The sequence below is a fragment of the Tachypleus tridentatus genome, chromosome 7 (assembly GCF_004210375.1).
Source record: "Tachypleus tridentatus isolate NWPU-2018 chromosome 7, ASM421037v1, whole genome shotgun sequence".
Lineage (NCBI taxonomy): Eukaryota > Metazoa > Arthropoda > Merostomata > Xiphosura > Limulidae > Tachypleus > Tachypleus tridentatus.
Window position 1 is genome coordinate 195,683,560 of NC_134831.1, and position 60,948 is coordinate 195,744,507.

The following is a 60,948-nucleotide window of genomic DNA, read 5'->3' on the forward strand; positions in this document are numbered from 1 at the left end:
AAACAAAAAAACAAAATCGTTGTTACTTTGGTTAGCATATCGGCTTTAAATATAGACAAATATGTTGAGCATATTTAATCAAATGTTTATTCGTGGACCTGAGATTATTGGAACAGTGTATGGAGAGCATTTGAAGAAGGTGTCCATCCATTGTATTTAACCACGACGTCCTGTGGGTGTTATAAATATCGGTATAACGTGGAATGAAAACATTATACGGACCACAGCATAAAACATACGATAACTACAACGAGGAGGTACCATAATACGAGAGTCAATCCCACTATTTGTTGATAAAAGAGTAGCCCAAAGTTGGCGGTGAGTGGTGATGATTATCTGCCTTCCCTCTTGTTTTTTCACTGCTAAATTAGGAATGGCTAGCGCAGATAGTCCTGGTGTACCTTTGCAAAAAATTAAAAACAAATGAACAAATAACTTTATTTAAGAGTGAGCTATACAAGACTAAAAAATACTGCTGTGGTTTGAAATTCGTAATGACGAAAAACCCACTTGAAGTAAAAATGTATCTCAAGTTGGCTGGTACGGGTATTAACACTTTTACTAAAATAAAGCAAAGAACAACGTTTCAACCTTCTTAGGTCATCTAATACCCGTACCAGCCTTCTTGTGAAACGTTTTTCGTTTCGAAATGTTCTTCTAGAAGGTGACTTTTCTTTTTCATACTTCGAGAAGTGCTTAATGAACTTTGATAGAAATTTGTGGAAAAACTCTCATGAAGACGTATCCTCGTTTCTTAATTCAAATATTTATATGCACTTTTAAAATTAAAGTTCATTAATCACTCAAATCGTATAAGAATTAGCTTTAATTTATACGTCTTGAAACAAACAGAATGATTAAATAAATTCCGCTACGTTATTACGAAGATGGATGTGATAATTAATTGTTGATTACATAACAGCTCTCTTACAAAGAAAGATGTTGTGATTAGTTCCTACAAAATAAGTGATCGATTATACTATTCACACTAGTAAAAAGTTATCGAAGGTTGATAAACTATCTTTTCTCTGGCAAGTCATTTACAAAACGAGTAAGTTCTTTGCAAACATCGGTTAATTCCTATAACCTACAAACGTGTTGGTCTTCTTTTAGCATTTTAATAGAGCTGTCGTCATGGTAACCATTAGCTGTTTATCGTTGTGTTTCTTAACAGAGGTCTATCATGTATGTTAGACACAGAGCGAGTCTTTTATTTCCTTTCAGCTTCTGGTAACAAATTTGAATTCGATTGTAAAACAGTTGAGTTTTTGTAATTAACTGAGTTTGACGAAAAGTATTAGGACTTGTTTTCATCATGTCTTTTGATAAAACGAACTACTGTGAATGTTTGTAGTTTCTGAAAACCAGAGTTCGGGTGATTAAAGAAGAGTTAGAAACACTGTTTATAATTTATTTTATAAATCACCAAATGTTCAGTCGCTCCTCCCACAGTGGTTAGAGTTTGGATCTTTGGTGTCTCGCAGAAATGTTTCGGGACAAATGTTTTGATCAATAACGTTTTCGACATTGCCGCCAGTTCCGTTACGCTTAGACCACGTTGTTCTATCGTTACGCTTAGCGGTGTTCCGGTTTGGCCACCTAAAATTTATGGTCAACGTGAGTGGGCACAGACAGCATAGATAATCCATTGTAAAGCTTTGGTCTTAACGCAATAAGAACAAGACCAAAAAACAAATTTTCAAGAAATATATAAAAAGCACGCGCGTCACTGAAGTGTTTTTGTGAAATTCTTTTATACATGTTTGTTCGTTATTAATATACTGCGTGCTGTTTAATACCAAACAGACAGGAAAGACTCGCCTGGATACCCGTAACCTGGACAGAAGTAATGTCAATTCATGATTGATAAAAGGTTATCTTAGGACATGAAAAATTTTTCCTTTATATATAATTAAAAAAAACAACCAAAACACCCATAAAAACAGCAAAACACAAAATGTGAAACAATAAATTCGGAGCAAATTCAGGGGCCCAACAAACCTGCATGACAAATTTGGTGAAGATCCATCAAGTGGAGCGAAGTAGTGGTAAAACAAACCTCCATAAACACCCGTAAAAATCGCAAAATTAAAAATTAAAAAAATTGTGTGTATTTTCGCATGGACGTAATGAACCTTCATAATAATTTTGCTGAAGAATCACCCACATTTTGCGAAGTATTTACATGGACATACAACAGACTATTACACTATATTTAAATAGATGGCGCCAGTGCATTAGATCCGCGAGTGATATATTCGTGACGTCATATCTGAATTCTGAGGAAAACGAAAAATATTGTTTTCCTAAAGTGAAACGGAGCTGAAACGGGAAAATCGTAACCGCTATTGCAAATATACATACACACAGGATAAGAATGTCGCAAAGTTGGGGTTCCACGTAGCTTAATAAAACGTTTCTCCAGTATCATATAAGCAAGTGTATAGTATTATATCAATGACTAAAATGATGGTGTATTACAATTGTGACGTACAAAATAAAGTAGTAGTTAGAAAAAAGTTACATATTCTTCGAAAAATATAACCAATGCTATTCATTACGCAACTCGTAAATAGAATAAATATCAGAGTTCATTTTATTTTTACACACACAGTAGGGTTATCTAACAATTGTTTCCTTATTAATGGATTTATTGAATATGTCGTAATAATTACCAAAACGATAAATAGATATTACTCAGCGGTTCTATAGACATACCCACTAATTCAATTACAGTAATGTAAATTTAGAAAACCAGGAAGGAAATTTAGTTACCAACAGTTTTCTTCCAAATCAAAAGCACAGATCTCTAGATTGGATGCTTCCTTGATGACTGATATGTGCCACACAGTAGAATTATCCAAAAGAACCATCGCCAGACGATGTTGTGTGAGAATAAAGAATTGACATTATGCCTGATGTACAGCTAAAAGTTTAAAAATATTTTCTAAGTTACAAAAGTAACATCAAAATAGTTTCGGAAAAGAGGAAACATTTTTCTTTACAGAAAAGAATAAAAATTTGGTAAACCAAATTGTAGACCGAAAAAAACAATTTTTCTTTTTATTTAAGCATTTGTTAATAAAATACATGTAGTTGTCACAGTAAAGTTGTACTTAGTTCAGTTCAAAATACCGAGATATAAGCATCAATGAACGACGTTCACAATAGATTGGTTTCTATCTTCTTCACATAACTGATTTACCTAATTTTTACTGTAATTGATATTGTCACATTCCAAACAGAAAGTTTCGAAAGAGCTGATAAATTATCTAACAATACCGTAATATTTTTTTTGTCTTTTACAACGGGATGAGTCTAGGTCGCTGAAAGGTTTGGCTACAAAAGATATCCTAGTCTATCTCTAGTATTTTAATATTATGTAATTCTTTTAAAATTTGAGATTTCCCAATTTATGTTAACTAAGAATACGCTTGGATTTGTATTCAGTATACATATTCTCCAAATTGGATTTGTATTCTATCAGTTTCGGTTTTACATTCTTCATGCAAAAGGCGATACATGTTGTTACAGATAAACATTTTGTAATGATTACAAGGACACATAAAGAATGTAGTTTCATAACGTAACAGCAATGTGTTAGTATGAGTGTATTCTTAATACATCTTCACCAGTTCGTGAAAGGCGCACCATCACAAAAATGTTTGAATTTTATTTATGAATATAACTTCAAACGTTACTACATATTCACCAGCGGGACGATCCTAATCATACGAAGTTTCTTTTTTTGAGCTCATGAATATCACTGTTTCAACTTTGAACTGTACGAGATTAACACTGAACTAACACAGCAAAAGTGCTTTCCTAAAAACCTAACGGACCCGGCATGGCCAAGTGTGTTAAGGCGTTTGACTCGTAATCCGAGGGTCGCGGGTTCGAAACCCGGTCGCAACAAACATGCTCGCTCTCCCAACCGTGGGGGCGTTATAATGTGACGGTCAATCCCACTATTCGTTGGTAAAAGAGTAGCCCAAGAGTTGGCGGTAGGTGGTGATAACTAGCTGCCTTCCCTCTAGTCTTACACTACTAAATTAGGGACGGCAAACACAGATAGCCCTCGAGCAGCTTTGTGCGAAATTCAAAAACAAACTTTCTGTTGTAACACTACAATTACTTCGTCAACCCTGAACTCACCATTTTGGCCGTTTCTCATTTTGAGCTTGTTACTTTTCGGTAATAATTTACAGTAATGAGAGGGTTTAATTCTTTTTGTTGATTATGATTATTATGTGAATATAAGTACTCATGCAATAAGCATCAGAATTTTCTTTATTCACTACAAAAAATTGTAATAAAGGTAATTCGTGTTTAGAGTATTAGTAAACAAATATAATTATTTATTCGGTTTGTAAAACCAGAAAGTAAATTTAAATACCAACATATCTGTTCTGCATTATGAAAAAAAAGATGATTAAAAATCTTTTCGAAAATGTAAAAGAACAGAAATTTGGTTTTATGAAAATAAAACAATTTTCTTTACGGACGAATATTGTCTTAATACATATCTTTGGTTCGTGAAAGTGTTTGAATTATATTAATGAAAATAACTTCAAACATTATTGCATATTCACTAGTGGGACGATCCTAATCACACGAAGTTTCTCTTTTGAGTTCATGAATGTCTCTGCTTCAACTTTGAACTGTACAAGAATAAGACTGAACGTTAACACGGCAAAAGTGCTTTCTTAAAAACCTAGCTTTCTGTTCTAACACTTTAACTGTTTGGTAAACTCACTATTTTGGTATTTTTCATTTTCAGCTTGCTACTTTTCTCTGTGTTTTCAGTTTTACCCATCACTTCTGTGTGTTATTCAATCTATCTTTAAGATAGATTTCTTCTGTAGTAAAATAGGAGAACGTAACCCTCTCATTGTATGTCATTTCCCTTCTCTCCGGAATGTAGTGACATGATGCATACATATATATATATATGTGTGTGTGTGTATCATATTAAAGCAAAAACACATAAATATTTATTTACATCAAAACAAAGTACGTATACACACGTGCAACCTAATTATATTATGTTTATTTTCTATATAGTTGATTTCAACCTTTCGACTAATGTTTTCTAGTTTAACAATAACATTAATTTGATTCGTTGGTGTATTATAACGGTGAAATATAAAATGATGGTGTAGGTAGATCAAATTTATCATATTTTTGATAACGTCGTTGTTCCTTACACCAATCACAAGATAGTGTTGAGTTAAATTTATCATATTTTTGATAACGTCGTTGTTCCCTACACCAATCACAAGATAGTGTTGAGTTAAATGTTACGCATGGCATAAAATTTTACCTTTAATTATTTATTTTTGTTATAAAGTAAGAAATATCAAAAGTATAAATGGACATTTCTATACACACTCACTGATTTAGTAAGCGTTCGGTTATGTTTTTAATCACATCTTTACGTGAATATAATTTATATTTAATAATAGCATAAATAAAAAAATGATATTTTGTAAAAAAAATACTTTTTTGGTTATGTTGTGGTTATTTAATTAGCAGTATTCAAAAAGGTGTGAAAGTGTTTTTTATGTGCACTTTGAATCTTGTTTCTATTTTTCTACTTGTTTCTCCACTATAGAAGTCGTGGCAGTTATTGCAATGTATTTTATCAATAACGTTGGTGTTGTGTATGTCAGTGTAGTTTTTACATAGTATGGACTTGAGTTTTGTGTCTGAGATTTTAAAGAATTTGGTGTTTACTGGAATGTTGAGTGTTGTTACAAGTTTTTCCAAATATTGGTTATTTTTTCGCTGACGTTGGAAACGTATGGTATATTCTAGACTGTTGTATCTTGGGATTTATTAACGCTTTTTTGCTGTTGATTTGGTGTGTGCATTTGTTTCTTTCAATGATTTTTGGAGGAAATGTGTTTATGTTGGTGAAGTATTTTTTTATTTTGTTGATTTCATTGTTTTTATGGTGTGAGCATACTTTTGTGGTTGTGTTTATTTGGTTTCTTGACGTGTTGAATTTTTGTTTTGTTTCATGTGATGAATCCCACGGAATGTATAATCCAGTATGGGTGTTTTTTTTCTGTGGACTTCTGTTTTGAATTTTGTATCGATTGTTGTGATATTGAGGTTGGAAAATGCTATGTGGTTCGTGTTTTTCCTCTTCACAGGTGAACTTAATGTTGGGTTGTTTGAAAAACTAAGTGTGTGCTCAGTAAATGTGAATCCAGTATTTATATCATCAACATACCTGTACCAGTATAGTGGTGGGTGTAAAGCTGAATTGATCGCATAAGATTCAATGTGTCAAAAAATGTTGGCTAGAACTGGTGACAAAGGATTCTCCATAATGAGGCCATTTATTTCAAAGTAGTTTGACACAGGTTCATAAAGATAGTTTCGGTGTAGTGAATTCTATAAGGTTGCTAATTGGTTGCTGCGGATGTGTATCAATGGGTTGGGGTTTTGGATATAAAGTTCGAAAGCTGTCTTGCAGACTTCAGTGGTTTTGACTTCTGTGAAGAGGGATTTTCAACAAAACTGTCCATTAAAGTTTCACGGTTTTGTTGACTACATTTAAAGCTAAAATAGTCTTTGAAAAAGGATCCTGCTAATGTTACATATTTAGAGAATGCCCACGCTATATAATAAAAGAGGTTGTAGTTAAATGATTCATACGTCGACATTATGGGTCATAATGAACAATCTGGGTTGTCATGTAGTTGTGGTGAGTCGGTCCTTGGCAGGTAAGAATAAAGGATTTCCTGAAATTGTACTGGTTTTTAATTTGTAGTAGCATTCAGTTTAATTGGTTTTCATTTGTTTGTGTTGGATTTATGTGTATTAGTCTCGTTTGTATATGATAAAATGTCCATCTTTTGAATGCATTCATTTGTGTTCTTCATAACTATAGTATTGTCTGTATATGCTTTTAGGATTTTGATGTTGTCTTGTCGTTGGTTGTTCATAGAATTAATATATTTTCGTGTGAGGTTGTTTTTTTAGTTTTCTTTTACATGAAATTATGTTAATGGTTTTGCGTGAAAATGTATTAAAAAGTTTTTCAAGATTCTCTTTTCGAAGTGAATTGTGTAAATAGATGATTTCAGTTCTACCTCGAAAGATACTTTGGTTGTGGACGGTATTGTTGTCTTGTTTCTAGTGGTAGTTTTCCACTGTTTTGTTGCTGTGTTCAGTTTGTGAAGAATAGATGATCAGTCTTCTAGCTAGGTCTTTCAGACAGAATGTGATACGTTAATTACCTTCTTTAAATTATTGTTAAATAAAATTATATTTATGTGGCTAAAAACATAACCTAACAATAACTAAATGAGTGAGTATATACAACTGGTGAGTAATATCTTTTCATATTTTTGGTAATTGTAATTAAGTAATTAAAGGGAAAAACGTTTTATAAAGTTTAACTCAACACTATTTTCTGATTGGTGTAAGTAACGCTATCAACAATCTGTTCTATCTATTTTAGTATTTTATTGATTAACGTTATATGATAAGAATGAAATTGATTTTATTGTTAGATTAGAGAGCATTAGTTAACAGGTTGTAGAACAACAGAATAAGGAATGAGCATAATATATTTAAAAGATTTGTGTGTATATGTACTTTGTTTTGAGTTAATTAAATATTTGATGTAATTTTAATATATATTTATATATATATTTTGTTTCGTTTCATTTCAGTACTGAGAAGGATTAGCAGCACAAGGTTACGCTGTCTTAGATATTAAAGACCGAATGAATATGATACATAAACAAAGCAAAATATACACATCTTTAGCTAAAAGTGGAAAGTTAAACAAATATGTTTACGTTCTAAGTATTTCCACCAAATTTTTCCTTAAAAAACTTTGTAGTTTTGGTGATAATCTTATGATAGGAGAATAAAAACACAAATTATTAATAATATTTTTGTGATTTATTTTCGCGTTTAACTTTAATGATTCAACTTAAAATTAAAAAGCTATAAAAAAAACACACCAATTTCTTTTTCTGAATACGATTTGTAAAAATATTTTATTACATATAAGGATACTTAATTCCTGATGCCTGGCATGATGTTTTGAGGCGACCCCACAAGTGAGCCTAAAACCAAAATTTTCATGTATAACCAAAAAGTCTTCGCAGGTTATTTTTAAGCTCTTAAAAATAAAGTACCGTATAACCTTTATTCTCGTTAAGCTGAATCGGGTTTAGCTCGAAATTACAATCCACACGTCAGATTAAACCTATATTTCGCTGGTCGAATAGAAACGAAGGTTTCTGGGTTCTCCTAGTCGTCTGTGAAGCACCTTTTTGGTTTGTTAGGTTTTGAAAACGCAATACCTACGCGGATTCCACACAAGGATTTTCGCTCTTTCAGCTGTATGAGCATTATGATGTTAATTCCAATCCCGTTATTCGATGGTAGAAAAGTAGCCCGAAAGATGGCAGTAGTTGGTGATGACTAGCTTCCTTTACTGCTAAATTAGAGACGGCTAGAGCAGATAGACTTAAAAATATAGATTTGAGCGAAATTCAAAACAAACCAATCTGATAGGAAATAAAACAAAGTTATAACCTGAAGTATTATTTAATAGCAATGCTTTAAAAAACACAGAAGTTATTAACATAACGTGTGTTGTTACGTAACTACAGGTAAAAAGAAGTTATGCTAGTCATACACTTTTCCTTACGTTTCACCTTGGGTCTTTGTATATGCAAGTGACCATTACAGAATAAAAGTTTTACGTGTAATTCAGTCTTAAATAACCAATTAACTTGTTCAAACATTTTGAAACATTGTTATTTTGTAACTGACATGAAGAATTAAACAGAGAATTAGTCAAACCATTCTTAGCACTTTGTCCCGGCCTTTAAGAGTTATTTCTCATCTAGATATTTGTTAGTCAGAAATACAGTTTCATTTGTTTAGGTTTTAGTTTTATATTTTACTAAGTATATGTTTTTATATTTGTTTAGGTTTTAGTTTTATATTTTACTAAATATGTGTTTTTATATTTGTTTAGGTTTTAGTTTTATATTTTACTAAATATGTGTTTTTATATTTGTTTAGGTTTTAGTTTTATATTTTACTAAATATGTGTTTTTATATTTGTTTAGGTTTTAGTTTTATATTTTACTAAATATGTGTTTTTTTTATATTTGTTTAGGTTTTAGTTTTATATTTTACTAAATATGTGTTTTTATATTTGTTTAAGTTTTAGTTTTTATATTTTACTAAATATGTGTTTATATTTTACTAAATATTTTTATATTTGTTTAGGGTTTTAGTTTTATATTTTTTACTAAATATAAATATGTTTTTATATTTGTTTAGGTTTTAGTTTTATATTTTACTAAATATGTGTTTTTATATTTGTTTAGGTTTTAGTTTTATATTTTACTAAATATGTGTTTTTATATTTGTTTAGGTTTTAGTTTTATATTTTACTAAATATGTGTTTTTATATTTGTTTAGGTTTTAGTTTATATTTTACTAAATATGTGTTTTTATATTTGTTTAGGTTTTAGTTTATATTTTACTAAATATGTGTTTTTATTTAATGGTTGTTTTGTTTCGTCTTCTTTACTTCACATGTTTTACTATCACAACCTTTCAGCCGGAAACTAAACTTTCTCTCCCCAAAATATCGTAAGAATGGTCGTTGACGCTGATTGACGTGTGTTATGGTAAACAGTAGCAGTGAAAGGACAGAAAGGACAATTGAATTATTAAAATAAACAAAATAAATTAATTGTGAATAATATAAAATGCGAGAAAAGTTTTAAAATTGTTTCAATAAATATTAAAAGGCATGTACATTTTCACCATGTCTTAATTTTAGCCATTTCAACGTGGTATAAGCTGACGAAAATAGATACAGTTAAAGATATCCTAGAGAAAATGATAAATATATAACCTTTATCCTAAATAAACAAAAACGAATTGATATACACTTAGGAGACTTTTGAGGCTTGCAAAGAAACTTGGAGACCTGTAAGTTGGAAAAAGTTTTTTTTTGTCGAGTTAGATATTAGTGTAACTTGTTTGTTAAACTTACAGTCTCCAGAATACAGGGAAAGCACAGCCCAGACAGTCTAATGTGTAGTTTTGTGCTTAACTACAAACAAAGAAATTAAACGTACAATGCTTTAAATTTTAATTTACATTATCGTTAATAACTTCGACGTTTAATTTTTCTTGTCTAACCCTTTATTTATAGTTTAAATCAAACTCAATAAAGGTTTGAGACAACAGAAAGAAATTCTGTAATAACTGTTTTATCTTAGGCAATTTTAGTTACTGTTGAGTTGTACAAATATGGATAAACAGCTGTTGAACGTGTGGAAATAAAAATAAGACGTAACAAATGCAAGAAACACGAAGTGCTCCTAATGGGACTGTCCTAAGTAAGATATACATACCTTAAATAACCTTCCCAGGGTAAGCGGTATGGATCAATGGAAGTCTCTTCATTTGTTCGACTGCTTTCTCCCTTTTTGTTTAGACACACAGAGGTCGAAAAGATAGGTCAACAAATTTGTTTAGTTTCATTTGTAATGACATAAAGTAGTATTCGTAATCTTATCGGCTGTATGGCTGTAACCAGTGTTTGTCTGAATCTTCAGAAGCAAGATAAAGTTTGAAAAAATACACAAGAGGTATAAACTCTGTATATCTTTATTAAATCATTTTTAATTAAATAAACGTTCCCTGTGTATCTTGTATTTTCAAATTATTGTTGCTTGAGGAAATTTCATAGCTTGTCAGTGTTGTAATAATTATTCAAATAAAATACACATACACACACGCTACACAGAATAACATCAGCTATTTTAATCGACAATGATTTCAGATGAATCTTGAGTAATAGTAACACTGTTTTATCTTTCACTTAAATCTGTTTATTGTAATGTTGCTCTTTTTTTCAGTACGCAACCTGCATCAAACACAGACGGACTTCAAGGCTTTCCTTTATACTTTCTGTAGAGTTTAAAAATGCATTCCTGATAGGAAAAGAGCATGTAAAAATTAAGTAAAAAAAACACAAATATTAAAACTATTCTACATTAACCATTTGCTGTTAATGAACTCAGTAAAACTCAATGTAACACAATTAAAATAAAACAGAAAAATATTTTTAAACTTATTATTCCCTCTTAATTGATCATGTAAAATTCGATTTTAATACATAATTAAAATGAAACAGAAGATAACATCTATGCTATGCTCTGCCCACCACGGGTATCGAAACTCGGTTTCTAACTATTTGAGTCCGCAGACATATCGTTGTGCCACGGGGGGGGGGGCGAAATTATTAAAACCGATATTTCATGAGCTAATGGTGTAGATTTGGCCACGACTACAATTGCACATATATGGTGACTTATGTTTCTGAAACCTGGTTTTTGTTGGTCTATTTTTTAAATTTCTGAAATGTTCATAAAGCTGTTGAAAATAATCGGTTTCCTCTCCACTAGGTGTTAAAAGAGTTTAGTGTGTATTAACTGTGATCTTGCTGTGTTTCGGCACCTGAATGCTGTTCTCAATTCATACTGTTTACATAATTTATGAACACTGAAATTACTTCTTATTGTTTACGGCTCGGCATGGCCATGTGGGTTAAGGCGTTTGAGTCGTAATCTGAGGGTCGCGGGTTCAAATCACGGTCACACCAAACATGCTTGCCCTTTCAGCCGTGGGAACGTTATAATATGACAGTCAATCTCACTATGCGCTGGTAAAACAGTAGCCCAAGAGTTAACGGTTGGTGGTGATGACTAGCTGCCTTCCCTCTAGTCTTACTCTGCTATGTTAGGGACGGCTAGTGCAGATAGCCATCGAGTAGCTTTGCGTGGAATTGAAAAACAACAAACAGCTAATTATATCATGCTTCGGTAGCTTCTAACAAGATAAAGGCTTGGTTGAACTAAGAAAAGTTATAATAGTTTATTTTATGTTAGGTTTAACTAGATAATATTAATTTTAGCTGGACGAAATTACGTTTGTTTCAGATTACTTCGATTTTTGGTTAGACTACGCATAGTTATAATAGCTTAACCGTTAGGCTTAAATAGGTTACATTAAGTTATTTTAGGCTGAATGAAAATATGTTTACTGTAAGATAAATTTAGTTTTTAGGTTAGGATAGAGCAACAGTGTAATCATAAGTCATGAGTACATCTTTCCATACATATAGTAGTAGACTCAGCATGGCCAGGTGATTAAGGCAATTGATTTCGTAATCTGAGGATCGCGTGTCCGAATCCTTTCACACCAAGAATGATCGCCCTTTCAGCTGTAGGGGCGTTATAATGTGACGGTCAATTCCACTATTCATTGGAAAGCTACTCGAGGGATATCTGCGCTAGCCGTCCCTAATTTAGCAGTGTAAGACTAGAGGGAAGGCAGCTAGTCATCACCACCCACTGCCAACTCTTGAGTTACTCTTTTACCAACGAATAGTGGGGTTGACCGTCACATTATAACGCACCCACGGCTAAAAGGGCGAGCATGTTTGGGGCGACGGGTATGCGAACCCGCGCCCTTCGGATGATGAGCTGAACGCTTTAACCAACCTCGCCATGCCAGACTATAAGAAAGCAACTCTAAATCTTGATTGCTTTAATATATCTTTTAAAATATCTGTCATTTGTTGATGTAGCAGTTGAAAACCAATAACTTTATTTGTTTGAGCCACCCCTTATATGGGCAGAGAAAGGCAAGGTATGACCTTGGATTGGTTTCGTTTAATTCATTTCAACACTTCACATTACTACGCCCTAAAATAATACACTATTTATACACTATTTGTGTCCTATTAACTTAATACTTGTGGTATGGCCAGATGGTTAATGTGTTTGACTCATAATAGAGTGGGTCGTGGGTTCAAATCTCTATCACATCAAACATGCTTCCCCTTGTGCTATAGTTGTGAATTAATGGAGTTTGCCTTTAAAACTGTCCGTTATTATGTTTACTTATCAAAAGAGAAAAACCCTTTTATGAAAAGTGCGAAACATAAATACATTGTCAAATATATTATATAAAAAAGTTTTGTGAGATTTTAGCTTAACTTGCTCCGTGTCGAGGACTGAATATCTGTGTTTATGTCATCTGGAAGCTAATTACTGGACTGTGGATCTGTGGCTCCCTAATTAGCGTCAAAAAGGAAAAATCGTTCCATGCACTTAAGAGATGCAGATGCGTTGTTATAAGTGTGGCTATTTGGTCTAATAAGAGAAGCCCAACAGTTGGCAGCGGGTGCTCTTGACCAACAGAATTAAATACATAGAATTATTACATTAAAATTCCGGGTTCGCTCGATCTTTTAAGGGTAGGCAAAGAACAAAAGCCATTGTGCGCTTTTTGCTTAAAAATAAACAAAGCATGATCAGGTAGCTAGAGGTTCGAGTTTTGATCACAGGGGGACGGGTTCAAAACTCTGTGACCGAAAATATTCGCCTTTTTAGTTGTGAGAGCGTTAGAATGTGACGGTAAATCGCACTATTCGTTGGGAAAAAAAAAGAGTAGCCAAAGTGTTGGCGGTGAGTGGTATTAACTAGGTGCCTTTCTTCTAGTCTATTACTGTGAAATTAGGGACGGCAAGCTAGGGCAAACGTAGATAGTTCTCGTGTAGCTTTGCGCGAAACTCAAAACAAATCAAACCAATAAACATTTCGCGTAATATAAGTTATTGTTTAAGAAATTAGAATCGAAGTAATGTAGAAATTGCTAAAAGAAATTATTGTTCTTTGCTAAAAGTTCTTTGATAGCTCATTGATAAATTTAGAGTTTATAACGAGTTTCAATACTAGTTTGGTTTCGATGCTAGTTTGTGTGGTTTTGCTTTTTATTTACGGTTAAGTATCATTGAAAGCCTTGGTTACCAAATGAAAACGATGTTAAACTAAACATGTAACACGGAAAGTTCACTGTAGAAAACTTCCCAATTTTATTTTGTTTCTATTTGATTATGTCGTTAAAATAGATTTAATTGAAACATCAATATTGAACAATTTCTGCAGAATTATTTTTGCCCAATATTTTCTATTGTGTAGCTTTGTGTTTAGTTCCAAACAAACTTTAATAATTTACTACTGAGCACTGGATTTTTGAAAGCCAAATACATGCATATGAGGATGTGCATTTTGAGCAACTGTTCACGAATTCGCTTTTGAGCCATCTCGAATTATATAAAAACTAATTTGTTAATATTTTACTGTATATAAAATTATTTCCAAGAAATAATTACCCAGTGAAATTCTCTTCAAACCAGTTTCCACATTTTACTGGACTTGTTTCATGGCCAGGTGAAGATTCACAATTGCTTCATTGCATAATGTTTTCCCTTAGTGGAAAGAGTGCACATAGCTCTCTATACAGCTTTGCGCTAAAAATTAAACATAGCACAGTGTTGTAATATTTGTTGTAAAATATGACATGATTTCCCTTTTTTTAATTTTGGAGCCTCCACGTGTTCAGAAAAGTGATTTTGTAGAACAAATCAAGCAGAAATATTATTCAAAAATTTCACTGATCAACAATTCTCACCAGGCGTTTCGTTTTCTTTAGTTTTTGTATGTTGCTCCACACTAGTTCTATGCAATTTGTTATTTCCCAGATAGTTTTTTTTATGTTATGCCTTCCTAGAATATTAAATAAAACTGTTTTAACACTTTTTTTTGGCCCGGTATGGCCAGGTGGGTTAAGGCGTTCGACTCCCCGTCGCACCAAATATGCTCGCCCTTTCAGCCGTGGGGGCGTTATAATGTTACGGTGAATCCCACTATTCGTTGGTAAAAGAGTAACCCAAAAGTTGGCGGTGGGTAGTATGACCAGAAAATATTCAGTGACGATCATCTGTTAAATTAAAACTCTTTCAATGTTTATCTGTAATGTGCAAATTTTTATTCTGCCCATTTATTACTTTACGACACCCTTTCATAAGAAGTCTATCGACCCAACGATACATCTTTGTTTACTCTTTATGAGTTGTATGTTTCGTATTTTCATCGGCCAAACTCTGAGAATTACGTATTATAATTTTTTTTTGTTTTTATTTCAAAATTTCTTTCGTAACTTAAAATTGTTTCTTTCTGAAAACTGTAATATAACAGTTTAATGATTAATTTTCAATCAGTTTATGATACTGTCTACAAACAATGTAGGTTGGTCTAATAGACATTGACTGTATTGCCTTTTAACCATGTGGGTTGGATGAATATACACTTTGGCTGTATTGTCGTCTGTTACTCTTGTAGGTTAGCCTAACAATATGGATTTGTCAGCACTTGGAGAATATTTGTTAGTTCAAGAAAATATTATTAATAAACTAAAGATTGTATATTCAGAAGCTCTGAATATACTCTAGTTACGGATTGCTATGGAACTTCTCTATTACAATAAATTATTATTATTTTTCAAAGATATATTTATTAATTCACTATTGTCTTGTCCTGTAAACTGTGTTATTAAAAACAAATAGTCAATTAGTGGCGACATACAAAACACGTGCGGTGAAATTAGTACGTTTATTGTATCGGTATTTTTCTAGATACAGGATTTATTTAATAAGATAATATAACTGACATAAAAGCTTATCAAAAAGAAGGGAAACTATTGTTGAATGATTAAGGAAAGTTATAGAATTCAAATAAAACGAATTTGTATGTACCTACAAAATAGGTGCATTTTGGAGGTACATACAAACTCGTTCGAAACCTTTTCACTTTCTTTTTCATGAGTCTCGAAATAATTTTTAATCACCACATTTCTAGTAAAAGCTACGCAGAAAAAGAAAATCTTATAGTGAACAAGCTTAGGTGTACATTCTGAAAGAGACTGAAATATCACTCTTAAGCCTTTTTGCTGTATTTTAGGTTAGAAAGTAAAACGGCCCGGCATGGCCAAGCGTGTTAAGGCGTGCGACTCGTAATCTGAAGGTCGCGGGTTCGCATCCTCTTCGCGCCAAACATGCTCGCCCTTTCAGCCGTGGGGGCGTTATAATGTTATGGTCAATCGCACTATTAGTTGGTTAAAGAGTAGCCCAAGAGTTGGCGGTGGGTGGTGATGACTAACTGCCTTCCCTCTAGTCTTACACTGCTAAATTAGGGACGGCTAGCACAGATAGCCCTCGAGTAGCTTTGTGCGAAATTCAAAACAAATAAACAAACAAGAAAGTAGAAAAATATAGTGCAGACATTTCAACACAAATTTTCCACTTTTTCGACTGTATAAACGATGAAAGATATTTAGTAGTAAGAAACGTTTAATAAACCTTTCCAGCAAATCAACGTGAATATTAAGCATTCAACATAAACACCATAGTTAAGCTAAGAATATTCAGGTGATAGTTATAACAAAAAAAAAAGAGTGAAAGTGTTTCAGACAGAGTAACAAAGTTGGAATAAGTGATCGATGATTGTAATTGTAGACACTGAAATATGAAAATTCACTTTTCATAAGCTTAACATTAAGTAAGCCCTTGATAAATAAGGTTTATATTTGATAAAGGGATAAATTAACATTGTAACTTGTGAACGTTTTTTACTCTAATTTAGATAATAATAAAATTTACCGTACTTAACACTATCAGTAAATAAATTCATTATGTTAGGCAATTTTTAAAACTTTCATAATATTTTAATATGTTGTATAAAATATCTACTAAAGTATATTTAAATCTGACTGTCCTTTAAATTCGTTCAGGAAAAACAAAAACTTCAATGTATTATAATAGATATTACCTTTGGATATTCAAGCAATGTACGTTAGACCAACATACACATCGGATGTGTTGTCTGTTAAACGTGCAAATCAGACTAACACACACTGTGATAATACTGTATGTTAATATTGTACGCTTGCCTAACAACTTGGATATGCCATCGAAATTAACTGAAGATTGTATATACAGAAATGTTAACATTTTCGCCAGAGTAGCTCAGTAACAAGTCACCAATTTTATTTTTAAACAAGTAGTCATGACTTCAGTGATCACTGGTGGGTACGTAGTTACGGATTGTTAGCACTATTTTATTATAGTTCTCTTGTAAAAATATCGAAATGCAGTTAATGCACTTAACAATATTTAATTCATTAATAAGTGTTGCAATGAACTGGTACTAGTACCATGTTATTTCAGCTCTTTATTTTAAATAAACTTTGCTAACTTCTGTATCAACTTCTTTAAAATAATGTTTAGAATGGTAAAATACTGGATGATAGATTACGAGTCGAGTGCCTTAACCACATGGCCATGCCGTGCCGAAGTAGAACTTACATAGCGGAATTATACGACGTTTATAAAGCTTAACTTTTGATTTGTTATCATATACCCACACGCACGCACACACAAATATATATTTTAAGAAATTAGAAATTGATATTAAAAACAGTCGCAAAGTCTCATTTGTGAATTAGCAATCATCCTATGCAGCAAGATTTCGAAGTTACGACCCAGCAAGGCCAGGTGGGTTAAGGCATTACACTCGTAATCTGAGGGTTGCTGGTTCGAATAGCTATCGCACCAAACATGCTCGCCCTTTCAGCCGTGGGGGCGTTATAATGTGACGATCAATCCTATTTTTCGTTGGTAAAAGAGTAGCCCAAGAGTTGGCAGTGGGTGGTAATAACTAGCTGCCTTCCCTCTAGTCTTACACTGCTAAATTAGGGACGGCTAGCACAGATAGCCCTCGAGTAGCTTTGTGCAAAATTGAAAACAAACAAAAGCTACTAAACTGTCTAATTCTAAATGTATGTTTATTTGTTTTGTATTGAAACCCGATTTTTAGCGATTTTAGTTTTCAGTTTTATTCCTTAAACTTCGGAACGGGGAAGGGGTAAATTCAGCTTTATGAAATGCTAACTTTAATCATTTATAGTCATATTTTATAGCCCTAACTTTGTGAGCAATTAGCCCGAATCATATATAATCACATTTTTAACCCTAACTTTGTGTGTGTGTGTGTTTCGTGTAGCAAAGTCACATCGGGCTATCTGCTGAGCCCACCGAGGGGAATCGAACCCCTAATTTGAGCGTTGTAAATCCGTAGACTTTCCGCTGTACTAGCGGAGGCCCTAACTTTATGAGTATCTACTTTGAATTCCGTATATTCATATTGCACTATGTAACACCAATTTTGTTCCTGGATAGTATGCGTTATTTCTTAATTGCTTATGTTGTAAAAGTACAGAAAATGGCCATTATTCTCTTCAAACTTTGCTTTTGTGTCCCGGATAATGAAATTTAGAAATTAACCTATTTTCTACGTAAAAATGGCAAATTTGATCATTTTTATTTACATAAGATCTGAATAAAACAACGTATGAATCAAGATTTACATGTATTTTTATACTCAAGTTGTACAAAAATGAACAAAAATGTTTAGAAGTGAATAGTTTTTCGAGATTTGCAACTGTAATGTAAATCACTTTCACGTGTCAGGCCCCAAATATAGTCTCCCATCACGTTTACGTATACGCTCCTTGGTAGCGGCGTTCAAAGTCCAGTATGTCTTGATAAAAGGACTCGCCTTACTCCTCTGAGTATGCTCCCATGTTCACCTTGAATTTATCAAGATGAGCGTCAAGGATGAGGACTTTCAGGGACATCCCGCAGCCCATTTTGTTGTAGTTTTTCACCAGAGCCTCAACCAGTTCCACATATTTTCGGTCTTGCGATTGCTCAAGAAGCCCCGAACTACTGCGACAAAGCTGCCCCAAGCCTTTTTTTTCTTCCTACTGAGGGTCTTGGCAAATTTGTGATTCGACGAAAACACCAGCTTTGACCTTTGCCTCAGACAGCTTAGGAAAGAAGTCTCGAAGATACTTGAAGGCTACAGACTCCTTATCAAGAGCTGTGACAAATTGTAAAAGCTGTGACATAAAATTGGGTCTTATGTGCAATGGTGGGAACAATGGTGGGGTCCACTAACGGCTCACACTTGACACTGTGCCTCCCCGCAGATAACTCGGTCCGTTGTGTCCAGTGCTTCCTGTTGTAGTGCGCTGCAGTGTCCCTGCTGTCCCAAGGCAAAGATAACAGAGAAACTTGGTAAATCCTCCTTGACACTGTTGTATTCCTCTTTGAAGTGCACCGAATGAGCCAGGGGAAGAGACGGATACTTATTCCCGTTATGCAGCAGCAAAGCTTTGAGGCTTCTGGATGAGCTATCAATGAAGAGGCGATACAGACCGGATACATTGTGGCAGAAGCAGAGCCCATCTTGACGAGTGAAGTTCTACAACATTCCACATAGTTCTTGAAAATTCGTATAAGTTCGACAAAATTCTTTATCAGCTACTCAGCACTGAATCTTCAATGTTCTGAAAAATGGGTAAATTTGAAAATTTCATTACCCAGGTCACAAAAGCAAAGTTTAGGCATAAGCAATTGGAAAATAACATTTTTTTACCCAGGAACAAGGAAAAGTAAAAATTTTGTTACGTAGTGTTATCTAACATACATTATTACGATGAAACGTATTGAGGTTTAGTTAAAGTATAAAAGGACACCTTCTATATTAAATTACTGGAACATAGTATGGTCTTTATGGCACTCCCCTCGCAAACTGTATGTCGCAGGATCAAAACCATTCTCCGAACAAACTCTTTCTTACAAAGGTTATAGTACAATGGTCTTCACTTCAGTTCCATATTTTAAAACTAGTGATAGATATCGCAGATAGTATTCAATTATCAAACAAAAAAAATTAAACTAATAAGTTAAGAATCGATACTATATTTAAGGTATTATTAATAAATCTATATAAATATAATATTCCTATCTATTGCTTGTCATATGTCCATGTAACTACTTCGCAGGGTGTGGATAAATCTTCACCCAAGTTTATATGGAGGTTCATTAAGTCCATGCGAATGTATATACAAATTTTCAGTTTGGTCTCTTGCGTTTTTTACAGTTTCTGCTGATCAGTCTCTTGAGAGATCTTCACCAAACTTTGTGTGACGGTTTATTGGATGCATGCGGTGATACATGGAAACTTGCGGTTTCACATTTTGTTTTGTAGTCTTTATGGGCGTTCTTTTACAATTACATATAAGGAAAATAACTTTTCATGTTGGCCTGGCAATGTCAAGTGGTTACATTAAAACATGCTCACTCTTTTAGCTATAATTTGACTGTCAATCCAACTATTCGTTGGTAAAAGAGTAGTCAAAGAGTTGGCGGTGGGTAGTGATGAATAGATGCCTTCCATCTAGTCTTATACTGCTAAATTACGGGAGGCGAGCTCAGATAGCTCTAGTGTAGCTTTGCGCGAAATTCTAAACAAACCAAATTTTTCATGTCCTAAGATAACCTTTCATTAATCATGATTTTACATAACTTCCATCTAGGGGACTGGTACTACAACTAGTTATAATATATTTCTATTTTGTTGTAAGCAACAATTGTAGTATAAGTTTATTATTTCAAGCAACTTATTTGTGTTAAACTTAACATGGACGTTTTTGTACTCGCTGCTACCATGATCCTAAAGAAGAAGAAAAACCAACATCAGTTAATTTCCCAAAGGAATATCAAACTCAATTAACAACAATATTATATTAAACTATACAAATAGCGTTTTAGAGTCCGTTTATCGAGTTTTGACACGGAACGAAAGACCTTTTGGCAGTGACTTGTGAAAGATATATATATATATATATGAAACGTTTCTAATTTTGAGTTCAAAGTTCAAAAAATAACAAAAATGAAGTCAAAATCTATATGTAATTTACATGATTTTTGCCATAAACTTTAGATTTATTGGTTTCTGATTCGAATCTTTCCCTTAATGATAATGTTAATTCACTGGAGCTGTCTGTATACGACTTATTACGTCATTAAGATCTCCAATAAACTGCCCACTATTTTGTACGATCGGTGAAGTTACAGTAATATCACCAGATTTGTAAGCACTTAGACATTCTTGAAAAGTCTTCCTATTGCTGGAACAAATATAAATTCCTAAGTGGTCAAAGTTACTTTCTGACATATCCGAATTATTGCAGCCAGACATTTATGTTTCTTTATCTACGTCATCACTTCAAAAGACTAATATTATTGGCTCGTTCCTCAGAAATAGCTTTTCGCAGTGGCCAATCAAAGTCCAATATCTAAAACTTGTTCTGAGAAGAAGGCGTAACGTTGTCCCTCGTCGAACCTGGATCACATAAATGCTTTAGTGTGGTTCCTTCTTTTCTTAGTCATTCTGGATTTTCCCATGTTTACTGAAAAAAACTCTTCCTAAAACCTAGGTTCTTATCGTCCTGGGCCCGGCATGGCCAAGCGTGTTAAGGCGTGCGACTCGTAATCTAAGGGTGGCGGGTTCGCATCCCCGTCGCGCCAAACATGCTCGCCCTTTCAGCCGTGAGGGCGTTATAATGTTACGGTAAATCCCACTATTCGTTGGTAAAAGAGTAGCTCAAGAGTTGGCGGTGGGTGGTGATGACTAGCTGCCTTCCCTCTAGTCTTACACTGCTGAATTAGGGACGGCTAGCACAGATAGCCCTCGAGTAGCTTTGTGCGAAATTCCAAAACACACACACACTTATCGTCCTCTTAGTTTTAGCAGTGTCTTCATTAAAACTTTGGACCACATTTAAGTTCAAATACCTCATAGTTTTACTTCTCACCATCAATCCCTGCTGCGTACACAGACCAGGGGTTATCCACCAAGCTCTAACTTTTGACACTAACAAACTTTCTTGTAAGTTGCTTTTTATTTTTTGTAGATTTGCGCGAAATTCACACCAAACAAGGACTTACACATCCATCATATACTATCAAAAGGCCCCGTGCAAAAAGAACTTCGGTAGTTTACGTGATTTTTACCACAAATTTTAGGCATATTAATGTCAAAATAAATATGTAAGTTGTAATATATATAGAATATTAATACCGAACAGTCAAAGAAAAAAAACAAAATAAATAGGAAGAACAGTATATTTAAATATCTGACTAATGATATTTTCAAATAAACAACAAAGATAAAAACCAAGCCCAAAGAAAAATAAAAAAACGCTGCACCAATGAAAAGGATCCCCAGTTCACAGGCTATAATGTGGTATATAGAATGCACCCAAGATTGTGGAGGTGACTAAGGAAGTAGGACCCACATGAACTGGCAAACTGAGGTTAAGACAAATAAACGATGTATCCCACTGCAATTTAGATCCTTTTTAATTTTTATTTATTTAGTGATAAAAGTTGTTATTTGCTTGACAAAACATACTACCACGTTGAATAAGAAATTACCCAACTTTTGTAATTACAGTGATCTGAACTAATCCCTTCCATTATTACTAACTTTTGTAATTACAGTGATCTGAACTAATCCCTTCCATTATTACTAACTTTTGTAATTACAGTGATCTGAACTAATCCCTTCCATTATTACTAACTTTTGTAATTACAGTGATCTGAACTAATCCCTTCCATTATTACTAACTTTTGTAATTACAGTGATCTGAACTAATCCCTTCCATTATTACTAACTTTTGTAATTACAGTGATCTGAACTAATCCCTTCCATTATTACCCAACTTTTGTAATTACAGTGATCTGAACTAATCCCTTCCATTATTACCCAACTTTTGTAATTACAGTGATCTGAACTAATCCCTTCCATTATTACTAACTTTTGTAATTACAGTGATCTGAACTAATCCCTTCCATTATTACTAACTTTTGTAATTACAGTGATCTGAACTAATCCCTTCCATTATTACTAACTTTTGTAATTACAGTGATCTGAACTAATCCCTTCCATTATTACTAACTTTTGTAATTACAGTGATCTGAACTAATCCCTTCCATTATTACTTACTTTTGTAATTACAGTGATCTGAACTAATCCCTTCCATTATTACTAACTTTTGTAATTACAGTGATCTGAACTAATCCCTTCCATTATTACTAACTTTTGTAATTACAGTGATCTGAACTAATCCCTTCCATTATTACTAACTTTTGTAATTACAGTGATCTGAACTAATCCCTTCCATTATTACTAACTTTTGTAATTACAGTGATCTGAACTAATCCCTTCCATTATTACTAACTTTTGTAATTACAGTGATCTGAACTAATCCCTTCCATTATTACTAACTTTTGTAATTACAGTGATCTGAACTAATGCCTTCCATTATTACTAACTTTTGTAATTACAGTGATCTGAACTAATCCCTTCCATTATTACTAACTTTTGTAATTACAGTGATCTGAACTAATCCCTTCCATTATTACTAACTTTTGTAATTACAGTGATCTGAACTAATCCCTTCCATTATTACTAACTTTTGTAATTACAGTGATCTGAACTAATCCCTTCCATTATTACCCAACTTTTGTAATTACAGTGATCTGAACTAATCCCTTCCATTATTACTAACTTTTGTAATTACAGTGATCTGATCCCTTCCATTATTTGGTAAAAAGAAACAAACTCAACATAAGTGGGTTAAAACACTATACAAGTTCGTGAAAGAAGCGTGTGATTAGATTTTCATATCGAACTGTTTAGTTCAAATAAATACAAATGTAGTTTTAATTCTAACTGTGTTACTTTAATAAAGGTGGTACTTACATAATCTGGATGGGCACAGCGGTAGATCTGTAATAAAAATATAACGGTTAAGTTCTTAAAATCATATAACATAAGTAGCTTCATAAATTAGTAATTAATGTGTGGCTCAAGAGCTATAATTCTGTAACTGTTGATAATACACTACAAAATTAGAGCACTGACTGATACAGTTGGTCGTTAGGCTCGTACACGTTTCATCAAAAGTGAATGATAAAGATCAAAGTATTAACAGTCTTAGCGTTATGGGTAGCCCTACAGTTGTCAAGCTTATGTTTACACTGAAAAAATAAAAAAACAACATTAGTTTTAAATCAGTTATGATATAAAGTAACTACAATAAATTGTGTAATGCTAATATTATGAAATTTCATATAAATACACTCTAAGGCCAATCATTCTAGAGATAACAACGTTTAAATACAGGTTTAAAACTCATGCTATTCTCTGTCACGAGTTGAACAGTTTTGTCTGAACTTTCTTGTTCATTATATTTTAAATTTTAAAACAAAAAAGAGAGTTTTTCTCATATTAATCATTTCTAGTACACGACTCTGATTAACTACAGACAAAAGTTTAATTAAGAGGATTTATACTTAGTATTTATCGTTCAGTGAGTTTCATACTGGAACAAGTAAAGCAAAAAGGCTAGGAGTAAACAATTTCCGTAAGTTATAATAACAATGTCCTTAAGTGCTATTTTGAGTAGAGCATACTACACGAGAGTTACCTGCACGAACCGTCCCTAATTTTGCAGTGTAAGGCTAGAGAGAAGACAGCTAGTCATCACCAACCACCGCCAACTCTTGGACTACTCTTTTACCAACAAATAGTGGAATTGAAAGGAGCGAACATCTTTTATGTGACGGGGATTCGAACCCGTGACCCTAAAATTACGACTGGAATGCCTTAACCACCTAGCCATGCCAAACCGTTTGAAGAGAGACATTGTATATTATTAAACCTAAACGTAGTTTTAATCCTTCTGAAGTTTTATCACACAGAGAAAGGGAAGTAGAGACATTGTCTCGGTGGTAAAGGATCTAAATATTTCCTTAACAAACCAGGAAGAAATAAAAACAAAAATAAAATAACTGTTTAGATATTGTTGAAACCAATCATGTAACTAACTCAGTAATTAACTAAGTTTCATGTTACTCACTTAGCAAATGACACATTATAAGCGTAACAGACAAACAGCTAAAAGCAAAATTAATGTCTTGTGACTATTTAAGTATTTTAACAATTCTATATTACAAGAATGTGTACAAACAGCAGTCCGCTTAGCAAAACAAGTTAATCACAAAGGTGAATCTATTTTTGACCGTGTAACGAATTTCTGTAATCTTACAGTTTTTATCACCAGACTTACGCCAGAGGGCCATACATTGATTGGTGTATGCAATTGCTTTATCGTTACTGCTTTCTGTGAAATGGAAGAAAAATCAAGTTTAAATTAAACTTCATTTAAAAATGAATGATCAACACGATCTTTTTATACAAATTAGTGAGTGAGTTGTGAACGTGAGTGACATGTCGTCACTCAAAGATTCTACCTCGACAATATCGTACATACAAACTATCTCTTCTAATAAAGCAAGCAACAAAAGTCCGTAGTTGATTAGATAATGCTACGAGTATGTAACTTTATCAATTAAGTATTATGTTTATTGATTAACTATTTTATTATTTTCTAAACTTATGATATAAACAGAAAAATGCGTTTCTTTGAATTAAACAATTTATTTTACTAGGTGCCACAGACATAAACCAAATATATAAAACTAAATGTGTTTCGTTTTCAATTTATAGTTTAGGTTTGCCTGTTTGAGAGCAAAGTCAAATTGGGCTGCCTTTTATATCCACCGCATGGAATCGAACCACGGACTTTAGAGTTGTAAACACATCGCTGTTCACCCCGGACGTTGCATTCATTAAAAAAAAATAGACACGTTGGTGGAGGGTTAAATAAATTCGTATACAAATATTAAAAAGTAAACCACTTGAAACATATACAAATTAGTAAATGTTTTAAATAGGTTTTTAAACCGGAAATCTTTGCGTCTATTAGTTAAATAATGATATGCCCTTTAAAAGTAACTTTTTAAAGTAAATTCTGGAAAACTAACAAAGCAAAAACTGCATCTTGTGATTACCAAATAACAACTCGTAGATCTTCTCATCAGGATACTCAGAAATAGACAGTGAGAACCAGAAGGATGACAACAGCAAGACCCTTCAACAGTGAGAACCAGAAGGATGACAACAGCAAGACCCTTCATTGTTCTCAAGTTTGGAGACAGTTTATACAAAAGTTCGATAGTCTGTTCTGGAATTTAAAGGCACTGAGACGGAGTGAGTTTATATTCCCCGAGAAGCCTTGATAATGCACGTTAAAATCTGGTCACGTGAATGATTAGAGTAAATGGCAGTTATTACTTTTAAAACTAAGATAATTTGTTCTACACTTAGTCGATTGATTGCCAAAAAATCAGCTTTAGTCATGTTTTTTTTTATTATTATTTGTCACTGCTAGAGTTGCAAAGTTCAAGTGTTTCTCGTGTTTGTAGAATAAAGCTTCACTCTGAAGGATCCCGAAATTTAGTTTAACGTTGGGGGATAACAATTATAAAATAAAAAAAGTTAAGGAAGTGGTAATTAAAAAAATAACATCTACAACGGACAAGTTGACCAAAGGAAGAGTACATCAAGTTAAAACACTTTACAACATCTCTTAATATAACTCTTATGTGGTAAAGCCAAAGGTTACATAAATACGTTGTACTTAGTAAAGTCAAAGGTAAAAAAAAAACTGTACTAAATCATAAAAAAGCAGTACTTGGTGAAACAAAAGTTAAGATAAAAATTAATTGTACTTGTTAAAGCCAAGGTAATATATAAATTATTATTGGCAAACTAATAGGTACCATAAAGTTTGGTTTTTGGAATTTCGCACAAAGCTACTCGAGGGCTATCTGTGCTAGCCGTCCCTAATTTAGTAGTGTAAGACTAGAGGGAAGGCAGCTAGTCATCACCACCCACCGCCAACTCTTGAGCTACTCTTTTACCAATGAATATTGGGATTGACCGTCACATTATAACGCCCCCACGGCTGGGAGGGCGAGCATGTTTGGCGCGACGCGAACCCACGACTCTCGGATTACGAGTCGTACGCCTTACGCGCTTGGCCATGCAGGTACCATAAAATCGTTGTAGTACATAAACCCAAAAGTAACATAAAATAATTAGTAGCCATCCAGTAATTACGCGCGAATTTCAACAAAATAAACTAACACTTGGAATTTTAAAAATTAATCCTTTTAAAATATTTTTAATCATTCATCTCAAACCGTTCCAAGACATTTTTCACGAAATATTCGTTATTTCTATAGAAATTGCATTAAATTTCATTAAGCCTAAATGGATATATACACGGAATTTTTCCACAAAAAAAAAAAAGTCACAAACTTTTAATAAACAACAAAATAAACTAACACTTAGGATTTTAAGAATTTAAGCTTTTTAAATATTTGTTAATCATTCATCCCAAAACATTTTCACGAAATATTTATTATTACTATCTGAAATGTTTGTTGTGATTTAATTCTTAATAAATGTATTAATTTTCATTAACCCTAATTTGAATGTCTACGCGAATTTTTTTCCCACAAAAAAGATCGGAAGTTCTCATACACAAGCTAACAAGTTTCGTTGAATCAGAGGTAGTATGGAATTCTTATAGACTTCTTTTTCTTCAACACCAAACTTGAGTAACTACATTCTCATTCACCTGTTCGTACTATTTCAGATCTTGAGCTTAAATAATACCATAAAGCAGAGGCTAATTTTATGCCCAAAACATAAAAGTAGTTTATGAGATTTTTAACATTTCTATGAACTCATTTACAGTTTTATTAATTCTGGTAAATTATAAATTATTTGCATATGAAGTTAATTTCGTATTGGTCAATTTATAACCATATGATGGTTCAGTTTGAATTTCGCTCAAAGCTATACGAGGGCTATTTGCACAAGCTGTCCCTAATTTAGTAGTGACAGATTCTGGGATGACAGCCAGTCAACACCACCCAACTCGAACTCTTGGGCTACACTAATACCAAAGATAATGGGATTAGCTTAATAACTCCCTATAATAAGGTAGAGTATGTTCGGTAAAAGGGATTCAAACTGGTGAGTCGAGCGCTCTAACAACCAGGTCATTTCTATGATGGATATCAATAAAAATAGTTAAAAGGTTTTTTCTCATCCAAAATAAAATAAAAATGGCAAAAGGAGCATAGCTGGCTCATTGTAGTCGAAGCTTTTAATGAAATGCTTTTAAAAATTTGGTTGCTGCTGTGCTTATATAATAAGTATACTACCATATATATAAATTTAATATATTAATAACACATATATTAACCAGTTATCAACAATTTGGGTTCATAATAGAATAAGAACCGATTGGAAATAGTAGTTAGACGTTAGTAAAATAATAAATTTCTGCGAAGGGGCGACCTAGTTAGGGTGCTCGATCTTCAGTCTGAGGATCGCGGGTTCGAATCCGCATCACATTAAATATGCTTGTCCTTTCAACAGTGAGAGCGTTATAATGTGACACTCAATCCCACTATTCGTTTGTAAACAAGTAGGCCAAGGGTTGGAGGTGAGTCGTGATGACTAACTGCCTTCCCTATAATCTTACACTGCTAAGTTTGTTTGTTTTGTTTTTGAAAGTAGTTACGTATTACCTATTCATATTATATTATCTGATAAGTAAACAAAGTTGAATTGAACTGAAAATGTCGGCCTTATTTAAAGTATGATGAGTAGTGGTTACGTTATATACTGAGAGATTATACAACTGACGGCAAGAGTTTCCTCGAGGAGTGAATATTCTCGTTGAGTATTTCAGAAAGAAACACATTTTGTGATATTAAAAATTGTTTACAGTATGTGATGCAAAGTTAACGTCCATGTGTTGTTTTCTTTGGTTACATCGTATTTGATATTAATTTTAATGAGAAAATTATAAGTAGAATAATCTACATTATAAAAGTATCATTTAATACAAGGAAATACGTAAATGATACAACAAAGATGACAAAATCATTACAATCGCTACAGATACAACAATAGAAAAAAATACACTTATACATCGGCAATAAATATTCATTTCATAAGCAACACAGTCGCAACCAACATTCGTGAAGCCATTACACAATATCAACTGAAAATCAACATAACGCAAAAACCAGACAAAACACTGATGAAAGTACGAGTCAGTCTTTCTTTCACTATTTACAAGTTCAAATTAAGAATATTGATAGAAAACACATCGGCCCGGCATGGCCAAGCGGGTAAGGAGCGCGACTCGTAATCCGAGGGTCGCGGGTTCGAGCCCGCGTCGCGCTAAACATGCTCGCTCTCCCAGCCGTGGGAGCGTTATAATGAGACGGTCAATCCCACTATTCGTTGGTAAAAGAGTAGCTCAAGAGTTGGCGGTGGGTGGTGATGACTAGCTGCCTTCTCTTTAGTCCTACACTGCTAAATTAGGGACGGCTAGCAGGGATAGCCCTCGAGTAGCTTTGTGCGAAATTCCAAAAAAACAAAACAAACAAAAGAAAACACATTACGGTACGAATAATACACAAGTTACGTCTTCTCTAAGACAAGAAACAGCGGTAATTTATAATGTAAAATAAAAATATTTCTAATAACTAAGGAATAAAAAATATACTTGTGATAATTTGCAATAATACATTCAAGGAAAATATTAGATAAAATTTATGTTTAATGTTAAACTTCTTGAAAACATGCGTGAATCTAGTTCTTCCAAATTATTTCAAATTTAGTAAGAAAAATTACGTCACTACATAGTGTATCAATCCCAAATTCTGCTTGTCAGAAAACTGTGGACAAGGCTTAAAGAAAAGATGGCAAAACTAGTTTAGCGAGGTCTTATGTGAGTTATGATTTTTAGAAAAAATAATCGGTAATTCAATATCACTTTATTACTTAAAAATGTTAAAATATTTTTGTGTGTCATTAAGTTTCACTAAATACAACAATATTCTAGTCCTATGAAATTGTGCTTCAATAGCGTCAACTTTCACTAAATACATGGATCTTCTAGTTTTATGAAATTATGCTGTGGTAACATTATGGTCACTCTACGAATTAGCCTTACTCTGAACAAAAATGGTCAACCCAGCTTCTTTACGTTCTATGAACTGGCCACAGTATGGGTACTCTTTGTAAACCAGCCTCGTTTCGGTTGATTTATAAACCATTAACCCCAGGGTCAAAGTGTAACTAGAGGAACAACAACAAAAAACAAACCACAAAAGGTCATTTTGTCCATCAAGAACAGATTTTATAGAACCTGATATTATTTGTTGTTATATTAAACATATTGTGTCGAAATGAACGACACAGACAGTTGACAGTGACAAACATGTATCTGTTTCACGCGCTTTCGCAAGTATAAACTTTAAAAAAGCGACTCATTAAAGTATGCATATGTACTTCCTGTTTGTATCGACACATTGTTGGTTCTTCCTACAACATGGCTATGTTATACTCTTCGAACAACATGTTTCTAGTGCACACCTTCCCAATTTAAGTTTGAATATTATTTTATTAAAATTATTTTCATCTCCAGAATCGTCACATGTTTCGTTTAGTTGTCTGTAAATGTATGGATAATTCAAAATCTAGGCTAAAGGTATCGCGCTACACCAGTAGTGTGCAAAGCCTTTAATTGCGTGCTTTTCTAAGCTTGTGTTTTGTCGCTCCCTTGTACGCTGTATGATTTATTAAAGTACAGATTAAAGATGTCACTATCCAACATTTAGTCGTTATTACTCAATAGTAATAATTGTTTGTATCGTAGTTTTTAAAACATCTTTATTTTTAAATATAATTTATTTGCTTTCAGAGTTGTAAAGGTTCCCCCAAACACACACAATCGACGATTCCCCGCGGTGTTCCACACAACTTACAAACCACGAATCTAAGCGACGCGGTTAATCCCACATTATCTCGTCCACATCGTGAAAAAATATATTGTTTAAGAATATAAAAAAAGTCGAAGTTTATATATTTTGTTCTACTTGAGAAGGGTCTTTATTTTCAACACAGCTATTAAGAAAACTACATGCGATGAAATTCGCGAAACACCATATTTCACTGTACAGGTCATATACATCCTGTTTAAAAACATTTTAAAAATATTGTCAACTGATACAGTTTATACGTTCACTTCTATTTGATGAGAAGAGAGCTTGAAATTAAAATATCTAGGGCTCTATAATATCAGATATTTTTCATGTTGACTTTACATTGAAAAAGTAAGACAAAACTGTCAACAGGCCGTACAATCCCGTATTGCGTATACGTTCCTGTTTGCCAGGGACGAATAAAGTTGATTATATCAAAATTTACAGAAGGACAAATTTAAATTAATTTATTTTTCAACTCTAATCTTTATTCAAGGGTGTTAGTTAAATACTCTTAGAATAATCTGATGATTTTTATTTGTTACCGACTCTTAAGGTTTAACGTTTTTCTCTATTAATCACTTTATACTAAAGGTCGATTAACAAACTTTTTCTTTCATTAAATAAATTATAACCATAGTTACATCAGTAAATTACAAATACACAAAAGACTCGCTTTAATCAGTATTTAAAATCCTAATTATAAGAAAATAATTTTGTTTAATATTTGTAGTGCATATTTGTGTGTAGAAGATATATTAACTCTAAAAATAAAGCATCTCATAACACCAAAATATTGTTGATATTTAAGTAGACACTCAACGTTTCTCTTTAAAACTTGTTTAGAAGCGTTCACTACAACACAAACTCAAGCCGATAGTATAAAGCTTCAATAAAAAACAAGATTAGTATTATGAGTTTCGGTTTGTGTTTTAGTAAACGCTCCTGAAAAGGTTTTAAAGCGAAACATTGAGTGTCTATTTAAATAATATCAATACTTTGATGTTATAAGATCGTTTATATCTAGTGTTTTGTTTTTTTTCACACCAATTTTGAGCTACCATTCAAATATTTGAAAATTTAGTTATAGGAACGAATTATCACTTAAATTAAACAGTAGTAGACTTTATTCGACGAAGTTAACAATATTCATACAATATAAGCTGGTTAAAATACTTGTTGTTTTACAGTTCTGTATATAGAGACAAATAATTATTGATTCAATTATCACATGTCCCCTACTGGTAACACCTGTAAGTCTAGGGAATTACGACGCTAACATATGGGGCTCGATTTCCCTAGGTGGACTCAGCAGATAACCCAATGTGGTTTTGTTACAAGAAAACACACACACAAACTCAACTATCACGATGTTTGACCTTTGACACTGATGAAACGTCTTCACATTAGAGACGAACACAACTGGACTTTAATTAAATTATAATCTTAATATTCTATCGTTTTGAAAACTTCCCAGAATATCTGTTAAACTGAAGAGTCAGACACCATGAAAATGATGCTAGTTCAGCCTAGGTAACTGTTGGAGAAAAATGTGAGAACTAATAAACCGGAAACGGTGAGAATGGTGTTAATTGAGATCAGTGATTTTCCGCACTTCCTAATTTGATAATTCGAGTTGTATTGAAATTTCCATTGGAAAACAAAGTCACTAAAATAAAAAAACAAACAATTCCACGTGTCAAGAGAAAGAGAAAACAGAAACTTCGGTGAAAATGTGCATCAAAAGCAACAAAGTTAAGTACGAGACGTGATCCTAAGTTGTGTGTTTATGTACATTGGTGATGAAACAATATTATTCCAGCTAAAACAAGTTTAAAACCACTTTACATTTAATAAAAGTTGTTTTAGAACTAGTTTTACCTGATTTCTTCACGTTTTGATTACGTATTGTTGTTTTTTTCTTATTGCAAAAATCACGTCTGGCTATCTGCTCTGTCCATCGAGAGGAATCTAACGCTTTGTTTTAGCAACTTAAATCCTAAAATTTACCGCTATCTCATCAAGGGAACTAATTTTTAAGCTTAAAGAGTTTTCTTAACATTAAATTTAATGCGATTATACATTACCTGAATGCCACATTTATTTTAGTAACAAAGTTCAACAAATCCATAACTCGTTCAAGAAGTTCAAAACAACACAAAATTATTAAAATGGACAAGTGGTTTGAAAAAGATACAAATGTTGGCATAGGTATTACATTTGATATAAATATAATTTATGAACAATTTATACGAATGTACGTTATTTCCATTTTCCCTTCAAACCTAATTTTAAAAAAATCTTCAAATCATATGTATGATATGTCACGACCAATGCAACTTGTTCTCACCCTCTTGGAGAATAACGGCATGAGGTCGTCACGTGTTGATAATCCTGAGAGAAACTGATTTCATTTGTCTTGTTGTTTTCTGTTCAGAAATTTTAAACAGTGGATATGACTTTAGTAAAATCTGATAATACTACTACCGACAAATAATACGTGGTTATGTCGGCAACAGTACAAACCATACCTGAGATCTTACATAGCCCGCCTAATAATAGGCTTAACTTCATGCTGATATAACACATGAACATAACTAAAAAGAAACACATCTGTTAGCAATACCAGACATACCTAATATGTTACATAGCTGGTCTAATAATATAATTGAATTTTTTGAATAATATTTCCATGTGGCTAAATCTACGAAATCACTTTTTCTAGACACGTGGAAGTTCCAAATTACAAAATAGGGAAATTATCTCATATTTCAGTCCAGATATTACAACAGTGTACTTTGTTTAATTTTTAGTACAAAGCTGCATAGAGAGCTATGTGCATTCTTCACACTAAGGGAAAACATTATGCAATGACGCAAACGTAAATCTTCACCTGGCTAAGAAACAAGTCTAGCAAAATGAGAAAACAGGTTTGGAGAGGATTTCACGAGGCCATTATTTCTTGGAAAGTTCGAGATAATTTTATTTTCTATCATATTACTTGCTGTAAAATATTAACCTTTTACATTTTAAATAATTCCAGATGATTCAAAAGCGAATTAGTGAACAATTGCTCAAAATACACTTTAAAGGCGTGTTCGTGGCTTTTAAAAATCACGTGTTCAGTAAGCAGTTATTAAAGTTTGCTCGTTTAGAATTAAGCACAAAGCTAAACAATGGGCTATCTGCGCTCTGCCAGCTATGGGTATCGAAATCCGATATCTGGCGGTGTGACTCCGCAGACCTACTACTATGCCATTGGCTAGGTCACAATTCTTAAGACTGATAAACCATTGGCCAATGGTGGAGGTTTGCACACGACTGCTATTTCACATATATTATAACTTATGGTTTTGAATTCATATTTGGTTGCTTACGTTTCTGAACTCATATGTGGTGACTTATGTTGCTGAAATCTCTTTTTTGTTGTTTTTTTTATCTTTCTCAAATGTGTCGTAGTCCATCTTCATAAAGCTGTTAAAATTACTCGATTTTCTCTCCACTAAGTGTTAAAAGGTTTGGATGGGTCTTAACTACGACTCTGCTGTGTTGTGGCACCTGAATACTGTACTAGCTCGAATTGTTTACATATGTTATGAATACTGTTATTACTTCCTACCCTTTACATATCTTACGAATACTGCATCTATTTTCTACTGAAGAGAGCTGTTCATACTTCCTACAGTTTACATATATTACGTATAATGGACACAGTAAACCATCCTCGTTAAAGTAACCAGCCAACCTGCGAACCAGACGATGACCGAAGAAGGTCGAAACGTTGCTCGTTCCTCTACATGCCCCCTAGTGGCTCAGCAGCATGTCTGCGGACTTACAATGCTATAAACCGGGTTTCGATACCCGTGGGGGGCAGAGCCCAGCTAGCCCATTGTGTAGCTTTGCGCTTAATTCAAAACAACAACAACAATATTTTTCCTCTACATAAAAATTTTCTCAACCAAAACCAGCCAAGTTTTTCTCATTATGTTACTCATCCACATCCTTCTCATCATGTTAATCAGCCGTAATATTGACACGATAAACTTGCCACATCTTTCACTTTATGTTAACAAACCTTAATGTGGACACCATAACCCAACCACATGCTTATCATTATGTTAATCAGCCATACTGTGGACACTATAAACCAACCACATACTTCTCAATATGTTAATAATTCATGCTGTAGACACAATAAACCAGTCACATCGTTTTCATTATGTTAACCAGCCGTACTATAGAAATTATTAAAAAAAAACATATTCTTCTCATTATATTAATCAGCCATAATATGGACACTATAACCAGCCACATACTTCTTATTATTCCAACCAGCCACGTACTTCTTATTATTCCAACCAGCCATAATATGGACACTATAACCAGCCACATACTTCTTATTATTCCAACCAGCCACGTACTTCTTATTATTCCAACCAGCCACGTACTTCTTATTATTCCAACCAGCCATAATATGGACACTATAAGCCTGTCACCTCCTTCACATTATGTTAACTAGCATTAATGTGGACACCATAATTCAGCCACATTTTTATCATTATGTTAAACAATAGTAAATTGGACACAATAAACCAGCCATAATGTGAACGATATAAACCAGCCGCATTATTCTCGTTATTTTAACCAGCCATAGTCTGAACACTATAAACTAGTCACATCATTCTCATTATGTTAACCAGCCATACTGTGGAAACTATAAACCAGTCACATCATTCTCATTACATCAACCTCCCATAATGTGTACACTATAACCAGTCTCATGCTTCTCATATTGATAACCAGCCACACTGTGAACACTATCAACCAGCCACATCCTTCTCGTTATGTCATCCAGTCATAATATGGACACTGTCTATTAGTGCCATAATGTGCACGCTATAATCCAGCCATGATGTGAACAAACAGACCAGACATATCCGTCTTTTTATGTTAACTAGGCATGCTGTAAGCACAATAAATCACCACATCCTTCTCTTTTTTGGATCAGCTGGATTCCTCTGTCTCTAGGAGATGCACGGAAATTTCAACATTATCTCAGCTATATTAAGAACCATTCTTGATTTGCCTCTCTAGGGTTTAGTTTGGAAGGAAATAAATTATCTATTATTCAAATTAGGGCCTAGACGTTGAGTTGTCTATTTTGTCATTAACCTGTTCGATCTTCATGGGTAAATAAAAATATGCAAAATAACAGAAAATTTTATTTCATTAAAATAATAAAATCCAAACATCAATTGTAATTACAAGTTTGCTGTTAGATTTAATCGCGTAAAGATAGAGAAGATTTTTGTTTTAATTTCGTGCAAAGCTACTCGAGTGGTGTGTGGGTGTGTGTTTTTCTTATAGCAAAGCCACATCGGGCTATCTGCTGAGCCCATCGAGGGGAATCGAACCCCTGATTTTAGCGTTGTAAATCCATAAACATATCGCTGTACTAGCGGGGGGTACTACTCAAGGGATAACTACGCTCGCCGTCTCTAATTTATTAGTGTAAGACTAGAGGGAAGGCAACTAGTCATCACCATCCACAGCTAACTCTTGGGCTACTCTTTCACCAACGAATAGTGGGACTGACCGTCACATTATAACGCCTCCACAGCTGAACGGGGAGAGGTGTTTAGGTCTCTCTTCATCATATATGCAATATCTGTTTTATTTGCATAACAACTCATTTTTTCGCCAATTTTTATCAAAATATTTTATTGTACTATGTAGAACTTTATCTGGTATTGTTTGTGTGTTTGAGTATTTGTGCATGAGCTTTGAGGAAGTGGTTTTAGGTACTCTATATGCTGATGTAATTAGTGTATTCTGTAATGTTTAGAGTTTGGATTGTAATTGTTTTTAACTTGCGTTAATCCCTGCAGGAGCTGCATAGTCTATCACTGGTGTAATGTATGTGTTGTATATTTTAATGATGTTTTCAGGTGTTGCTCCATAGTTTTTACCAGTTAGACTCCTAGCATAGTTTATTCTACGCCAAATTTTAGCTTTTATGTTATTTACATGTTTTATCTAGGTAAATTTAGAATCATATGTTAACCCTAAAAATTTTGCAGATGTAGCAGTCTGGAGAAGCTTTCCGTTCTTTGTGTCTTCGCTGTGTTTATTTTAATTCTACATTTTTGGTAGTATTCACTTAATCTGTTTAGTTGTGGTTATAAGTTAGTGGCTGCTATTTCTGGTGTAGGGGCACTTTTCCAAATTGCTACATCATCAGCGAACTGTGACGCGTATCCATGGTTTGGGTCTTTTAGTGGCATATTATTTACATACATGATGAAGAGAATAGGACTAACCACCCCTCCTTCAGGGACGCCAGCTTCTGGAGTAAAGAACTCCGAGAAAGTTCCCTCTACGTTTATTCTACATTTTCTATTTTCCAAAAAGTTAGATAACTAGCTAATAATTCCTCGCGGTAGTCCCATTTCAAGGCCCGGCATGGCCTAGCGCGTAAGGCGTGCGACTCGTAATCCGAGGGTCGCGGGTTCGCGCACGCGTCGCGCTAAACATGCTCGCCCTCCCAGCCGTGGGGGTGTATAATGTTACGGTCAATCCCACTATTCGTTGGTAAAGAGTAGCCCAAGAGTTGGCGGTGGGTGGTGATGACTAGCTGCCTTCCCTCTAGTCTTACACTGCTAAATTAGGGACGGCTAGCACAGATAGCCCTCGAGTAGCTTTGTGCGAAATTTCCAAACAAAGTCCCATTTCATACATACGGAAACGTAGACCATTGTTCCATACAGTGTCAGATGCTTTCTCGATATCGAGAAAGAATGCGACAATGCATTCTTTTTTTATTAAAGCTGTTTATTATTGTTTCAGTTAATCTAATTAAATGATCAGTTGTTTGTCTATATTTTCTAACTCCGTTTTGTTCTTCTGGTAATTTTGAAGTAATCTCCAAAAAAGTGGAGAGTCTATTATTTATTATTCTTTCAAGAATTTTGCCTACACAGCTGGTCAAGCTGATCGGTCAGTAACTATTTGGCTGGTTTTCTTTCTTTGTGGAACATTAATATATTAGCTTGCTTCCAAGAAACTGGGATGTATCCAGAGTATAGAGATAAATTAAATATGGCTAATAGGTGGTCAAATAATTTTGGAGAGCCTTTTTTTAGAAGAATTGTTTGTATTCCATCATTTTCCGGTGCTTTGTTTTTTGAGTTTTTGATTGCTTTTCAGTAAGTGTGATTTTTTGTTGAGTAGTAGAGTATTGTAGTCATATGTATTATTAGTGCTGCTGTTTATAATGTTGACTGGAAAATGTGGTTTATATAATTCTATGTTATTTGTTACATGGTTGTTTACTTTATTGAAGTAATAGTTGTTCATGTCCGAGTCATTGTGTGTTTTAAATGTGTTTTGTAATTATAAAACATCAATTTCAGATAGCCCTCTTGTAGCTTTGGGCGAAATTGAAACCAAACGAAACGAGTGGTTAAGATGGCGTAAGGAATTGTCTTTATGACATACGCAGTTTCTTCTTCAATTCATATGTTATCACTCTTAATATCTGCAAACGATGAACCGGTGTTTTAATCAGGTTTTTGTGCCAAACTATTCAAGGTCTTCTTGGAACCTAAATCAAGTTTTACGATATTAAAGACCGGTTGTTAGAGATGTGACATACGCATAATTTCCTTCCGTATTAGCAAATTTTTGATAAAAATAAACGTGACTAGAGAGGGGTTTTGTATATACTAATATAGAATTAAGTTTGTATAAAAGCAGTTCTCTCCTCACATCTCTATAAAATTTTTCTCTTACAATAAAGACTGGAACTGAATTGTTTTAGGAAGTTTTGAGCCTTGAATTCCGTGATAATGAAAGGTATTTTTGCAACAACTCTGCTTACGGCTGTTTTATATGTTAGTGCTCACGGACCCCACGACGAAATGTACGAATTATTATGTGGTGAGTAAGTTCTCCTTCTTTCAGTTTCGACAAATTAGGTGGGTGCTAGTTTTAATACATTGCTTAGTTGCTTAAGTATTTCGTTGAAATTGCTTACGAAAATTAAATGTGTTACATTATTTTTGAAATACTTTTAGTGCAAATCTCTGTTTGAAAGAATTAACTAGTTTTCATATCGAATAAGAAAGTTAACTTGTGTCTTTTAACTGTGTATGAAGCCGTCATACAGTAAATGTTAGGTGTGTACGTTTCTTATCGTGCAGTTTTATAAAACGTACCGACCATGCTGTTCCCAAATACGTATTAAAATCTTTCTCACTCCCTAGAAAGTAACGACGAATATTTTGTGAAAGGGGTGAAGCAATGCTGGAAGAAAGGTCCTCAAGAGGTAAGTGCAACTTTCAAACACATTCTATAGGAATAAAGCTATAGTAATCAATTTTTCTTTAATCCTTGCCAACTAGTTTACTTCTATAATTCAATCTTCTCACCTTCAATGCATTTTGAAACATCCTCGACGCAAGTGAGTCTCTGGTTGTTCTTCTTCCTTCAATTTTAATCGTCAAAATCTCTTCCAACCTATAATTGGCTATAATTACAAAGTAGTACATCTCCCGTTTCTTACATATTTCCAGCAAATGTTTTTTTATTGCCTTACTACATTCCAACATTTCATTTTTATTTTATCGTTTAATAAAAACAATTAATCAGAATTATTTTTTTTAAAATAAAGCATTTATTTAATGACTTTAAGATACGTATTTTTTATAGTGAATGAACAATAACATCAGTATTTTACTCACCTGTATATTTTCTTATTTGTGGTAAAAAATTAAGTTTATTCAATCAGTGACTCTTGTCTTTTTCGAATAGCATACATTTGGCAATGTAGTGTTTTGTTATTATCTACACGATTAGCACCTGTTTTCCTGGACTCAGCAGATAGCCCGATGTGGCTTTGCTATAAGAAAACAAACAAAGAACCTGTTACCATCTACCTCTATGCTACGTGTTATTCCAAATAGTCAAAGATGTAAAGCTACAATCTAAATATTTATATTTCAATTTATTATTTTTGTATCTTATGTATCCAACTACATCTATCATTATTTGATCTATAACTTAAGCCGACGTAATTGATTGAACACAATCTTTTGTGGATCTAAACTATGATTTATTATAGTAAATAGGTAATTTATTAAGTTTAAACAGGTTTTTTATATCTTTTAAGCTGCGTATGAGTTGGCTTCGACAAACGTAATCTCCTGGTTGGCCGTTTAAGTTATTTTATTTATCAAGTAACGTTGTTTAACAGTAACACCAAATGTAACAGATACAGATACGTCTTGAGCAACAGTGAGACAACAAGTCGTAAGTACTGATACAGTATAACAACCTGGTTGGTCTTATGTACCGGTAACAACACATAGTAAATAGTGGTACGGTTTATGTCACACTAACAATATATAATAAATAATGCTACAGTTACAGTACATCTCATATAACACCAAGAGAATGTCCTAAAAATCAAATTCTTACTCCTCCTCAGGTTTTTGGAAAGAAAACATAAATACTATTTAAAATTAAAAACACTATCTAGTCTATCAATTACTGAGGTAAGCATCATGAAAATAAACTGTTCTTTGTAACGTGTTTTGTGTTTTACTTTATCTAAATAACTATTAAATACACGTGTCGTTTTTTTTTTGTTTTTGTTACAGAAATGTATAAAAATGATAGGAAAAAGTTTTGCTTTGGATTAGGAACTTGTTTTACAAATAAAATGTACATTTCATACAGGATCATCTTTGTTTCAATAAATCGTCATTCGCACATTAAAACAAACAACTACCATTTTCAAGTGAAACCATTTTTAAACAGTAAAACGATAATTTTAGATAACTTTATTAACACAGGGATTGTAATGTATAACACTTAAAGTTAAACAGGAAAAGAGTGATCATTTACTGTATAATATTACACAGATGTTATGTAACAATTTACTATAATGCGCTATCGACCAGCTCTGTTGACAGATTCCATAATTTTTCAGGTCACTTGGATTTCATATCAGCAATTTATAAAAAATCAAGTATAATGATCTTTAAAGTTTAAATTGTTCGTTTATGAAATGGTATATTAAATAAATTCTTAAAACATTTTTTTAAATCTGTCACCTGGATTTTAATTTCTGTTTACACCAATTGCCATTATCTTGAAATAAATATATGAACCAACTTCAAATCTCGTTTGTTCGTCGATCTTTGAATATTTTTCTATTTTTCAAGTAAAATTGTTAACGTATGCATTGTGGAAAATTTCAGTAAATATATCTTCGTATTTCAGTTCCAAGACCTATTTAGTAGTTGTCAAGAAAAACTCTCGGCCAAAAGCGATGAAAAATTGTGCAAAAGTTGGGACGCCGTAAGCATTTCTTGATTTACGTTATTATAAAATATTTGTCGACTATTGTAGTTCTGTTTTGTTTTAAAATTATTTCTTTCAGTAGTTGTATCTGCAGTTTCTTACAATAGAATTGTTAATTTTAGTTCATAAATAAACTGTAAAATGCATCCAATTTAATTCAAAAATTATATTCTTTAAATCCAAGCAAGGCTTTTATACTTGGTAAGAACCGTTTTGAAAACGTGTGCATAGATAGTATCTAGAAAGAGCAGCAAACGAGAATAAGACCAATCAAGGTTTTATTTATTCTTCCAGTTTTTGTTTTCAACTTAATCATTCTTTTTAACAATGAGCCGTTGTTTGTTCATTTTCATATAATACATTTTTTATTTAGTTTACAAATATAAAAGAAAGAACTCGTCCACAAAATATTAGATGTTAAATTATTGAGTGTTATCTCGAACGTTAAAAAAATGAAATTTTTCACCACGTGACGTTCACAATAAAAGGAGATAAAAGAAAACCTGTGTCTAATTAATTTGTCATAAGATAAGACATTATGTTAGGTTTAGTATATTTTTAACACTACATTATTGAATTTAATTTTGTTTTATACTTCTCGAAATTTGTAGACTTATTACCATTAGGAACGTAGTGTTACAAAATATAATAGGCCTAACTTAATGTCTAAATGATGAATATAATTATTTATATCATGCTTCGCTAGCTTCTTAAAAGGCAAAGAATGCACATCATAAATTGGGTTTGATTCAACTAAGCAAACTTATAATAGTTTAACCTATGCTATATTAGGCTTAAGAAGGTTAGATTAAATTGGTTTAAGTTAAAGCTACATTTGTTCGATATTTCTTCGATTTTGGTTAGACTAAGCATAGTTATAATAGTCTTAACATAGACTGCGTTAGGCTTAACTAGGTTAAATTAAGTTAGTTTAAGCTATACGAAATGGCGCGCCTCGGCATAGTCAGGTAGTTCAGGTACTCAATTCCTAATCGAAGGGTTGCGGGTTCGAATCCCCGTCGGAGCGTAATGCTCGTCCTTTCAGCCATGGGGAGTTATAATGTGACGGTCAATACCACTATACGTTGGTGGAAGAATAGCCCAACAGTTGCTGGTGGATAGTTGTGACTACCTGCTTTCTCTCTACTCTTAAACTGCTAAATTAGGGACGTCTAGCGCAGATAGCCCTCGTGTAGCTTTGCGCGAAATTCAAAACAAATGAACAAAATCACGTTTAGTGTAAGATAAATTTAGTATTTAGGTTAGGATAGAGCAAAGAGTGTAATTATGAATACATATACTACTAAAAATAACCATAAGAAAACTATACAATATTTGTGTGTATGCTATAAAATTCCTGTTTTCCTTATATTTTAGATGATGAATTGTACCCATGAAGACTTTGTAAGTATTATCTTCGAAAAATATTCAGCTATTTATGAGGTGTATACATGTTACAACACCTATTATGTACTCTTTTAGAACTTTTTGTGTATTATTATGCCACAAAGAAATATGTATTAGTAAAACAATGATATTTATTCATTATTTAATAATTTGTTTAGGGTGTATAAGAATCGTTAGGAGTAATTTTCCTTCTTTAAAATAGTTTACAACTTTTAGATTTTGTTTTTCAAGTAAAATAAAACTATATATTGAATATTCTTGTTAAATTGTATTTTCCGGTGATGTAATGACTGTTTTGTTTTTCCTTTTTCAATATGGCCCGGCATGGCCAAGCGCGTAAGGCGCGCGACTCGTAATCCGAGGGTCGCGGGTTCGCGCTAAACATGCTCGCCCTCCCAGCCGTGGAGGTGTTATAATGTGACGGTCAATCCCACTATTCGTTGGTAAAAGAGTAGCCAAAGAGTTGGCGGTGGGTGGTGATGACTAGCTGCCTTCCCTCTAGTCTTACACTGCTAAATTAGGGACGACTAGCACAGATAGCCCTCGAGTGAGAAATTCCAAAACAAACTTTTTCAATATTGTTTTTCGCAATAATCGTGTTTTATGTATCACGCTCTCTTTTTTTATCTGTTGTTTTATAACCTATCGTTATTTTTACGATATATATATATTTAATTTTCAGGACCACAAGGAAGATGACTATAAGGAAGCAACCGTAAGTTTTGATTGGTTTAAAATATGTTATTTGTTTACGTAGCAGTTGAAATCCCATCATTGATTTGTTCAAGCGGCCCCTAATATGTGCAAAGAACGACAAAGTATGACCTTGGAATGGTTGCGTTCAACACTTGTCATGCACTTAATAATAATTGTTCAACAATGGTATATATAAAAAATAATTATTTAATTTTAGGTGTAATATTAGATTAATCATTGTGGTGTGGTCAAATGGTTAAGGTGCTCGACTTCCAGTATTAGGATCGTGGGTTCAAACCCCCGTTCCACCAAACATGCTTGCACTTTCAGTTGTGGGGGCATAATAATATGACAGTCAACCCCATTATGTGTTAGTAAAAGACCAGCCCAAGAGTTGGCAGTGGGTGATGATGGCTTGATGCCTTCACACTAGTCTCAAACTGCTAAATTAGAAACGGCCAGCACAGATAGCCTTTGTGTAGCTTTGCGCGAAATTCAAAACAAACTATGCCATGTGGTATAATTGTGAATTAAATTAAAGTTGGTCTTTTATATTGTCAGTTATTATATTTCTTTTTCTAAAATAAAAACCTTTGTATGAAAAGTGCAAAACATAAAACTGTTAACTTAAAAAAATAGATTCGTTATATTCTGACTTAACTAAATATTTCTATTTATGTTATCTGGACTGATCGTGGATGTGCGGCTTCCTGATTAGCGTTTAAAAGCAAAATCACTTTCTGCACTTTGGGGTTACAAATGTGTTCGTACAATAGTGACTATTTCTTCTCATAAGAAAAGCCCAATGGTTGACGGTTGGTACTCTTGACGGTCAGAATTAGAAACGGTTAGTGCATATAGCAAGAAATTCTATGACACTAAGTGCGAAGAATTATTACATTAAAATTCCGAGTGGTAATCACAGAACAAACAAGACATTGTACCCTTTTTCTTGCTTAACAAAAAAACAAAGCTTGACAAGCTAGTTCGAGCGTTCTATTCTCAATATGCAGGTGATTTGTTCGTAACCCTATCTCCAAAAGTATTCGGCCTTTCAATTCTGGAAACGTTATAACGTAGCGGTTGATGGCACTATTTGTTGGAAAAAAAAGAATGGCCAAAGTGTTGGCGGTTAGTGGTATTAACTATCTAACTTTCCTCTAGTCTATAACTGCTGCATTAAGGACGACAATATAAGACAAGTGTAGATAACCTTCAATTATCTTTGCGCGAAACTCATATCAAACCAATAAACATTTCTCGTAATATAAGTTACTGTTTTAAAAATTAGAAACAAAATAGTACGGAGATTCTCAAAAGAATTTTTTTGTTCCATCGTAAAAGCTCATTGATAAATTTAGAGTTTATAACGAGTTTCAATACTAGTTTGGTTTCGATGCTAGTTTGTGTGGTTTTGCTTTTTATTTACGGTTAAGTATCATTGAAAGCCTTGGTTACCAAATGAAAACGATGTTAAACTAAACATGTAACACGGAAAGTTCACTGTAGAAAACTTCCCAATTTTATTTTGTTTCTATTTGATTATGTCGTTAAAATAGATTTAATTGAAACATCAATATTGAACAATTTCTGCAGAATTATTTTTGTTATCTTCTGTTTCATTTTAATTATGTATTAAAATCGAATTTTACATGATCAATTAAGAGGGAATAATAAGTTTAAAAATATTTTTCTGTTTTATTTTAATTGTGTTACATTGAGTTTTACTGAGTTCATTAACAGCAAATGGTTAATGTAGAATAGTTTTAATATTTGTGTTTTTTTTACTTAATTTTTACATGCTCTTTTCCTATCAGGAATGCATTTTTAAACTCTACAGAAAGTATAAAGGAAAGCCTTGAAGTCCGTCTGTGTTTGATGCAGGTTGCGTACTGAAAAAAAGAGCAACATTACAATAAACAGATTTAAGTGAAAGATAAAACAGTGTTACTATTACTCAAGATTCATCTGAAATCATTGTCGATTAAAATAGCTGATGTTATTCTGTGTAGCGTGTGTGTATGTGTATTTTATTTTAATAATTATAAAACCCTAACATGTTGTTAACTTTCCTCAATTAACAAGAGTTTGAAAATACAAGATGCACAGGGGACATTTCTTTAATAAAGAAAATATTTATTAACGACCGGTTTATACATACAGAGTTTAAACAACTTGGGTATTTTCTCAAACTTTATCTTTCTTCTGAAGGTTCAAACAAACACGCCTAGAGATCCTGTAAAAGTACGAATACTGCTTTATGACGTTATAAATAAAACTCAAATTTACGTTGACTTGTTAGTTCGATCTCCATACGTCTAAACAAAGAGGCAAAACCAGTCTGAAAAGGACTGGTTCGCGTTTCTTGCATTTGTTACGTTTTATTTTATTTCCACACGTTCTACAGCTGTTTATCCGTAATTGTACAACTCATCAGTAACTAAACTTGCCGAAGATAAAACAGTTATTACAGAATTTTTTTCTGCTGGCTCAAAACGTATTGGGTTTGATTTAAACTAAAAATATAGGAATAAACAAAGTAAAAATTAAACGTCGAAATTTTTGACGGTAACGTAAGTTAAAATTTGATGTACGTTTAATTTCTTTGTTTATAGTTAAGCACAAAGCTGCACATCAGACTGTCTGTGCTCTGCTTATAACGGGTATCTGAACCTGGATTCCAGAGGGTTGTACCTTCAATAAACTAGTTACTGTAATATTTCTACGTTTATTAGAGTGTGAAAAAACTTCGGATTGCTAACAGTCTACAATGTTGAGGCACTGACACCGTACTAGACAATAAAGCTCAGTTTACTAAACCTAATCATGGCACTGATAACAATGTGTAATATTGATATCATACAGTACTGTTCATTTTATCACGACAAATTATAATGATAACACTTTAATACACAAGTCTGCAGACCCTTCACATTCATTATTCTAGTAACTTTAAAATGTGTAAATCTATTAGTTGAATAAAACGTATCGAAAAAGTCTCATGGACAAAAATCTTATTAACAAAAATATTTAAAACTTACATGAATAGAATGATAAAGGAGAAAGTCCTTTTAGTGGTGAGGGCGTTACAAGTGACGGTCAGTCCCACTATTCTTTGGTAAAAGAGTGTCCCAAGAGTTGTCGGTGGCTTTTCCTCTAGTCTTGCACTGTTAACTAAGGGACGGCTAGCTCAGATAGCTCTCGTGTAGCTTTGCGAGAAATTAAAAAAAAAATGGGGATATGTTGCTTTTATTAGTGGTTTCCTGCACTTGTCTGTTGAATTGTTTTTCTCCATTATTATTTCTTTTTAACTTTAACACAATTCAGTGTGAACGTGTTAATCCATCAGCACATTTTGGTTTGGTTTATTCTGAAAGTCAGCTAGTCAACAGCACTCACCACCATCACTGGGTTACTCTTTTAGCAATGCATAGCTGGATTAAGTATGACATTATAACGCTCCCACGACTGAAAGGGCAAGCATGTTCGGTGTGATGGGATTCGAAACCGCAACCTGCAGGCGAGCACTCTAATAATTTGGTCACGTCAGGCCTCAAGCCTATCCAAGAAAACTTGTTTCATGGTTCTTTAAAACTAATTATTAATTAATATTTACTTGTTTTGAATATTGAAATCGCGTCCTTCAGGTTGCCAGTTGATAGCCCTAACCAGGTGGTCATACCGAACCCATTAATGTTCGTAAAAGGTCATTTCTAGATCATTATATTTAAAAAAGTAATTAAATTTCTTCTTTGCTTTAACTACACTTATTTCAATACCTTTAACTGTCGTTAAATTTTAAACTGTCGATCCATTTAATTTATATGTTTCAATAGTATGTGTATATTGATCAGTGTATTGATCCATTTGTTTAATACATTTTACGATTACATTTACCTTACTCAATGTATTAGTATGTTCCCCAGTAGCACAAAAGTTTTTCTGTGGGCTTACAGTGCTAGAAACAAGGTTTCGATACTCGTGGCTGGCAGAGCACAGATAGCCCTTTGTGTAGCTTTGTATTTAACTATAATCAAACAAAAAAAATTCATTAATTACACGAGAGAAATGAAGGTCTCGCATTTAAACATACTTACACCCTTGTTTATAATTTCAGTTTTGTGTGAACAAGTTACGATAGACAGATGGGGTTTCATATTACGAGTCAAATGCCATAATCCACCTGGCCATGCCTGGCCAAGCTAGACAGAGCAATTAGATATCTTATTTCTGTACTTTGCTGATAGATAGCAGAATTGGGAGGATTTGCAACCTTCTTGTGTTTGTGGATATACTCATGTGTTCATATGTAGGGGGCATTACACTCTTGTCCCACGCTGGTGCAAAGATGTTGTTGTTGTTTTGAATTAAGCACAAAGCTACACAATGGGCTATCTATGCTCTGCCCACCACGGGTATCGAAACCCGATTTTTAGCGTTGTAATTTCGCAGACATACCGCTGAGCCACTGGGGGTCATGGTGCAGAGATAAGTCCCTGGATTTACTACATTAAAATCAGCGGTTTGATTCCCTTCGGTGGATGCAATTTTTTTCAACTGTTTCGTGATTAGGAAGCTTTGTCTTCCAAAATATGGTAAGCAGGTGTACAAGGGAAGTTTGGTGGCTTGACTATGAACTTTCCCCTCAAATTCCTTTTCCTGTTAAAAAACAAACAAGAAAAAACACGTTACTGAAGAGTCTTGGTTTTTTTTTTTTTAATACAAAGCTACACAAAGGACTATCTGTGCTCTACCCACCACGGCTATCGAAATCAGGTTCCTAGCTGTAAAAGTCTGCAGACATACCGCTGTGCTATTAGGGGCGTTGATTTTGACTCGAAATTCCTAAACAGTTAATCAATAAATGTGTTAAGAATGACAAAACGTTGTTTCCTTTATCGAGTTTCATTATGATTAGATTAGTAATAATACTTAATTTATAAATTCTAATTTTATTAATAAATTATTTCTTTTTTATCATATATACTTGGAAACAACAACGACAACATTAAATCAGTAAATAAGGTTTGAAACTTTCTCTACAAACGACAGGTATGGGTATTCAACCTTTAATTAAAATAAACTAACGTTTTGACGTCACCTGAAGATGAATAATTTTTACTTCAACTGGATTTCTCGTCAGCATGAAGTTTAAAACTGTACAAAGAAAAGACACATTTAACTATAAAATAGAACACTGTTTTAACTATATAATAGAACACTGTTTTAACTATAAAATAGAACACTGTTTTAACTATATAATAGAACACTGTTTTAACTGAGATACAACACTGTTTTAACTATATGATAGAACACCGTTTTAACTGAGATAGAACACTGTTTTAACTATATGATAGAACACCGTTTTAACTGAGATAGAACACTGTTTTAACTATATGATAGAACACCGTTTTAACTGAGATAGAACACTGTTTTAACTATATAATAGAACACTGTTTTAACTGAGATACAACACTGTTTTAACTATATGATAGAACACCGTTTTAACTGAGATAGAACACTGTTTTAACTATATGATAGAACACCGTTTTAACTGAGATAGAACACTGTTTTAACTGAGATACAACACTGTTTTAACTGAGATAGAACACTGTTTTAACTATATGATAGAACACCGTTTTAACTGAGATAGAACACTGTTTTAACTATATAATAGAACACTGTTTTAACTATATAATAGAACACTGTTTTAACTATAAAATAGAACACTGTTTTAACTATATAATAGAACACTGTTTTAACTGAGATACAACACTGTTTTAACTATATGATAGAACACCGTTTTAACTGAGATAGAACACTGTTTTAACTATATGATAGAACACCGTTTTAACTGAGATAGAACACTGTTTTAACTATATAATAGAACACTGTTTTAACTGAGATACAACACTGTTTTAACTATATGATAGAACACCGTTTTAACTGAGATAGAACACTGTTTTAACTATATGATAGAACACCGTTTTAACTGAGATAGAACACTGTTTTAACTATATGATAGAACACCGTTTTAACTGAGATAGAACACCGTTTTAACTGAGATAGAACACTGTTTTAACTATATGATAGAACACTGTTTTAACTGAGATAGAACACTGTTTTAACTATATGATAGAACACCGTTTTAACTGAGATAGAACACCGTTTTAACTGAGATAGAACACTGTTTTAACTATATGATAGAACACTGTTTTAACTGAGATAGAACACTGTTTTAACTATATGATAGAACACCGTTTTAACTGTAATAGAACACCGTTTTAACTGAGATAGAACACTGTTTTAACTATATGATAGAACACTGTTTTAACTGAGATAGAACACTGTTTTAACTATATGATAGAACACCGTTTTAACTGAGATAGAACACTGTTTTAACTATATGATAGAACACCGTTTTAACTGAGATAGAACACTGTTTTAGTTGCCGATATAAAGTCTCTAGAACTAACATTAAAACGTCAAATTTTCTTTTTACAAAATAAACAGAAATTATTTGTATGTTCGTAGTAAAGTACAAAGCTGCACGATGAGATACCTGTGTATATCAAAACCCGAATTTTAGCATTGTAAATCTGCAAGCAAACAGCTGTGCCATTGAGCGAGCAAACAGAAATTAAATATACAACGTAATTCTCTCTTCCTTCACGACTGTTAATTTATACAATTTGTAATAACCGAAACATGATTTTTAAAGAATGTTTTTTGAAATTATAATGTCATTTCATTTGACTCTTTTCCCTCAATTTTATAAAGATGTTTATGGACTTGCAACGCTAATTTGCAAGGTTCGATTCCCCTCAGTTGAAAAGTAGATAGCCTGATGTGGCTTTGCTATAAGAAAACACACACACACCGTTTCTTAATTAGCACCAATAATATGTAACTATTATGTGTTCATAAGTTAAACCATTTCACAGGAGAGGTCGATATAATTTTGTATCATCTTATTAAAGGAGGGACATGGATGATATTTTAAAACCATTTTTATTACATAAGGGACATAGATAATACTTTTAAACTACATTGTATTACAGAAGTACATGAATGTAACTTTTAAACCACCTTTTATTTCAGTAGATTGAAAAGTGATCAGGACGACAATTTTAAACGATATACGATGTCAGAATAAAATGATTAGGTTCAAAAACTCTTAATGGAAAATTATAAAAATCATATAGCCCGGGCGTTTTTGAAAAATGTATCTTTGTGAACCAATTTATTACATGAAGGAAATGGATCACACTTTTTAAATCATTTTGTTGATTGCACGAGAGAAATGAATGACACTTTAAATCGTTTTTTTTACAGAAGAAATATGTGGGTGACACAATAAATGGTAAAAAGAACCACAATTTAAAAAAATATACCTTCACAAGTTTATTTTTTATAAATGTATTAAACGAACTTGGTAAACGTATCACTTTCCGTATTCGAAGGTTATTATTTGTTTATTTGTACAGTAGAAGAGTTTATTGTGTAATCCAAGACTACGCTCTTCCTTCTCAAATTATGAGTACCGTCAAAGCATATTTGTTCGTCTTTGACCAGGTAGAATTGCGACGTCCTAAATTTTAAACTACCAATCACATAGAAACAACAGGATACAAGAAACCGCATTTACCTGTCTTTGCTTTTAACATCAGATACCCAATGTAAAACAGATTATTTTTAATATTACTCCTACAACTATTGTAAGTTTTGTGAGTTTGGCAAATACATTGGCACAAGTTCTCCTCGAGGTTTGCTAGATACAATAACCAATTCAATTCAGTTTAAGAAGCATTTGTCTTTCCCATTGACCAGTATGATCTCTGCTCCACCTGTGATCTCTTATTGATGACATTCCCAAGATCTTACCAGGTCACCGAAGACCAGGTTGTCCACTTTTTCGATAAATGATATGCAAGTGTTACCTGTACTAAATTTCATTCTTAGATGACCCTGGAAGCCTTTCCGTGTTCTTTGAACAAAATATGTCTCCACGTTTGTGAAGAGGTTTAGGAAGTGTGTCTGGATTACGATCTAATGTCTGCATGCAATGCTGAATGATACGTGTAACATTTCAATATGCTGAATGATACGTGTAACATTTCAATATGTGGAATGATACGTGTAACATTTCAATATGTGGAATGATACGTGTAACATTTCAATATGTGGAATGATACGTGTAACATTTCAATATGCTGAATGATACGTGTAACATTTCAATATGCGGAATGATACGTGTAACATTTCAATATGCGGAATGATACGTGTAACATTTCAATATGCGGAATGATACGTGTAACATTTCAATATGCGGAATGATACGTGTAACATTTCAATATGCGGAATGATACGTGTAACATTTCAATATGCTGAATGATACGTGTAACATTTCAATATGCTGAATGATACGTGTAACATTTCAATATGCTGAATGATACGTGTAACATTTCAATATGTGGAATGATACGTGTAACATTTCAATATGTGGAATGATACGTGTAACATTTCAATATGTGGAATGATACGTGTAACATTTCAATATGCTGAATGATACGTGTAACATTTCAATATGTGGAATGATACGTGTAACATTTCAATATGTGGAATGATACGTGTAACATTTCAATATGCTGAATGATACGTGTAACATTTCAATATGTGGAATGATACGTGTAACATTTCAATATGTGGAATGATACGTGTAACATTTCAATATGCTGAATGATACGTGTAACATTTCAATATGTGGAATGATACGTGTAACATTTCAATATGCTGAATGATACGTGTAACATTTCAATATGTGGAATGATACGTGTAACATTTCAATATGTGGATTTCTTTGCTTTTGCTTCTTCTATCTTTCAAGACAAATAGCTTTTCACCTTTAGGTCTTACTAGAGTAATTTTACTGCTACCTTTTTATGAGCTTAATCTAGACAGTTGGCATGACTATTGATCTATATTCAATCAGTATGTAGTAATCTTAGAAGGGTTTAAAAAACACTGCCATTGAACAGGCTCTGAGATCCTTCTCTGTGTTCCCTTTCACCATTGATAAATTAACTATGCCAGTTATTATAGTGTTTTTATTTTATTTTTGAGTATCTCACACCACCTGAGCGGGGTGTAGAATCCCATTTTGTTGCTCAAACATTCTTCTCATTGTCTTTGATATTCTGACCAGTTTCTGCCTGTGAGTCTTACAGCAGTGTTATTGTTTTCTTATAGATATCTCATATATCACTTTATCATTGGTCCCGAGGCACTGATCATTTCGCCTTTTCTCTCTTGTGCTGTTCATCATGCGAAACCTCTAATTGCAGGCCTTGTATACATAAATATACATGTCTACTCAGAAATTACACATTTAATTTTAGAAGTAGGTTCACAGTGAGTTTTTAAATTCGTAAAGTCCCTCATTTGAAGTACCATTAATTGTATTTACTGAGATGTACGAAGGTGGTTTTGCCCGAATGGAAATATTGAAATTATTAAATACAATATGTTATTTTGGTTTTGGCTGCTGAGTAAAAATCTTATTCTAATAGAGCAATGGCGTGACCGGCTATATATCTATCTATCTATGTGACCAAAATAATAAATACAATAATGCTATCTGTTGTGCTGAAATACAACAAGATTTTAATGATTTAAATAATAGTTGAGGCTAATGAAATCTAGCATCGCCTACTAAATGGCACCACAAACAAAAATCCATAAACAATTTTTATACTTGGAGTATTGAATATTCAGACATTTAAAAAATAACTATGAAAAATAACTATGGTAGGTGCAACAAACGTTCGTTCATCACGGGACATAATTAAATAAAAATACTTTCCTCACAATAACACATCTTTCACTAGGACTGTTCGTGAGAGTTTGATTATATCTTTATTGATGCAGTTTTTAAATGTATTACTGAGAAACGGGATCATTAAAAAAATTATTTTTTTCCAATAAACAGTATAACTTTTAATAATAAAAGATATGGCAATTTATGTAATTAAAATTTATGAATTTTTGTGCTCTGTACATTGAACGATTTTAATGTAATGACTTGTGTATAACTAAAGAAAATTCTTTCCGTGTAGTAATTTTTAGAAAAAAAAATACTTTTTTTTTCAAAATGTTCACTTTTTTGTTACTAATTTTAGCTGCAGCATAACGGCTTATAGAACGCTATGATTTTAAGGTACAAACTTTTAGCTTTTAAAGTTTTGGGCTCGGCAGGTCAAACATTTTCGATTGATGTACGAGGGCTGTTCAAAAAATACGCGGACTGTTTGAATTGCGCGGCTCCAGTTGGTTCCAGGGGAATCCGCTTGGTGTCGCTAGGTTCGCACAGATCAGCTGATTACGACACCATTTCCTGATTGCAGATATCTTCATTTGTGTATTAGCTACGCGGTTTTAAGTGAAGTGCGATTTTTTCGTTTGGCGGATTTCAGAATGAATGACCTGAAGGAGCAACGACTTGCTGTGAAATTTTGTGTTAAACTTGGAAAATCTCCGACTGCAACTTTTGCTATGCTTAACACGGCTTACAGTGATGTTGCTATGAAGCGTACGGCATGTTTCAAGTGGCATGAACGTTTTAAGGATGGTCGACAGTCCATTGAAGATGATGAGCGTCCTGGACGTCCTTTCACGTCAACTGACGACCCACACGTCGACAAAATCAACACCCTGGTGCGGGCAAATCGACGTCTGACTGTCAGGGAGCTTGCTAAAGAGTGTGGGATATCAGTTGGATCTTGTTACGAGATTTTGACCGAAAAATTGAAGATGCACCGCGTTGCTGCGAAATTTGTACCTCAGAACTCGTGAGTTTTTGGCCAAACACTCGATCACTGTTCTTCCCCACCCCCCTACTCACCTGACCTTGCTCCTTGGGATTTTTTCTTGTTCCCCAAACTCAAAATACCCTTGAAAGGAAGAAGATTTGAGACGATTCCCGAGATTAAGGCAAATGCGACGAAGGAGCTGGAGGACATTGCAAAAGAAGCGTACCAGGACTGTTTCAACAAGTGGAAACACCGTTGGGATAAGTGTGTGCGTTGGGGAGGAGAGTACTTTGAAGGGGCCCCAGACCTGTAACTTCTAAATAAAGTACATTTTGTTTTATGACGTCAGTCCGCGTATTTTTTGAACAGCCCTCGTATTTGGCCAGGACCAAGATATCGTATATTAATTAACTCTAATACCACTTAAATGAATTTTAGCTTGAGGGTTGGCTGGTAAAGATCTCATGATGAGTGGTAAAACTGAATCGGGTGATGAATCGGGTATTTGAATCGGGTATATGAATCGGGTATATGAATCGGGTATATGCGCCCCCGCTTGGTATTAGTAGCGGTTACTATAAAAACTAAACTAAAATGTGTTAATTTATTCTAATCCTGCCTAAAAGAATTTCAAGTGCTACACCTGCTGAGGATTAGTTTTTGTTTTCTCCTTAATCGTACTATTTGTGAATCATAGATTAATTTGCTACAGACGTACCTAAAATAATATCGCGTTCCGCGACGATTGAGGATTGCTTCTTGTATACAAGTAGGTATGAATACTGTGATTCCTAGTTACTAGTATAAACAGTCGCGTGTAGGAGACGTTTTTGGTAGTGTTCTAAATAAGCTATCTGCACTCTGGTCAATGGGGACTATCGAGCCCTGACTGTTCACCAATCGGAAAACAGGTATGCTATTCAACAAGATAATAAAGACTGCGAATTACATGCAAAACTTTTATTCTGTAACGGGCACTTACGTGCACAAAGACCCAAGGTAAAACATAAGGAAAATTATATGTCTAACATTAATATGTTTTACCTGTAGTTGGTTAACAGCACGTGCTATGACAATTTTTGGTTTTAAAGCATTGCCGTAAAATAATCACTCTAGTTACGACTTGTGTTTATTGTCCAATCAGATTGCTTTGTTATGAAATTCGTGCAGATCTGCGCTAGCCGTACTATTTTGGCAGCTAATCATCACCAACAACTGTCTTTCGGACTACTCCTTTACTATTGAATAGCAGGATTGGCATTCACTTATAACGCTCGTACAGCTGAAATGGCGAAAAAGCTCTGTGGAACAAATAATCAAACATGCGAAGGTACTGTACTATCAAAACCTAAAGGGGCTTGTTAGACAGCCTGAAGCACTCGGAAACCTCCTCGCGATATATAGGTTTAATCTGATGTGTAGATTTCGAGTTAATTCCGGTTGAGCTCAACTAGAATTAATCTTATTTAGTAATTTATTTTTAAGGGTTTAAAAATAAACTGGGAGGTCCTTTCGGTTATACGTTAACATCTTGATGTTAGGTTAACTTGTAAAGCCGCGTCAAGACATCGTGGCGACAGCATGCCAGGACTCAGAAATTGACTATCCTTAAATGTAATAAAATATTTTTACAAATCGTATTCAGAAAAATAAATCGATGGGTTTTTATAACTTTTTAATTTGAAGTTGAATCATTAAAGTTAGATGTGAAAAGAAATCGCAAAAATATCATTAATAGTTTGTGTTTGGATTCTTTTATCATAAGATTATCACCAAAACTGCAAAGATGTTGTTTTTTAATGAAAAATTTGAAAATACTTCGAATGTAAACATATTTGTTTAAATTTCAATTTTTAGTTAAAAATGTGTGTATTTTGTTTTACTAGTAATGTTTATTTATTTTGACATAAAGTTATAATTATGGGATTGTTTGATAAACTAAATAAATAGAAATAAGAACTAAATTATTATAAGTATATCGATATATAAATGTTCGTCGATAAAGTTTTGAAAAGGTGAATCAAAGATGTATCATTGATAAATAAATATAGTAAGCAATGAAAATAGAATCTTTGCAAGTATATTTGGGAAATTGTTTATGGAGTCTTACCACGAATTAAAATTTAACACGTAATGGAACGTATAGTTCTAGTTATTTTGTTATATGTTTACATTCTTCTTTGGATTAGGATTGTTGTGACAGAAATATGAACTTTAATTTGCTCGATTTTTAAAACTAAAATCTCGTCATGATTTTCAAATTTGAATTATTTATACCTACGCAATGTGCTGCCCTCTTTGATTACAACACAAAACTATTTGGATCAGAAAAATTTAATCTAAGTTATACAGTTATCTAAATTATTGTAATGGTACACGAAATATTTTACATCTTTAACTTTTCTATCAATTAGTGGTTTCTCACGTCACGTTTTTAAAATAACAGCGTGCTCTTTTTATCTGAAGAAAAATAATTGACAAATTACGGATACAAAGGAAAATCACAAAGGCACGTTCAAATATATACCTTCAAAGAATAAAATTCAACTAAAAGCAATTTTATTTCAGCCCAATAAAAGTTTAAAACAAAAATTTACTTCTTTTTAAATCATTGATTCACGATGTTCACTCTTCCTTTTGTTTCCTTTTCAGCCATTCCACGTGTGCTTTAATAATGCATTTCTAAAAGGATTAAAACATTAGACTAAAAATTAATGTGTAATTTACTTACTGTGAGATTTTAAATATTTTATTTCAGTAAATTTGCAAGTATAATGAAAAAAATAAAAGTAAAATCAACGTTAACAGTTGCAGAACTTATTTCCCCAATATGAATTTATTCAATTTCATTTTATTATAAGTGATGAAGCAGATTAAAGTACATTTAATTACAAAATTTGTGTTTGGCTTCACGCAAAAATTACTAACTTGAAAACCTGTGACACCATGCTGCTGGAAAGTAACTTTCTTATACAAAAAAGTAACTGTTCTCTCTAAGTTGCTTGTTCTTTATCTCAGAAAATTTAAATATAAATTACAGTTACTACAAATAAATCTAACGTTTTCTTGTACTCATAACCTGAAGTGTATTACTTTTTAACATTTAAAACTAAATATCTATATAACATTTCAAACACGTACTATGGCTATTCAATGTGGCGTCCTCTTTCGGTAGATATCTACTTTTAAAAGTATTAAATTTGTTAAATAATTTTTCTAACTTTCATATGAGTAAATATCTAATCGTTAGCTTTATCGCAAGTGAGAGTTTCTGAACCAGGTATAGTTTGTTTAGTATTTATTTAATTTAAATAATACATCACGTCTTAAACATGTCTCTTTGCTTCATTACGCTCCATTTAAAGCACCCTTTAGTGAAGAATTATAGAGAACCATGTTTTACTTAATTGGACGTAACTACACATCGAACGGTAGTAAGTACTTCTATCTTAAACAAGCGGTCTCTTTGCTATTAAATATTCTAACTTTTAAACTTGTTAATACTTTGAATAATTCATATAGTAAAAACTTTAACCCTTACAATAAGAGAAAATAACAACAATAACTTAATCAAATTTTCTAACCCCAACTTTCTGAATAGACAACTTGAATATGTATATTGTCAATTTTCAAACATACATTGTTATATATATTTTAAAAACATTTTAAATAATCCTCTCAAAATATGTCGTAAAATATTCAAGTTACTTTATTGCTTTAACTAGATTTTCTAAAATAAAATAACTTAAGTGTTTATATTTAAAGTACTTTTACTGTTAGCAAATTACAAAAGTTTATTTTTTCTTGTGTTATGAGAGAAGTATATAATTGTTAACAAACTATTTCTAGGAGACTTACACGGACGTCTTCATATTCACTTGTGTGGTGATCCTAAAATGTTCAAACAATCTGTTAGTTTTCCTAGCGGTAACGTTGGAAAGTAACAAATATCAGACTCGACTAGCAACATTAGTATCGTAAAAATGTAAGCGTATAATTAATACCGCCTACTAATCCTCCTCTCAATCAAATGTAAGTTTTCAACCTGATAACATCTTATATCGATAACATTATTGCATGAATATTTTTCAAAGTTCAAATAGGACTGGTCTTTAAGAGCACACATTAAAATAAATGAATAAATCAAAATAGATACTAATTTGAAGAAGAGGTTGCCTCATTTTTCTTTAAAAGTGACACCTAATGGTGGCTTATTTCATACAATCTTGAGGCTTAGGTAAAAGTAATCATCGTAATTAAAATTATCCGAACTAACCCCTTTCATTATTTGGTAAAAAGAAACAAGCTCGACATACGTGGTTTTTTTGTTCGGACTGTTAATTTAATAAAGGTGGTACTTACATAATCCAAATGGGCACAGTGGTAGATCTGTAATAAAAAAATATAACGACAAGTTAATACTTCTGTAGCTATTGATAATGCATAACAAAATGAGAGCACTGACTGATACAGTTGTGATTAGGTTCGTACATATTTCATCAAATTTATCTCATAAAGATCAAAGTATTTAGAGATATATAGTTCAGTCTTACCTCGTCCCACTTGTCACACAGAGTTTGGTCAGTTGTAGCGTTATGGGTATCCCTACAGTTGTCAAACTTTTTTTTATACTGAAAACATTAAAAAAACATTTAGTTTTAAACCAGTTATGATATAAGTCACTACAATAAAGTGTGTAATGCTAATATTATGAAGTTCCATATAAATACACCATACAATATTACTTGGGGAAGAAAACTGATCTCGGGCCTTTCTGAATATCAAAAGATCTAATGTTTCATGAGAGAAGAAAGGAAATGTTTTTGAGACAGTTTTGTGAAACCAAAACTATCTTCCACTCACTTGTGGAAAGAAAAGTATAAGGTGGTTAGCTGTTTACAATTTTGTGAAATTAACGATTTAAACACTCAACTATACTCGGGCAACAGTGGAATATTCGTCTGAAAAATGAAGACACTAGGGTATGGCTCAGCAAGTTAAGTGTTCCAGTCATCCTTCCCATTTAGCTGTTGCATACCTAAAACAGCTGGAGAATCAAATGGGGTATTCAAGCTATTCCATACGAAGACATTTAAATCAAATCTTCAGATGGACTTCTGTGCGATCAAACTGTTAATATTGGAGCTTAAAAATGTCGCCCTTACACACTAGATGGATTGTAGAAAGTATCAAGTAAAAGTGGTAGGTTTTGGACGTCTCAGTCTTACAGTTGAACATTTTGCTATATAAACTATAATAAATAACTATTATTATGATCTATCGTGATAGAGACTATGCGGAAATTGAGAAATTTCAAACTTTTTTGATATAAAGTACTGAAAATCTGTTCAGAACTGTTTATCCCGGGCTATGTAAACCTTACAGTGTTCTTAACAAAACCGGTTCTACATTTATCATGAAGAATTTTATTTTTACTTTTCATTCCTGATTCATATTTCAATAAAAACTTACATCTGCAGGTTCCAGATCCATACAACGTTTGATATCTGTGATGGCTTGATCTTCTTTACTCACTATGAAATACAACAAAACGACAAATGTATGTTAATCTGCATTGAAATATTGAAGCCAAAACTGAAATTTCTGTAGAATAACAAAAGTTTTCTTATAAAATGAGCAATAAACGTGACATATTGGTCCATAGCTGATTTGGTAAGTTAAAAAGTTATACCAACATTCCATTTTAGCTACCAAAAATTTGGAAGTTCTATAGTCTGTAGGTTTTACTGAAATTTTTTAAGACATAACGAGTTTACATTTACTGAGAAGCCGTGATAATGCACGTTAAAACCTGATCACTCTTACTATAGCTGAATAAGCAAAAACTACATTTAATAATACACAAATTAATTTAACTGTTTGTTTCTTTCACGGTAAAGTCACGTTGAGTTCTCTACTGTCTTTACTTTGGGGATTCGAGCTTCGGAGTTTAGCTTTTTAACTACCTAAACTTACCGCTATCCCACCACGTGACGTTAGTTTTACTCTAAATATACAAAGTGTAGAGGTGTACAACATAAAGAGTTTGCTATTTTCTTTGTATAAACAACAGAAATGCTGGCAAAGGCTTTGATAAATGAATGTACAGATGTTAGATTTAGGTATATAGTTATATGGATGTTAGGTTTGGATGAATGATTGTACAAATGTTAGGCTTAAGTAAATTATTGTACAGATATTAACGCTTAAACCACTTAAATCATATACAGAAACTGGGAAAAGCTTTAAATTAAAGTATTTAACTCGGATATCTTGTGCCTGTTAGTTGAAACATGGAGTATTTTTTACAAGCAAGTTTTCACACAATTTATGAGTCTGGAAAACAGACAAAGCCAAAGTTACAGCTTGTAGTTACCACATAACAAATCGTAGATCTTCTGATGAGGATGTCCAAATATAGAGACAGTGAGGGCAAGAAAAACGACAGCAGCAAGACCCTTCATTGTTCCAGAATTTCCAAACAGCTCGTGCAAAAGTTCTATAGTCTGTTCTGGAGGTCAGAGACAGTTCTTACAGAAGCTCTGTAGTCTGTAGGTTTTACTGAAATTTTGGAGATATAGTGAGTTTATATTCACTGAGCAGTCGTGACAATGCACGTTAAAACCTGGTCACGTGAAAGACGTAACCCAACGGCATACCGTTTCTAATTCTTACAACACAGACTTTTCGCTCTTTACGTCACTACGTGTTGTTTTTTTTTATTAGTTACTGCGCTTGTCGAAAGATTCAACTGATTCTTAGAATAAGTGTTTTTCAAGTTTGTAGAATAAAATTACACTTTCATGGATCATAGGTGTTGGGTTCAGTACTTAGATCTAAAATACCGAGAAACTAAAAATGAAAAAAAAACAACTCCTAAAGGATTATTACAGCCACAGACAAACTAAACAACAGATGAATACGTGAAGTACTTGACAATATCTCTTAATACGACTGTCCCCTAGTGACACAGCGGTATGTCTGGAGCTCTATAACGCTAGAATCCGGGTTTCGATACACGTAACGTGCAGAGCACAGATAGTCCATCGTGTAGCTTTGTGCTTAACTTCAAAACAACTTAATATAACTTTC

At 33.1% G+C, this 60,948-nt stretch overlaps 2 protein-coding genes and 1 long non-coding RNA gene across 5 annotated transcripts; 1 reads left to right on the forward strand and 2 right to left on the reverse strand.

Annotated features, from left to right (window-relative positions):
• Nucleotides 1-16,403: 16,403 nt before the first annotated feature.
• LOC143257638 (uncharacterized) lies at nucleotides 16,404-39,413 on the reverse strand. 2 transcript variants are annotated; one of them, XR_013031970.1, is made up of 3 exons: nucleotides 39,010-39,413; nucleotides 23,583-23,609; nucleotides 16,404-19,317 (listed from the first exon to the last, which is right to left on the reverse strand). It is a non-coding gene; the product is annotated as an uncharacterized LOC143257638 (long non-coding RNA). The 2 variants fall into 2 exon arrangements; XR_013031971.1 differs by lacking the exons at nucleotides 16,404-19,317; nucleotides 23,583-23,609 and adding an exon at nucleotides 28,633-29,165.
• LOC143257636 (uncharacterized) lies at nucleotides 38,211-45,059 on the forward strand. 2 transcript variants are annotated; one of them, XM_076516673.1, is made up of 7 exons: nucleotides 38,214-38,518; nucleotides 38,845-38,906; nucleotides 40,865-40,942; nucleotides 42,323-42,349; nucleotides 43,035-43,067; nucleotides 43,767-43,895; nucleotides 44,866-45,059. In XM_076516673.1, exons 1-6 carry the CDS (start codon nucleotides 38,428-38,430, stop codon nucleotides 43,875-43,877), a joined length of 402 nt encoding a protein of 133 aa, XP_076372788.1. In that variant the 5' UTR covers nucleotides 38,214-38,427; the 3' UTR covers nucleotides 43,878-43,895; nucleotides 44,866-45,059. The 2 variants fall into 2 exon arrangements, with proteins under 2 accessions (XP_076372789.1, XP_076372788.1); XM_076516674.1 differs by lacking the exon at nucleotides 43,767-43,895 and having other exon boundaries at nucleotides 38,211-38,518.
• Nucleotides 45,060-56,398: 11,339 nt separating this feature from the next.
• LOC143257637 (uncharacterized) lies at nucleotides 56,399-60,539 on the reverse strand. The gene is made up of 6 exons (XM_076516675.1): nucleotides 60,233-60,539; nucleotides 59,329-59,390; nucleotides 58,410-58,487; nucleotides 58,219-58,245; nucleotides 57,715-57,747; nucleotides 56,399-56,538 (listed from the first exon to the last, which is right to left on the reverse strand). Exons 1-6 carry the CDS (start codon nucleotides 60,318-60,320, stop codon nucleotides 56,482-56,484), a joined length of 345 nt encoding a protein of 114 aa, XP_076372790.1. The 5' UTR covers nucleotides 60,321-60,539; the 3' UTR covers nucleotides 56,399-56,481.
• Between the last annotated feature and the right edge of the window lie 409 nt (nucleotides 60,540-60,948).

What these genes read in the sequence shown, in the direction of transcription:
- LOC143257636 (XM_076516673.1), top strand. Translation starts at nt 38,428, where the DNA reads ATGAAAGGTATTTTTGCAACAACTCTGCTTACGGCTGTTTTATATGTT. An exon ending in AATGTACGAATTATTATGTG is followed by an intron (nt 38,519 to 38,844) that starts GTGAGTAAGTTC and finishes CTCACTCCCTAG; the next exon opens with AAAGTAACGACGAATATTTT. An exon ending in ATGACTATAAGGAAGCAACC is followed by an intron (nt 43,068 to 43,766) that starts GTAAGTTTTGAT and finishes CTTCCTGATTAG; the next exon opens with CGTTTAAAAGCAAAATCACT.
- LOC143257637 (XM_076516675.1), bottom strand. Translation starts at nt 60,320, where the DNA reads ATGAAGGGTCTTGCTGCTGTCGTTTTTCTTGCCCTCACTGTCTCTATA. An exon ending in TGGATCTGGAACCTGCAGAT is followed by an intron (nt 58,488 to 59,328) that starts GTAAGTTTTTAT and finishes TAATGTTTTCAG; the next exon opens with TATAAAAAAAAGTTTGACAA. An exon ending in ACTGTGCCCATTTGGATTAT is followed by an intron (nt 57,748 to 58,218) that starts GTAAGTACCACC and finishes TGAACATTTTAG; the next exon opens with GATCACCACACAAGTGAATA.